This window comes from Pinus tabuliformis, chromosome 1_2, assembly GCF_031772625.1.
Source record: "Pinus tabuliformis cultivar Carrire ecotype Pingquan chromosome 1_2, CPIR1, whole genome shotgun sequence".
In the NCBI taxonomy this organism is placed as follows: domain Eukaryota; kingdom Viridiplantae; phylum Streptophyta; class Pinopsida; order Pinales; family Pinaceae; genus Pinus; species Pinus tabuliformis.
Window position 1 is genome coordinate 465,683,178 of NC_142298.1, and position 72,089 is coordinate 465,755,266.

The 72,089-nt window shown below is 37.1% G+C and overlaps 2 protein-coding genes across 2 annotated transcripts; both read right to left on the bottom strand.

Annotated features, from left to right (window-relative positions):
- Positions 1-1,657: 1,657 nt before the first annotated feature.
- LOC149206363 (cysteine-rich receptor-like protein kinase 2) lies at positions 1,658-39,411 on the bottom strand. Its single transcript, XM_089397673.1, has 6 exons — positions 39,312-39,411; positions 2,887-3,029; positions 2,584-2,794; positions 2,233-2,467; positions 2,004-2,154; positions 1,658-1,921 (listed from the first exon to the last, which is right to left on the bottom strand). Exons 1-6 carry the CDS (start codon positions 39,403-39,405, stop codon positions 1,658-1,660), a joined length of 1,098 nt encoding a protein of 365 aa, XP_089253799.1. The 5' UTR covers positions 39,406-39,411.
- A 13,377-nt stretch (positions 39,412-52,788) lies between these two features.
- LOC149206364 (antimicrobial ginkbilobin-2-like protein) lies at positions 52,789-53,837 on the bottom strand. Its single transcript, XM_089397674.1, has 2 exons — positions 53,033-53,837; positions 52,789-52,799 (listed from the first exon to the last, which is right to left on the bottom strand). Exons 1-2 carry the CDS (start codon positions 53,835-53,837, stop codon positions 52,789-52,791), a joined length of 816 nt encoding a protein of 271 aa, XP_089253800.1.
- Positions 53,838-72,089: the final 18,252 nt, after the last annotated feature.

Genomic DNA, 72,089 nt, shown 5'->3' on the forward strand with positions numbered 1-72,089 from the left:
AATTTGAAGTTGGTGCTTGCATTTACATCATAATTAAAAATCATTTTTGGTTTTCTCCCGTATTGGTTTCCAAGTAAATTTCTTGTGTTCAATTTCTTATGTGAATAGTGCATCATTATGTGATTGAACTTATTTGATTAGTTAAACAATTGTTAAAAATTATATAATATTGATTCACCCCCTCTCTTTATTATCCTAATCCCCAATTACATAGTATGTGGTTGTTGCAAATGTGACAAAGGATATTGTGTGGCTCATGCAAATAATAAAGGATTTATAGGAAAAATAGGTGAATGTTACTCCATGTTTTATTGATAACACTTCTACAATCAAGCTGGCCAAGAATCCTAGATTCCATGATAGAACATGGATAGAACCCAAAATATGAACATGAATTACCATTTTATTTGACATCATATAAAGGGAAAGTCCATTCAGTTGATACGTCACTCCACAAGTGATAAAATTATAGACATCTTCATCAAAGCACCTGGAAGAGAAAAGTTTGAAAAGTATATAAAGATTATTGGACTTACAAACAACCCCTAAGGTTAAGGGGGGAATGTTAGATAACTAATCCTTGGGATTATGGTATATTGTAAATATTCTTGTAAACTTTAACTTTAAGAGGAATAGTAAGAGTATGGGTGAATGCAAAGATTCATTCAACACTCTTGTAAGATGAAACCAAAGTAACTTCTCAAAGTATTTATGTATGATTCACATCAATGAATATTTTTTATTTAATGCATGGATTTATTCATCTCTAACCTATCAACAAGTGAAAATGGAGAATAATGTTGAGTTGGAGTGCCACTAATGAATGGCACTTTATTTGAGTGATGTTGCCATAAATTTTTATTATACAATGATTGTTGTCAATTGTTTCTATTTAATTTCAACTCATTAATCTCTATGTATTTAGAAATAGCTATCATAGTGATATTATGCATGGACATGCAAATAATATGTGTAAAATTGTATATTAATCTTGGATTTAGATATCATATACACATTAAGAAAAAATATAAATATTGGAATCTAAAGACGTCACTATAGCGATTAGATACAACTCACACTTTTGGAATAAAAAATCATGCATTCATAATCAAAATGGACACTTTTATATTTCAAAATCCACATTTTTGGAATAAAAACTCCACTTTTAAAATAGAAAATCATACTTTTTTGGTTTGAAATTATTCGACTTTTGGAGTAAGAAGTCACCCTTTCAAAAACCAATATTATCACTTTTAAAACCCAATTTTGAACTTTAGAAAATTTGTTATTGACATTTTCATAACTGTAATTTGTATTTTTTTACTCTAAATTCTACCTTAATAATAAAAAATTATGATATAAAGTTCCATAAACACTCACTATTGAACCAGTTTTAATCTAATAATACTTAAACAAATTAATAGAACACTTTATCTAAATAAGATGAACATATGTTCATCCCAATAAAATAGTATAGTAATCCCCCCACCATGTGGTAGTCCATAATTTCATCACTTTGGAACATTTTCTTCTTATCATCTTGGACCAAAATAGCTTGTTGAAATGGTGTCCATTAACACTAGAGTAGCAAGGGAGAAAATAATATTTAGTTGGGATTATGCATTTATGATGTATGTAAATCACTTGTGTAAATCGTTTATGGTGAATGGATAGATGCAACACTAGTGCTTGATTCTGAATGAATTCCCCCTACAAAGGGTGGTTCAGTAGGTTTTATAAGATTTGGCTCTTTGCTGGTGAGGAACATGATAACTTTGGACATGGAAGGACGTAGTGTTGTAGAAGCCTGTGTGCAAAGAAGGGCTATGTGAACAACTTGTAGTACCCCCTCTTGGTAGTTTTCATGGATGTTAGGATCAATTATGTTTAAAATGGTACCTGATAGATAATGATTCCAAACCTGCACCACACATATACTATATATTTAAATATTATCTCATCTTAAGAAATAGTGAAAACTATGTACTTAATGAAATAATTACCATTGTCAAGAGAGACGGTATGTCATTGGTATGCATAGGGGGTTTATTCTTGATGCCACTAACAATCTCTAGAACTAGCACTCCAAAGCCATATACATCAACCTTTTCTGTCAAATGACCATGAACAAGATATTCTGGAGCCATGTAACCTCTGTGAAAACAAAAACAAAAAAGTATTAGCCACATTTTTAATAATAATGATTTATTTAATTTTCAAAATTATTCTCACCTAGTCCCAATAATTCTTGTGCTAAGATGACTTTGATCTTCTGCAAAGTATTTGACCAGCCCAAAATCTGCAATTTTAGGCTTGAAATTCTGGTTTAATAGAATATTGCTAGACTTTATGTCTCGATGTATGATGCGTATATCTGATTCTTGGTGGAGATATGCTAGCCCACTAGCAATTCCCAATATAATCTCAAACCTCCTCTGCCAATCTAGTACTTTTCTCATTTTTTCATCTGTTACAAAGTACAATTATATCTCAAATAAATTAAATATAACTCAAAAACATCAATGCTTGTAATTTCAAAATTAATAGTAGAGAAAATAAATTTATAGAGATAAGAAATATTACCAAATAAAAAGAGATCAAGGCTCTTGTTTGAAAGGTATTCATAAACCAAGAGTCTTTCCGGTCCATTCACACTACACCCAAGTAGTTTAACAAGGTTTTTATGTTGAACACGACTAATCAAATTCACTTCATTGAAGAACTCACTCATGCCTTGCTCCCTATTAATAAATATTCTCTTCACAGCAATCTCTGTTCCATTTGGTAGAATTCCCTGTCAATAAGTCCTATCTATTTAATCAATAATGATGTAAATTTATCAATGTATCTAAGAAATAAATAGTAAAAAAGGAATGTGGGCATCACCTTATAAACTGAACCAAAGCCACCTTCACCAATTTTGTTTTTCAAATTGAAATTTTGAGTAGCATTTCTTAGAATTTGAAATTTGTAATTTAATTTTGATTTCGATATAGCTGTTGAAAGTTCACTCGATTCCTCATAATGACCTGTAAACAAGATAAAAATAAAAAGTATTTTAGAAACATTGTATAGCTATGTTATCAATGGCTGCATGATTTTATATTTTCAAGGCCTATATGATCTTTTATACATTTTATATATGTAGGATTTGAATTCTTTAGTATTTTATTACACTATTGGATGTTTGATTTTCTCACAAATGTAAAAAAATTAATAGAATCATTCAATGTTTTATGGCATAGCCCCAATATAATTGTGCTATTGGTGGGATTTTGTCTTTTGCATTTTTATTGTTGACATAATTATCTAAAAATAGAGTGTTGACATCATTGACTAAACATAGAGTAACTAGTTGTTTAGTATTTGTTCAATTTTATAGAGACAGGAATATCAACAAATTGAAAATTGAAATAATATTTTTTTGTGAGATTAGGATTTTTTATGTTAATTTATTACAAGGGATATTTTAAACATCTTAACTATTATATATTCATAAATAATTAAAAAATAAGGGAGGTAATATTTTTTCTTGATTTGATTAGTTGTGATTAGTGTAATTAATGAAAAATTAGTTGTGGCTCTAATTTTTTATGGCTTGAAGCTCTAGAGGGTGTGACTCTCCAAAACCTCCCCTAGCTCCTGACATTGCAGCTTTCAATGCACTAAATGCAGTAGGACCAAACATTTACTAAGATATATCTACCATATTTGTGAAGAAAATCGATGACATTCCAAATATTTCAGTTCACACAAACCAAACATGAGTTATGACCATAAAACTAGCATATCAAGGTTTAGTAGGGTCGCTTATAGGGATCTAGCCCTCCCTAAGGTCTTTCAATCTCTAAATTGATAAAAATTGATGCCCTCTCATCAAGGAACACCTACTAGTTTATTTTTGTGGCCGAGAGCTTTTTACCTTTCTCTTTGAAGAAAAGGTGGATTGAGATCTCATTTTTTTGAAGTGGGCCATATTTCATGGGTGTGCAAAAAATCTATACAAATAGATGGAATCCTAAATTTAACTTTGAGAATGATGCCCATTCTGCAACCCTTGTGTGGGTTAAGTTTCCCAATTTTCTACTCCATCGCTAGAATGAGGAGGCATATTGGAAAATTGGGAATGAATTAGTTTGATACGTTGATTCTGTTAAACCATGGGAACGGATGTTTGCATGGATATGTATTGAAGTGGACATAAATGAGAGTTTGTAGGAAGTATTTTGTCTCAATTTAGATATCTGTATTGTCCTTCAAGAAGTTGATTTTGATCAGTTTTCATTTTAATGCAAATTGTGCCATGAGTATGGGAATTTCACTAAGAATTGCCCAAAATAAAAGGATCGGTAGAAATAGGATGAAGATAGTGAACAATGAAAACAACCAAAATATAAAAGAGTCCCAAATCATCAAAATATAGTAGCAAAAGTGCCAAACGTAAACATAGCAAACATGAAATCCCTCCTCAAAAAAGAAAAAAATATATGGATGAGGCTCATGCTTCCTCCTTAATCACAATAATGACTTAAAACCTCAAGAAAACATGTATGAAGTACTAGAGTGGGAGAAAGAAGAATGGGAAATTCATATCAATGTAAAAAAGGAGATTCTTTGGGCCTTTTCTCTTAATAAAAACATAATAGGAGGAAATGAAGATATGCCCTAGCTTAGAAGATGTGATAACCAATGAATGGATTGAAGAAGAAGAAAGCTTCCATTCTATAAAAAATAAATTGTGGAGAATGATAAAAGGACCTAAGACCAAGCAAGATGAATAAAAGACTGAGATGGAAGGAAAAACAAGATAGGCATGAGTAGGCAGACAAAGATAAATAAATGTGGATTCAACAAATAATAGGCGATGCACTTACAAAATGCCGAAGGAATACTAGGAAAGGAAGCAACCCAAACCCTACTAAAGGGGGTACAAGGAACACTATTTAATGGTGAAAAGAATCTCTTCGATTTGTATGGGATTAGGCTCAGAAAGAAAAATTTCAAAAGTAAAAAAAAAAATTCATAAAAAAAAGCTACTAATCATCCTTCTCTAGGAGATGAAAATGGGGGAACAAGAAGTTCTCCAAAAATGTGGCAATTAGTGGTGTCATCGTTGGGTGAAGGATATTAGCTCTCATGGGGCCTTAGGATGATTGTGCATGGTATGGTCCACCTCTATTTTTTAACTTCTTCTAGAGCTTAGTTCTCTTCACTAGATAACTTTCTTCTTATTTCACATTCTAGGCCAAAAGGTATGTAATATAGCCAATATTTATATGAAAATAATTTATCAAGAAAATATTTCTTTTAGGTATTCTTTGCTCAATATTTGGGAATCAAATTATAAACATAGTTGTGTTTTTGGGGGACATTTTAATACAACTATTGATATTTGGGAAAAATTGGGGGGTTCCCTTTTTAAGGACCCTTTCCAATAGAATATGGAATATTTCGTAGCTATTCAAAAATTGATAGACACCATACTAGTGAACAGCAAGTTCATTTGGAGCAATAAACATGTGGGCCCTGGGCACATTGTTATCACCTAGCCATTTCCACTAGGATGATCGAAATACACCATGTAGTATAGGTTTTACACAAACAAACCCAATTTCACCTTAGGAAATAATTTAGAGAACCACTTTTCCTACATTATTTATGTTTACCCACTTGAAAATAACCCATAAATTCATTTAATTAATTTCATGTTATTTTCATATTTACCCATTTTGTGAAAATAATAAAAATAATTTCACCCATCCATAGGAATAATAATTAAATAAACTATTATTTATTTATTATTCCTTAATAATTTAACTTCTCTCCCTTGAAATAATTATTAAATCATTACTTAGTAATTATTTCTAACCCATTTTGACTAGGAATAATTAAATAAACAATTATTTGTTTATTATTCCTTAATCTCTATACATTTATGCTATGAATCATTTCTAAATCAATATTTAATAATTATTTCCAACTCACCTAGACCATATCTCCTTAAAGTAATTAATAAATCATTTTTATTTATTAATTACTCTAATCACTTATCTTAATTAACTTAATTAATCATTATTTTTGAGTTAGTTCACTAGATAAATATTATTGACCATTTCATTAATCTTTTTGTCTCTTAAATATAATAAAATACTCCTAGCGATTAGAACTTGATTTGGTCTAATGTCTTGAAGTTGACAAAAGAGAGCCTGCCAGAGTTGAGTTAGTGAGGAGTCCTCAACCAAGGCACAAGGAACATAGCAATATGCCTAATATAGACTGACACCAAGCAGAATGATAGAAAATAAGGGGATTGGTGGACTTACGACTTCACTTGTCAAGGCATTATATGTAAGGCTGACCTAGCAACGACTAACATGATTCTAGAGGGAATGGTCAATTACTCAGTTGGGGGCTTTTCAAAACAGATGAGGATAGTTGGAGGTCAAATTGGGGAAATACATGATGAATTTGACACACGGAGAGGATGACATATTGTAACAGGACTCAATGGGATTTTAAACAAACTCCATGGGATATAAGGGTGACTCATATCTGATGATTTGAATAATGTCACTCAATGATGTTATGACAGGGATGAGCCCCAAGGGGGAATCAAAACATGTGTAAAATGTGGTTACTCATGATGAAACTCCACACATAATTCTGCAGGTACAAAGACAAAGTGGTGCCAAAGTATGAGTGACAAATATGAATATATTTGATTTCAGTAGGTGGCAAAGTGAGACCTCATGGAAATTATGGCTTTCGACTAAAGTGTCAAATTGCCAAAAATGAAAAGAAACCTATTATATAGCTTCATGAGAGCTTTCCAATCATATAGATGAATCGTTAAACTGAGTTACAATGAGTCTGTAACAGCCAAGGGAAAAAACTAGGGTTTTCCTATAAAATGGCTTCTTGCCCCCAATTCAAATTCATTTGTGCATTGCATTGGTGGTGAATTTGGAGAGGAGGATAGAGCCCTAAAACTTTGCATGTTCATAGTGGAAAAACCAATCAATGGATTTTGGATCTTGCGAATTTTAGGTGGGTGGCCTAACTTGTCTAAAATGGCTTTAATACTTCATGGAACGATACTTCATGGTGAAGCATTAAGGAAATCAGAGTGAGGGAATGCACTATTAGAGGGTGTCTAGAGCCATCCCCACCCACCAAGTCAAACATAGGGACCGAGTGGTAAGTGTGGCATCACATAGAGTATAATGGTTCAATATATGGTATCAATCATCTACACTCTGTGATGTGTATATGGCTTCCTGGAGAGACTGATAGGACAAGTTATCCAAGGAATGAAAGGATAATTTACCATATCTAGATCTTTGGGGTCTAGGCCGAGACTGATATTAAATAAGTGACTAGGTGGCCAAGGGGTCCATCATGCCCCCAAGCATGAGATACTACCCCCCAGGGTATGATTATGGAGGGGACTGATCAGGTATGCAAAGGTGGGGATGATGCCCCCTGCTAGATGCCTATGCAACATGTTATGGACATGCCGAATGTATTTAGAATAATGGATTCTAGACACTTATTGATTCACCCCTATTAGTATTTCCAACATCTTTGGACAATAATGAGGCTTAGGGTCCAATGTCATTATCGGGTGGAAGAAATGTCATTGGTTGCAAATGGGTGTTTAAGAAGAAGATGAGTGCAGAAGGCAGACTGGAGAAATGCAAAGCTTGGTTAGTAGCAAAAGGTTACTCAAAAGTATAGGGAATTCACTTTGGTGAGATCTTTTCTCTTGTTAAAAATTTAACTTCTATTAGATTTCTTTTATCTACTACTGTTACTTTTGATATTGAGGTAGAATAGTTGGATGTGAAGATAAAATTCCTACATGGGGATCTAGAAGAAGAAATCTACATGAAACATATAAGAGGATTTGTGGTGAAGGGAAAGAAAGAGATCGAATGTAGGCTAAAATGTCCTTATATGGGTTAAAACAATCACCAAGGACATAGTATCAAAATTTGTTACTTATATATTGGGACTTAGCTTCATAAGGCACAAAACATATCATTGTGTGTATTTAAAATTAGTTGATGATCATCATATTTATTTGGTCCTATATTTGGATGATATGTTGCTTATTGGAAATAACAAAAAAATCATCAAGGAGTTGAAAACTTAATCATCCTCTTAATTTTATATGAAGGATATTGGTGCTACAAATTTCATTTTGGATGTGGAAACTAAAAGAGGTCAAGAAAACATGAAACACTAGTTAAATCAAAGGAAATACATTGAGAAAATATTGCAGAGGTTTAATATATAGGAATATAAACTAGTAAAGGTCCCTATTTTATAGATGTAAAATTAGATGCAAAACAATGTCCCAAGACGTAAGAAGAGGAAGAGGACATGTCCCATGTTTCATATGCCAATGTGGTTGAAAGTTTGATATATGAAATGGTATGTACTAGACTAAACATTGAACATGCAGTGGGAGTATTAAGCAGGTATATGTTAAAACCAGGGAAGCAACATTAGACAATACTAAAGAGGGTTTTCAGGTATTTACATGGAACTACTAGCTATAGATTCTGATTTCGACAAAGACTAATATTAGACAGAGTGTTGGACATACATGCCTTTGTTAATGTAGATTGGGATGGACATTTGGATTGTGGAAGAGATACAAGTGGGTATGTGTTTAATATATTTAGAGGAGCGATTAGTTGGATGAGAAAGAGACAACCTGTAGCAACACTCTCAAGTACTAAGGTTGAATACATGGAAGCCACTCATGCAAGCAATGAAGAAATATGGTTTTAGAGATTGTGTTCATTTATTGGGTTAGCATAGGGATCTATAAGGATATATTGTGATATTAAAAGTGCAATATCCCTAGTAAGGAACCTACCATATCATTCTCAGAAAAAACATATTGATGTTCAATATCACTTTGTGATAGATAATTGAAAAAAACAGGGTGTTGTTGGTGAAGGTAGACACTTTTAACAATGTTGTGGATCTATTAACAAAATCAGTGAGCATTGAGAAGTTTTAATGGTGTAGAGAAACAATGAGATTGTTGATCATGTACTCCTGCAACCCCTTGTGGGAAAAGAAAAGAACAAGTGAAATAATTTTGGATGTGTGTTATATTCTTTGCAAAACTACCCCTAGGCATTGTACATTATGTCAAGTGTAGTGGGGTGATCACAAAGGAGGCAACCCCCCCCCCGCCCCCCCCAACCCATTTGTGGGGAGTGTAGAGGAGGTAAAGCTAAAAGAAATATATATATATATATATATAAAAGTGGTATTTTGCATTTTTTTTTAGTTTTCGGCACACTATTTTCACTTTTAGCAGTTTTGTAGCACATGGTGGTTTATCCCATGGTTTTGTAGTTTCAATTAATAAACAACAATTGCATTCTAATTCAAGGTAAATAAATTGAATATATATATATATATATATATATATATATATATATATATATATATATATATATATATATATATATATATATATATATATATATATGGTAATGTAATACCATAAAGATAATTTATATTGAAAAATATTTATAGTGTTCCTAGTTTGGGTTCCCAGGGAAAAATATCCATGTTAATAAGTGTGTTATCCATTGCATATTTTCTACTTTATTAAGAATCTTTTTGTAGCAATTATTTGTACAAGGTAAAACCTACATCTTTCAGATGGAGATGGCATATAGACGCAATATCTCAATCCTAGTTATACTTGAGAGAAATCATCATAATATGATCAAAGGGAGATAAGTGGCATCAGTAAAAAAATAAGCATTATTACAAAGAAAGGATTGGGAATAAAATATAAGTTAGGAAATATTATAACTATTAGATTGTTGAAGATGATGTGTTGCAATGGAAAGACAATATTCATGTGTCCAACCAAACGGACTCTAAGGAGGTTAGTATTCCATGAGGTAGTGTCATATTTTGAATTCACAATGTATTAAAGGACATATAAAAGTATAAAGAAGATGTAGTAATGACTAGGATTAAATTCAGATACAACCACATTTGTAGCTTGATTCTTAGAATGTCTGGAACATCAACATCACACTAGAAATTTGAATGCCTTGGGCATGCCATCATAGAAATGAGGAAAAACATCTATGGATTTCATCAAAGGATTACCCAACACCTGTAATGGTAATGACTCCATACTATTAATGGTTGATTGATTAACAAAGATATTCCATTTCATTCTAGTAATGACAATCAATTGGGCACGTGACATAGATTGCATCACCATCAAAGAATTAGTGAGGCTACATGGTGTAGAAAAAATAATTATGGTTGATTGTGATTCAAAGTTCACCTCTGGACTTTGATAAAGCCTATTTCATGATTTCCATACTAAGTTGAGTTTCAACACAACCTACTATCCAAATATGGGACTCAAAAGGACATACAAAATTAGTCAATTAAACTTTGGAAGACATGCTTAGAATGTATGTAATGAATCAACTTGGAAGTTAGGAAGATTGGATACCTATGATAGAGTTTTCTTACAATAACAAGTATCAACACTCTATCAAGAAGAGTCCATTTTAATTCCTACGTGGATGAAAGTACAACTCTCCTATGGGTTAGGATAATTTGGAAGTGTAGTTATTGTTGAATAGGATACTCTAGAAGGAATGAAAAGAATAGTAAAGCAAGTTCAATAGAATCTAAAGAGTACCTATGGTCAACAAAATAATTATACATGCAAGAGAAGGATAGAGAAAATTTTCAAGGTGGGGGAAAAGGTGTTGCTTATCGTTAAGCATAATAGAATTGCATTACATTTAAGAAAATGGAGGAAATTCACACGTACATATCACGAAATTTGTTGAGATCATATCACAAAAGGGTGTTGTAGGTTAGAATTTAACTTTAACATCACAAGTGTGATTTCATAATGTATTTTATGTACATTTACTTAAGAAAGATGTGTATGGCCCTAGTCATGTGTTGGACATTGATTCTACAAAGATGAAGGAATCCATAGAGTTTCTCATTGAGCCACTAGTAATTATCGATAGTGAGAAATAAAATTTACAAAACTAAATAATAAATTGGGTTAAGATCCATTGGTAACACTACTTAGGATATGATGACAATAGGATTTAGACTCATAAATAAAGAAACTTTACCCTCATATATTTGATCATGGCATGGCACTAGATCATAGCCCTTACTAGTGGGGTAGGATTGTGAAAACCATGATACTATATTTTGTTCTGTCTTGTTTTAGATTTAATATACTCTTATAATTAATTCTTGGACCTAGACATTTATGTGGCTTATGGATGTTGACATTAACTCTTAACACCTAGTCATATTGATTGATGATGATAGTGTGGCTTGAAAATATGTCCTTATGTCATGTCATATATGATGTTTTAATATTATATGTTTACCTAGAAAAACTTGGACCATAACTTTAGCGGTTGTGTCCTTAGGGAGCCCTTGGGATTCCATGATGTTTCTTGAATATTTTTTTTATTCTTTGGCTCATCAATGATATGGATTACCCAGATGTTATGATGTGTTTATGATGACGTTGTTGTATATGTGTATACATGGATGTGTTGGATTTACTAATTTTATGCAAGTGAAACAATGAAGAGGAAATGCACCTAGGGAAAGGGATCATGTCATAATTAGGATGTCTATGCACCTAGTGCCTTGTAATATTTTCCTTTTGGCCCAAATTGCAAGACACTGCTACAGTTGTGGTTACAATCACTAGTTTATGGTGGTAGTAAGATCCTTGTTTGAGTGGGGTTCCACTAATATCATGGTTGCGGTCACCAACTAAAGGCGGTAGTAAATATCCTTGCATTTCATAATCCCACTAGACTTAAAGGCACTAAATGTTCAAGATATTATCCAAAACACCTAGGTTGAATTGTTGTGAGATTATTCAATTTATTCTTGAGTATAGTGGGTGGAGTTCATGAGATTTACCATGACTTTGTGATTTCCTTGCCTCATTGAGCTTGAACCCTTCTCAAGGAAAACACTTGTGAAGCTAGTTGCATTAATTGGTTCGAAAATCAACCGTTAGGTGTGAATTCAACACTAACTGTTGAAGGTTGGCTCAAGGGATCACGAGCAATGGTAGCTCAATATTTGGATTAGAGCTAGCTAAAAGATACATGTATTGTATATTTCAGAATCAATGTGTTTCTAGGTCTATTGTTGTTGAACTTAGTTATGTGTTTTAATTTTTATGAATTGTGGCTTGATTCTTATACACTATTATTTTTATACCCATAGTTGTGAATGATTAGTGTTGAATTAGATTTTCAAGTAGAATTTCTAGTATTAAAGGGGAAAAATTATTGATACCCATTACATTGTACAAAATTCAACACACATACTCCATATTTAATCCTTCTTTAGCACCAACACCATAAGGGTCCACATGGAACATGCTAGCTTCAATTAGCACGGTCACTTAGTAAAAAATGTTTGAAAAACATTCATTCATGAAGTTATAAAAAATAAAAATAAAAGATAGAAAACAAGAAATAAAAGCTTTGTTTTTTGAATTTTCCACACACTCCCCTTATTTCTCTCATTCCTTAACCATATGGAACTTTTGCCATTTCTCATGGAAATTTGAGTCAATAATTAAAGTGTGTGTATTCTCCAATATAACATCAAAGTCTCTTAATTCCATTTTTCCAACAAAAAAAAATTGAAACTACACCATTCATGAATATATATATATATATATATATATATATATATATATATATATATATATATATATATATATATATATATATATATATATATAGATATGTCCTCAGTCTCCACCACAGAGTTTTGGTATAAACCGAGGTTAGGGAAAGTTGGAGTCTTGTAGTAATTATATCTCGTGCTCAATTAGCGTATTTGGAGGAAATCACTTTGATTTTGTGAAAATTAATTCATAGCATCTCAAAAATTTATGTAAATCCTACTTTTGTTATGTTATTATCTTTGACATGTTATTCCTCTACAAAATTATCTTTTTTGGGGTTTACTATCAGCATCACAGATATATTTTTTCCATTAATTAGCCCCTTGGATTAATCAATAAAATAAAAGAGTTACTCTTCTTGCAATTGGAGATGTTAGTTAGGTAAGTTTTATCTTCCTTAAGTAACATTCATGTGATGTCACTTCTTATGAAAATAATGTCTATATCCCATAAATATAGGGTACTAATGAAAACCACACAACATCCAAATGAATAATGTCATTGTCCAACTCATCAATGAATTGACTTGAAATATAAAAATTGAACTTGTGCTAACAAGTGATTTAGAGCTCAATATCCTTCCATAACCATCACAATGGATATGGTTTGAGATGTGTCATGGAAATAAATCTCCATTATTGAACCAAGGATTCATAAATCACATTCATTTAGGTGCACGAATAAAAAATTATTATCATAACATTCTTCATGATTTGCATCTTCACATGGAACTACTTCTCCCTCGTAATATTTTTCTTTTCACAATATATGTAGAGGAAATGAATTTATCTTAGACAGTATTGCTAAATTTTGGTTGTATGAACATTGATACTCTATCATCAACATCAAATGGCCTAGCAATCTGCTTCCCTTCCATTTTTGTAGAATGAAATTCTAGGAAACTTTATGCCAATATTTTTCTTAAAGATGATTTTTGGTGCAATTCCTAGTAGTTCTTCTTAACATGACCATTATTTTAATAATTTACATTTTAGTTCCTTTAGTTATGTTGCATTGAAATTTTAACCCTAACTTGTTATTTCTTCCCATTTTATTGTTAGGTCTTATTGCCATCTAATTTTCACGTGTTGGATGCATCCACTTGCTACTTACCATGCTTAGGCTATATATACATAGCCTTCTTATAAGCCTCATCAAAACCCTTAACCTTGAAAATGACAACTTCCTTGTGGTTATGGTCGAATACACTTAGTTTTTAACTCAATTGTACAATCATGAACTTCTTGTCCTTGTCACTATCTCAAGTAATGCCACTTGAACTCATCATCTAATTCATAACCCACGGGATAGAGTTTACCTTTAATAAGAGTCTTGAACACTTCATATCAACTATCTAATTCTACTTGCTAAAATTCCTTTCTTGATAGATATTTCCCACCATGTAAGAAGTGCATATCCTTCCATGTTTAATTGAGAGAAACATTTTTTACGTGTAGCATTCAACCCATAATAGATGAAGTAAGCTTCTAGTCACCTTAGGAAATTACTCAATCTTTCAAGGTCATTTTTTCCATCTTGAATTTTGGTGTTAGCGTTAGCATAGAATCTTAATGGATTTTTGGAGGTCTAGTACTCATATTGTCCTCAAAATATATTAATGTGATCCATATTTATGATTCCCTAGCCTATTCTTACTGCTCTACATTAGGTATTTTGAATTTGTGCCTCTACCTTTACCTACTATTCCATGAACCATTTCCCACAACATCTCTACAACACTTTTTATTATCGCTCCTAGAGACAACCCCGGGGTTGAGGAGAAGGGTCAATGCCTAGGACCTCTTAGAGTCTCGTGAAGATGAATCATTGTTGCTCAAGATTTAAATGTAAAATGATTAAAATAGGGTTCAATAATCCTACTCAAAGACCAACCACATTACACACATTGACAATATTTCGTTCTAAAGAATTAAAGTTCAACCATGGTGGCCTACACACAGATAGTGAAGTCTCTTTAGCTATTGTAGTATAGGTGAGGGAAGAGATAAAAGAAAGAAATATGGTGCAGAGGACTAGATATAGAATCATGGAACTAAACTTTAGCAGAATTATGTATAGACAAAGGAAATGAAATCAAAAACCATGGAGTGCATTTTAAGTCTTTCAATCTCACATCTACAAGTACCATTTGCCATAGCATGACACAAATAAATTTGACATACAAGATTGAGTTCCAATAGCTACAATTACACGATTTCTAAGAGGAAAGAAGCACATATGAAAATGATAAAGAAATACAAGAACATATGCTCCACATATCAGTTCTTGGAATCAACAAAATCTTCTTCATTAATCTTCCAAAGTAGCATACATATCATAAAGCCTCAGAACTTGCAAAACTTGTAGGATATTACAACCTCCATAACAGAAAATTAAACCCTTACAAATGAATTCCTCTTCCCTTTTATAGGGAGAGTCCTAAAAAAAATAGTTACAAAAATATCTTGAAGTGTGACACCTGTCTAAACTAATCAGCTATCCAAGTGTGCCAATGGCCTAGTTGTCCTAATTATTACATAACAAACTTGATTCTTTCTTGAAAATCAAATATTTGCAAAATGTCCCAAAATGAAAAAGATATGTCATGATTCCAAATCAAAAACGATCTTCACTACGGGCTTGCTTGATCCTTTGAAGTGGACCCATGATCCACTAATTGGACTCGCAGTGGGTTAACCAGTTGGTCACATCTTTTCCATGAAACTGGGTCTGGTAGGGGAATGTGCATAAGGGTATTGTAGACCATACTTAAATTTGTGAGATCAATGTGATTTGGTCTAGCCATGAACAAGGTCTTCATAAGCCACAACAACTAGAAGTCTCTCTGCAGATAGTTCACTATGGTCCTGCCCTTGAGGGTGGCAGTCTTCTCATGTGATGAGTCCACCTTGCTCTTGGCCTCAACTAACAATTGCTCATACTGCTCCCATGGTAGTAGATGTCCTTGGAAATCCAACAGCTAGGTAACCCCGCTCTAGTCCTCTGGTCAAATTAGAGTTGAATGTTGCAACTAACTTTTCCAGCTCACTCACACACATTTCGGCCCTATCCCTCGCTTCATTCTTCTAGATCATTTTGGCAACTTCTATGATTACACCTATCCTATCAACAATGTCTATTTCCCTCAATTCATTAGCTAATTTCTCATTAAGGAGCTTGATAAAATTCTCAATAGTGTTGGCATTCCTGGCATTCTCCTCTTTGGCTAACAGGATAGAGAATTTAGTGGTTTTCACTGTAGATTTCTATTCTGCAACTAGTTTTAGGTGTTCCCATATTTTCTTTATTTCAGAGATGATATCATCCCATATTACCTACCTAGCTTTGATGAGGGCCATGTTGCCCTTCAACTTATTCTTCAGTGCTTTGATCTCATCTTGTGCCACCTGATACTTATTATTAATTTGATCCACACTTGCCTAGGTGGACTTGAGTTGTTTATCCTTATTTTCTAGTGTGTACTTGGTGTTGTCGATGTCAATCTGTATCTTTTTAATCTCTCTCTTTAATAGTTGCGACTCTGTAAGGGCCTTGGTTAACTACCCAGTGGGGTCTTGTGGGTTATCTGACACAAACACAATGCATTTATGGGAATCAATGTCGTATTGCAACTCAACTACCTTCAGCTTGAGTGCTACCACCTCATTATTCCTCTCAATCAACTCCTTGGCCAAGATTTCATTCTCATGTTCAACCTATGCGAATTCCTTGGTTTGTACATGCCCTGCAACAGGCATTTTAAGTTGTTGCCTTAGTGACTATATTTCTGATTGTGAACCTTTGATAATAGCATCTATGGAATCCTTATCACTTGGATCCACCCCCAACTTGATAATACATTCTTTTTAACCTTCATTTTGGATATGGAGGGCTCTTGAATTGGCCTTCTCCTACTTTACCTTAGTAGCTACTTTCTCCAACAAATTCTCAACCTTGTTGATGGTCAAGGCTCCCTTGCTTAACTCACTATATATCATCTCCCCTGCCTGCCTGTGTAAATTGATTTTATCCTGTAAGGGGACACTAGTCATGTCTAGAGATAAGTCCATTATTTTGAACTGTGGCCCAGAGGGGAGGGACTGCACTGAAGGGTGATACAGAGAAAAATTCATATGATTTCTTTCTAGGTCCATGGCAGCTAGGGACCTGGTATGATATGGCACCGAATGAGAGGCCATCTGTGACCACATTTCCTCCCATAATTTCTTATTCCTCTCCTTTGTTAGATCCCCTTCCTCCCATTTAGGTCTGGCGATTGTTGTGCTTCCAATTGAACCCAAAATTGATACCTCAGTTGAGCTGGAGGTGATAGCTTGTTGGGAATCCTCTAGTTGCACCTGGAAGCTTGGTTAGTTTAGGCTCTTCTTTGTCAATCTTACCTCAATCTCCTCCTTTGTATGCTCCTAAAGCTTTACCTTCTTGGTCAAGGATGCATCCTCCATCTTAATGTCACCTGCCTCATCAATACTCCTTTGCTGAGGTTGTTCCTTTGCGCTTGGTGTCTCAATCTCCATCTCTGTATTAATGGGCCATGAATCAAGATTAGACTTCCATTCTAACTCTGGTTTAGATTCATGTTCATAGGCCGAGGCATTAATCTCTTTCTTCCAGCTATAAATAATACCATGAGGATCATAACGCCACACCTCTCCAATTTCAAAGTTCAACTCCTTCAACATAAGTTCCACCTATTAGAAAGTTTGTCTAGAGTTCATAACGAAGGGGCCTACAATCATGGGAAGCTTAAACATATAGCCCTTTTTGGTAGGGACAAAATGGATTTGATCTGTGTTTAGGCTCTGCCTAATGAACTCCAAGGCAAAAATTCTCATGGGCATAAAATACAAGAAATCGGTAAGGAGGCAATTCAAACCTGTATACTTTGATTTTAGTGTAGTCTTCAAACAAATACCACTCACACAACCTAGCATCTTTGTTGAGCTGATGAATGCTACTATGTTGGGGTAATACTCGAGGAGGGGAGACTTTGTTGATAATTTTATAAGCAATGACCATGAAAGTAGAGAGAAAGTGTGAAAACCCTTCATTGTTGGGTTTTTTTTTTTAGAGAACTGTCCCAGACAACCATAGATTTCCTTTTATTATGGGTGTCTACAATGTTGAGGCCTAGGTACACAAATTATTCCACATGAGTGTAAAGGAACAATTAAACAAATATGGAGTAATGACTTAAGGAGGAAGCCAAATAGTATCGCTCGCACTGTAACTTGATGGCTTCAGCCACGAAAGAGGGAATGTCATGGACAATGTCTGGCATCATCATCTTATGTAAAAGCCCTAAGGATGCTTTGGAGACATATGTTATCTCATCCTCACAAAATAGCCATAATATAACAGAGAGGATGGGCTACACAGACTTTGAAAACAAAGAAATGGGAAGGTTTTCTGAGTTGGCAGGCAATTGTGCATTTGGGGCTAGGATTAGTTGGTGAAAGACTTGTTTCTCTCCAGCCGAGTGTCCAATGTAATCACATAAGAGCATGGTCTCTATAAGCTTATCCAAATTTTGGGATTTTGGTTAAAGGAAGGCATTGTGTATCAATTCAGGGGTGACTTCCAAAATTTTCTCCCCAATGGAGAAAATACAACAATTTTTCTCTTTAACAAACATGGCCATGAGCAACGATATGAATTCTGGGAAAGGGTACACTGTCGGGGTGACTAAGTGATACAATACTAACACGATGACTTAGAATGTGTCTTTCTTGTCCAGATAGCATCCATAGAAGTCAAATCAAAGGTCGGATAGGTTTAGAGGGTAGGAGGAATCGTGAATTTCCCCCTTGGTGTCCATAAAGAGTTTGGTGTGGCTCGAGGGTTTTGGTTTTGCTTTTTTGGGGTTTTTGACGAGACCTTTTTCAATTTGATCATGATAACAATTTGTGCAAGGATCAGGATACTGTGAATTACCTAGTAAGTGGAGTAAAATGGACACTGAGGGTGTGCAAAGGTCCTTACACCAATTGGCAGACAATCAAGCGGAGATAGCTACAAACAGATGGCACGACTTATAGACAGAACAATTTAAAATAGGCAAGTTTAAATTACAACGTTTAGCGCATGGGGTGCAATGGTTGGTTCGTAGAGTTTTTACACAAGAAAAGGGAAGAGGTGGCGCGGGGGAGACGTGGTGGAATTGGATTGGGTGGAGGCTAAGGGAGGAGGGTTATGTATCAAACAGTCTCGTGTTCGCTTGCCATGCTCACCTAATAGTGGTATCAGCTACTGACATGGTCATTGAATCAACCCGATAGGTGGTGGACCCATTTTACCTCCTCCGGCGTGGTGCCTGAGCGAACTTGGAGTCAAGGCTCGACCCCTCGAAATTAATCACAACGGTTGATTTGTGTTATCCACTTTATTGACTCTGACTTTCCAAGAGCAAGTGTCGACTTAACTGTCACGCTTGTTTACCCTACGGAGCTTCTCCTGGGTGAGGTCGCTTTTCAAGATGGACGATGATCTGCTCTGTTGGTGGTTGTTACTTAACCATATACATTTGGAAAGTGGGGGGAAGGCCCACTGCCACTTCGCAGATCTTGTGGGTCAGAAATGGTGTTTTCTAATACTTCCTCTGATCCAGGTGGATATTGGTGGCCATCTGACTATTCCACTTGGACCCCCACCATTGTTTCTTTCAGTTATTCACTTTCCTTAATTGTGGCATAGTTTACTATTTTTGGTAGTTTTTCGAGTCCTGAACTTCTAGAGCTGTTTTTAGGCCCTAAATGATATTTTTTGGGAAAACCACTGGTGGCTATTATGATTTTTGAACTCAATATTTGTTGACAACAATTGTAGTCATCAGATAGATATTTCTAATGAGGTATCATGTTCGTCAAATGGAGATCGTATCCCAAAGTTACAACCCCAGGAAGTTGATGTACCAGCTTACCCTAACAGGGTCCATAGTTTGGTGTTTCATCTCCTAGGGTTAGGTTTTTGGATGTTTAGGGTTTTCCAATGTTTCTCAATAATAAATAGGCCTTCAAGCCTCATTGGAACACAGTTCAGAGGCATGTAGTCGCCACATCTCTTCTCGAAGATAAGCTACAATCACCCAAGCTAGTTTATTTCCATTCCGTATGTAAGCATATTTCAGTTCTTTGATATTATTGAAATGAAGTTTTATTTCCGCTGCATCTCTATGTGTATGGTTATATTTGTAATTTGTTGCGTTCTTGTTTAAATTCAAAACAATGGTATCAGAGTGGTTTTCTCTTTCTCGATCCTTCTTTGCATGTCCCCAATGGGGTATAAGGAGTTAGGGCTCGATCTAGTTGAACCTTTGCAAGGTCAGCCTCGCAAAACCTAACGACCGCCCATGGGGGAACGAAAGAAAGATGAGGGAGCAAGAGATCCTATCAAAATATTGCTCAAGGAGGCCCTTGAGAAACAAAGGAACACAATGATGGATAACTTTGCCCAAATCCTTCAATGGTTTCCCACTGGTGGCGCATCCACATCCAACAGCCGCTTTAGAGGTGCCACTCCTTTTCAGGTACAAGTAAACTTTGGCATTCCCATATTGGAGGGCCAAATAGATGCAGACACCTTAGATAAATGGTTAAATCTACTAGAAGGACATTTTTTCTGTTCATGATTTTTCTAGCCGGGAAAAGATTACTTTTTCTCTTCTCAAAGTTGCCCCCCACGTCAAGGATTGGTGGGAAAACTACTGTGAGCAAAAGGATGAAAGTACACCCTCACTATTTTCTGCCGCACCTAGTTGGAATTCGTTCTGGGGCACCATCAAGGAGTAGTACTACCCTGTCAAGAGCTATGAGGATAAATACATAAAGTGGACCACGCTGTGGCAGGGAAGGGACCAAGACGTGTCGGAGTTTACCAATTTTTTTCATACCCTTCACACGAAGTTGGGTATCAAGGATTCTGAGAAACATTTGGTACTCAAGTACCATGGCTACCTACACAAGTACATCTAGGATGAGATGGAGTTCCTGGACATCTCCTCGCTCGGCACGACGTACCGATACACTGTCAAGATTGAGCAAAAACTTAAACAGAAAAAGCGAGACTTTGGATCTGCGAATCTGAAGCAAGGGAAAGGTGCCCCCAAACCACAGAACAAAGGACAAAACCAAGGCAGGGAATCCCCGAACAACCCACCAAAGCCGCAAGCAAAGAACAACACCGTGAAGCCGAAGAAGGACACGGGAAAGTGGTGTGAGTTCCATAAGAGCTCCACTCACAACACAAGTGAGTGTCGAGCCAAGCAATCACTGGTGGCTGAGCTGAAAGCTTTTGAATCAGATGCATGTTCCGACTCTGAGTCAGAACCTGACAAGGGGAATGACAAAGGGAAGCAGATTATCGATGTGAAGCCCAATGCCACCGTTTCCACCACAATGATCACAGAAGGAAGAACCCGAATATCCATAGGAGGAAGAGTGCCTATTCCACTCCCAGATGTGGGTAAAGGGTTCCCTGCTACATTATCAACAGCGGGATCCAAAATAACCTCATTTCAGTAGAGGTTGTGAAGCGGTTGGGCTTATCAACCATAGAACACCCATAATTGTACACCATCAGGTGGCTTCACCAAGGACAGGATCTCCGCGTCAGCCAACAGTGTCGCCTTCAATAAAGCATCAAGCCCTTCATGGATGAGGTATTATGTGACGTTGCTCCTCTTGACGTTTGTGATGTATTATTAGGCCAACCATACTTGTGGAAGCGACATGATGTGTATGAGTCAAGGCCTCGCGCTGTTATTATTACCTTGGGAAATAAGTTGTACAGGATACTAGAGGTAGCACCGCCTACCACAATATCTTTGGTTATTGTAAAACAATGCACTAAGCTCATTTCCAAAACCGGGAAATTTGTTTTCCTGATGATACACCCTCAGGGAAAGAAGAATACGGTGGCCACGACCTCTAGACAAGGCCCCTGTGCATGACAACAACAAATGGACAAGGTCATGGAGGAGTACAAGGACATATTCACCTCCCCTGGAACAGTGCCTCTACACTGTCAAGTCAAGCACTCCATCGATCTGACTCCAGGTGCGTCATTTCCCAATGGACCAATCTATCGGCACTATGTTCTCGAGAACGACGAAATCAAGAGGCAGATTCAAGAGATGCTGTAGAAAGGTTACATCTGGCTAAGTTCATCGCCTTGTGGGAGCCCGATTGTGTTGGTATAGAAGAAGGATGGTACTTGGAGACTCTATATTGACTACCAGGCGCTAAACAAGATCACTATTCAGAATAGGTACCCGATCCCACGAATTGATGACCTTCTAGACCAACTCAAGGGGGGGGAATATTTCAGTAAGATCGACTTGAAGTCCAGATATCACCAGGTACCAATCAAACCCTCTGATGTGTGGAATACTACCTTCAAAGCCAAGGAGGGCATTTTCGAATGGCTGGTTATGCCTTTTGGGTTGACGAATGCTCTTGCAACCTTCACGAGGCTGATGGATGACATCTTGTGGACATTCACCAACTCATTTGTAGTGGTATACTTGGATGGCATCTCGATCTTTAGCCAAAGTTGGGAAGAGCACCTCCACCACATCCGCGAGGTTCTCCAAACACTGCGACAACACAAGTTGTGTGCCAATTTGGAGAAATGAACTTTTGGCGTGACCCAGGTTCAATATCTGGGATACATTATTGATGAACGTGGGGTGCATGTGGATCCAACCAAGTCCAAGTCATTCAAGATTGGCCGGCCCCAACCACTCTGACAGAGCTCCGCAACTTTCTAGTTCTTGCCAATTTCTACCACAGGTTCATGTTGGGGTTCTCTCATATCATTGGCCCTTGAGTCAAATCACCAAGGGAGGATCAAAAGCAAAATTCTTTTGGTTTGAATCTCAACAAAAGGCATTCGTAGAGTTGGAACATCGTCTCTGCTCTGCACCAGTGCTCACATTACCAGACTTGCAACAACCATTTGAGATCGAGACAGATGCCTCTAATTGTGCTATTGGGGCAGTCCTTACTCAACAGGGGCATCCAATGGCATATCACAGTGAGACACTTTCAGACAGTCCAAAAGTATCCCACTTATGACAAAGAGATGTATTCCATTGTGTAGTCATGCTGACAATGGAAGCATTACATTTTGGGGAAGGAAACGATCATCCACACAGACCACCGACCCCTGCAGTTCATACAAGCGTAAGGGAAGTTGCAGAATTATCGCCATCAGAAGTAGTCCACATACCTACAACAGTTCCATTTGAATATCAAGCACAAGAAGGGCAACACCAATAATGTTGTAGACTGCCTCAGCCAACCCTCGATCATGGTGTTAACCACCATTCTCAACTCCTGTGGGCATGAGACTTTTGATTGGCCACTTCTCTACAAAAGCGACCCAGAATTCGGCCACACATACCAGACACTCTTGGAGGGTCAGCAAGTTCCTGATTTTCACCTCCAAGATGCACTGTTATGCCACTTGGGACACCTTTGTGTTCCTTCAAGTGAGTGTGCCAAGATGATTTGGGAAGCGCACTACAGTCGGGTCGTTGGGAATTTCGGGGTCGAGAAAACAGTGGCAGTACTACAAAAGTATTTCTATTGGTCGAATCTTCGACAGGATGTCGGGAAGTACATCAGATCCTGCACTGCCTACGTCATTTCCAAACCGACCATCAAGAAGCAAGGCCTCTATACTTCGTTGCCTACCCCTAGGCGACCTTGGGAATCCATTTCCATGGATTACATGTCAGGCCTTCCTTATACTAAGCATGGAAATGACTGTGTTTTTGTGGTTGTCGATAGATTATTGATGGTGGCCATTATGGCAGCCTACAAGAAGAATATCACAGCAGAAGCCATTGTTAAACTCTTCTTTGAACGAGTGTGGATACACTTTGGGATCCCGTAGTATATCATCTCGGATCAGGACAACAAGTTCCTCAGTACATTTTGATCCAGTCTCTGGTCGATGTTGGACACCAAGCTCAGTAAGTCTTTCCATCCCCGAACTGATAGCCTGACAGAGGTCGTCAACAAGATGATCGTACACATTTTGCACATGTACAACTCAAAGCATCCATGCACATGGGATGAGAGCCTCCCCTATGTCCAGCACAACTATAACCGGGCTCTCTGGTGAGCTCCAGTATTGTAGGAATGATGCTGCAACTCCTGGGACTCCCTACTTTACTTTTATCAACCCGGTAGTTCATAACAAACTTGGAAGCGACGGTGCTATATGCACAATTACTAGCTCTTACTGCAGGCAGTCAGTTGATCAGCTGGCACAAGTTCGCTAGGAGCTTAAGCCAACTTCTATGAGTTCTTAGAAGAAGCTTTTAACTGTGATGGATGAAAGCTAACTCAAAAGAGGCTAGTCTACTTGCAGAAAGAAGATGAAAGTTGAAAGGAAATGCAAACCCTAGCAAACCCTAGTTTTACCGACTAACCCTACTTGTGCAAGAAAAGAGATGTAAGCTACTGAAATGGATGCCATTGACTATTGCAAAGGTAAAATGCATGTGTTTAAGCTACTTTTGAAGGAAAATATGGAAAAATCATCTTTTTGTATTTTTGAGTAATTTTATGCAGAATTATTATGCATGTGTTTTAACTATTTTTTACTGTGCAAAGGTTTATTGGTGAAAGGAAATGGAGTGGGCGTTTGCAGGAGGTTGGGAAGGTGTGGAGAGGACCTAAGGGGTCCCTATCACCCTTCTAGAGATTTCCACCGCGCTCAGATCTCGAAAAATCGCTCGTGTGAACTTCTACAGGAGGCTGCAGGGGATCTACAGGAAATTCTACAAGAACAGGGCGAAAGTGGTTTTCAGAGGGTTGATGGTGGAAAAACAATGGGAAAGTGGAGATGAAGGATGGATAGGGATGTTAAGAGGTCTAGGACCTGGTAAATGAAGCTCAGGAGTGATGAAGATGGTTGGATTTGTTCAAGGATGAAGAAAGCAATGTTGCACAAAAATGTAGAAATTAGGGCAAGTTGGGAAAGTGTGGCGAATGAGGGAAAGAAATCTTGAGTGAGGGATTGAAGCAGGTTGTATGATGGAGGGAGAATAGGTTGGAGTGTCTTACATATGTTCTGCACGCTACTTTCCAAAACGGATCCAAGCAAAGACTAAAAAAATAGAGATTTATCTATTTTGACCTAATCTGACCTAAAAAACCAGAAATGTGATGAACAGAAGTTTATAGACAGGAAATCATGCAAGAAAGCTATGGAAACCAAGTAAGAACAGACCTAAGCATGAAAACACAACTGATATCAACTTTTCTAACTCAAAATCTAACACTAGCAATTGCATTGGAAGGCAAAAATAGTGTTTTTGTGGTAGCAAGTGTGCCTTGGTCTCAATTCATGGTCCCAAGGAGGGAGAAATGAGATCAAGGACTGCTTGGTAGCCTTTTGTGGATCTTTTATGTTACCAAACTATCAAATCAACCTGAACCATGAACAACTATCTTAATCATCAAAAACAACCTAAGTAACAGAAATTATTCTATGAATGCAAGAAAAACACATAAAAGTACACAAAGGAGGTACTGGGCACTTGGGTTGGGCCCAACCCCAAGAGCTACAGCCTCCTAAGAAATATCAGAGCTAGTGCAATGCCAGATTCATCTTCATTGATAAAAAAAAATAATAGTTACATCACAAAAACTGTCTACAAGAAGAACTCGAAAATGTGCTGATACAGGGCTACACTAAAGTGCGAAAATGGACTAACAAAATGACTAACCTACTGACTAAAATCTAACTAAAATCTAACTAACTAAACTGAGGCCCTAAGCCTTCTTATTTATACAAATGGGGACCTCCAACAGTCCTCCTAAAATCAAGGAACTCGGCTTCCTAGAACTGAAGATAACAACAGTCCTACTTGACTTGCTTGGCTGCCCCTTGGCTTTGTGCTCCGAGTTTTTGATGGAGAATTCGAGGTAAGGGCTCATAAATGAAGGGGACACCCTCCTACAAATCCTCTCCCTTGTTCTTCCACGAATTTGGCTGCCAAGTGCTCATTAAACCTTTGATTTTGTCTCAAAATTGACCAAAAATCTGCATAAAGCACACATTAGACTTTTTGGCATAATGACTAACCCAATTCACTCTATTAGCATAAATATGATCAAAAACATGCAATAAACTAATGAGAATGGTGGATTAAGTCGAATTAAGAGGTAAAATGAGCCCATATAATTACCCATTTCTGGGGCTCATCATCACCCCCTACTGAAAGTGTTGCTCATCCTCTGAGCAACTAATCCATCTCCTCATCCTTGATGGCCCTGGTGGCCTCCCTATCATCCCAAGCTTCTGAAGTGGTCTGCTCATGTGTGCCATAAAATTCTGCCTTCTTGTCCATGTCCTTCCACTGCTCCTCCTATTCTGCTTGTTTGAATTCTTGTGCTTTTCCTGGCCTTAAAATACATGGAGGTTTGCCTTTTTCTTTTTCCTTTTTGTTTTGTAGGTGTGCTTAATGCAGCAAGCATAGTTGCTGCCTCCCTTGCCAAGATTTCAGGGGATGTTTCTTTCTGCTGCTCTTTCCCTTCACTTCCTGTAGAAATCTCTATGCCCACTGTTTCTGCTTGTGTCACTGATATCTCAGGGTGTGTCTTTTCTTTCTCTTGCTGGGTCCCTGCCTTGGTTGTGGCAGTCTTCTTTTGGGCTTTCTTGGCCTTTTTCTTCCCAACCTTTTTCCTTTTTCCCTTCTCTGTTTTTGTTGTTGTCTCCTTTTCTATCTTATGCTCAGCGGTCTTGTCAAATTCCTCTTTTTCCTTCTGTTCTTCCTCTGTTTTGCCCTCTGCTTGAATGTCCTGTGCTCCCTCATCAATGTTCTTCTCAATTTCTTCAATTTTCTCCCCCTCATCACTGCTGGATGGGCTGATGTTCTCAGCCAAAGTTCTGATGTTATCATCCATGGACATATTTCTGAAGATTTCCCAAGCTATGGGGACAGTATAGGTGTGTAAAGCATCTTCCACCAACAATTTGATGAGTCCATGGTGGGCTAACTGATCTGGGACTCCTGCATTTAGCTTGGTACCACATTCAATTAAAGACTGAAGGAGGAAATATGGGATGCTCAGTTTCCTAGCTGGAGGCAAGTCCATCCCATACCTCAATTCATGTAGCAGCCTGAAATGATAACCATAAATGATGTTAAACCTCCCTTCACATGTGATATACTTCATTATTTGATAACTGACTTCACTCCAGAGAGGAGGCAAGCTTGTCCTCCTGACCCCGTTTTTGTCTTCTACAGGATGCTCCTCAGGCAGAAAAAATGTTTTCTTAGCCACTTGTCCCAATGACTTCTCCTCTTTGCTCCAGGGGAGCCCCAATGGTAAACCGGTAATTCTACTGATGTAATCAGGGGTAATTTCTAAGGTCAAACCCCTAAAACTAACTGTGGCATGTGTCTTCGAATGTGATCTCAGGGACATCAAAAACTCTGCAGTCACCTCCTCATCATAACCCTGAATTTTGTCAAAGAAGGATATCCAATTTGCCCTGGTGAAAAGGTCCACCACCTCAAGGCGCTCATACAATTTACTAGAGTTTAAGGGTTCTTTCCTCATGAATCCTCCTGGCATGGTGTTGAGTTTGTGTTTTAACCAGCAAAGAAAATGCTCAGGTGGGAAAAAACAGTCAATCACTGAAACAGAGGATAACTGAATTCGGTTTTTTTTTAACCCAAGAAGGAATTTCTCGTGTGTTCCTTACAATATCAAATAGCAATAATTCCCCTATTTTAAACTGTTGTCACTCTGAATTTGACTGTGTGTTTACAAAAGGAAAAATTTTCTACAGAACAGAGGATAAGGACACAGGTTCTTTTCTCAGCACACAGATAGATATGCAATTTTTTTATTTTTTTTTCACACACATAGGCTGGCCTCTAGAGCTGCATGTATCTTCCTTACAGGAGAATTTGAAAAATTATGAGGAGATTTTGGATGCAGAGAAAAAAAGAAACTGTGTAGACTCAGTGAAATATGTAGGCAGACTTTCACTTTTTTCAATGTGCAAGCATAATTTTAGTCTCTTTTTCAACCTAATGCCGTGTTCAATCCACCACCTTACTCAAATAAATCATGCACTGAGAAGTTTTCCCAAGCCTACCTCGTTTTGAGCTTGAATTTCAACGAAAATCCTGGGTTTTCTTTTTGCAGAGCTGTTCTCTGCCTTTCCTGTAGAAACCTTCCTATAGACGTTATTCCTGCTCCTGTAGAACTGCTATAGCTTCCTGTAGAATGCCAATAAGCAGGAGGGTTTTGAAAAATGGTAGAGAATGACTGGTTCACTGCTATGGAGGTGGTATAGAGCTTGTTTCAGCTGCGGGGACGATGATAAAATGGAAACAACGGTGGTGAGAGTATTTCAAAGATGAGTTCGATTGGCTGTTTATGGAGACTTCCGTTGATGGAGGGTGAGCTGGCCAAGTGCACATTGGCCCCATGCAGACCATTGGTCCCCACTGTAGTGTTATTATGAACTGTATGTTCTCTACCTATTAATCACTTGACATCAGTTGCGCTGGAGTTCAAAACATCTGCCACTACCTGTTTTTTAAATTTCCCGTGAGTTGACTATACACGTGTGCTGTGTGATCTCCGGATGAGTGCAATCGAACCAGCTGAGGGTGTCGAGTTAACTGGCTAGCTTTCTGGCTTAATCCAACCATTTCATTCATTCATGAAGTTTCGAATCATACAGATGCAAATAGAGGAACTGGTTTAGACACTTACCTATAAGTCGAAATGTGCGTGCTGCTTGGTTCTTTTGCTGTTGCATGCTCATATTCAATTGCTGCATGCCTGTATCCCTTCTGCTATATGCTTTTTGCTGCCTAATGTGTGGCTATTTTTCTTGTGCAGGTATCCTCTGGCTAGATCTAAGCTGCAGGAGTCTATTCCAACCTTCAGATTTGCACCCTCATGCTGCTGATGCTGGATTTTTGCAGGACAGCGACTTGTTTTGTCCATAGCTCCCAAACGATAGACTAGATTGACCTGAAATTTTTTGAGCATGTTTCTATCATCATTATGCACCTCCCATAGAAAAATTGTGGTCAATGGATGCACGGATTTTGAGAAAAACTGAAAATGGCTGAAGGTGACAGAGGTCAATTTCTTGGAAACCGTGCACTGGAATTGGCTGAAATTGCTTGGGCAGGTTACTATCACCCATATGCATCTCCCCATGAAATAGGTTTTCAAATGGATGCACAGATATGGAAAAAATGCAAAAATGGCTAAAGATGATGGACGTTGATTTCTTGGAAACCGTGCACTGGAATTGGCTGAAATTGCATGGGCATGTTGCCATTATCCCTATACAACTCCCCATGAAACAGTTTTTTCAATGGATGCACGATTTTCAAGTTAGGGAAAAAACAAATTTCTGCTCTATGTATTTTTGTATCAGAGCATTCTGCAATTTTTTGGACAGTAAGAAAAATGAGCTTGGGGTGTGATGCAGGGATGGAAATGATGGAAGATGGGTTTGAAGACTGCAGAAGGATTTCTAAACCCTTCATGAAGCTTCCCTGTTCCTCAAACTGCTTTTGAAGTCCATTTCTAGCTTTCTGTAATTTCTACAGGATCCTCCTGTAGAAAACACAGTTTTCAAAAAAGAAGCACAGTGAGGTGGAAAGGATGTCAAGAATGATGGAGAAAGGTGAGGGAAGGTAGGATAGGTGCTGTTATTGGTTTCAGAGCTTTCTTGGCACTTGCTGCTACTTCCTAAAGTTCTCTTGCAGACCTACAATACAACTGGAAATTCATTTTTCATTTTTCTTTTTCTCTTTTTTTTTTTTTGAAAACAACTAGGGTGCCTCAAGGAGGTTTTCACCCTAATTGCCTGCCCTGGGTGCCTCCAAGGGAGGTTTTCACCCAGGGATGTTATTCTCTTTTTATTTTCTCTTCTTTCCAACCCATTAACCGCCTCATGGTGGTTTTCAATCAATAAGCCAATCTGAGGCGCCTCCGAGGTTTTCACCTTAGATTTTTATTTTCCTCTTATTTTCATTTTTTTTCTTCTTTCTTTTTTCTTTTTTTTTCTACCCTACCCTACTTGAAAAACAAAATCATTTTCAAGTATAAGAATACTTCCAATGGAGCCATGTGCACATCGAGATGATAGACAAAATGATGTGGAGGTTTGAAATGCATGCTTTGACAGGTATTCGAATTTCAGAGACCAAATGATTTGACTTTGAAGGGATCAAGCATAGCTGAGGAAGACAGTACTGTTGTAACTTAGTGACTGTATGGAACCATATCTCAATATAGCTCTGATATCTTTGGTCCTTTTGCTGATCTGGATCATTCTTCATGTCACCTTCTACCATGACCTTCTCATCTTCCTCTTTTTGCTGATTTTTCTCTTGAATACATGGAGGATTTGATGGTAACCATGAGGGAACTCTCTCAATCTCTGATTTTGATGTCTTCTCTTCATCAAGTGTAGCCCATGGTCCTTTGATCTCCTCTTTTGAATCTTCTTTTGCTGGATGTGGTCCTTCAATGCTTTCAATATAATCTCTTGTTTGCAATACTCTTCCTGAGCTATGGTGAATATCATTGAGCTCAAGAGGAGTCGTTTGGACATGTTGTGCCTCAGCATTGTAATTGGGTTGAGCTACTCCAATGTGCGGGTTTTGAAATGGTGGTTCCCCACTATATACTTGCTGAGTCTGCCTATTATTTGGGTTCGGGTTCGGCTGGGTAGGCATTTGGGGTTGCCTTGGTGGAGCAGGAGGCAATGGTTGAGTAGGTGGTGGAGGAAAAAGAGTGGGAGGAGTGTTGTACTGGGGCCTCCACCCCTGATGAGGTGTATTCCACTGAGGCTGTGGCTGAGCATAAGAGTGAAACGAATGAGCAACTGGAGGAGCATGGTATTGAGATGGATACGACCAAGGAGGGGGTGTGGACCAGGAAGGATGAGCAGGGGGACCCCAAGAAGGCATGGAAGTGGCTTGGTAGGGGTTGTAATAGGTCTGGGATGTCCCTTGCATTCCCTCTTGGTAAGTTTTGGGTCCATGTGGCCTCCTTTGGTTCATGAAATAGAGTGGTTCAGTGGCTCCTTTGGCCCTCTGATATGCAGCTTTAATTCCGGGCAAGGAAGGGCACTGGTTCGTAGGATGGTCTCTTTCACAGACAAAACACACTTCTATGGAGTGCAATGGACATTCGTTCCTAGGATTCTTTCTAGTGCACCTGGGACAAAAGATGGCCAAAGCCCTCTCAGCTTCCTCTTGCTTCCTTTGGATCCGCAAGGTATCCATTTGCATGGCAATAGTCTGTCTGATCTCGCTCTTGAAATATTCCCACATGTTTCCAATTTCACCTTCAATGGATGAGTTGGAAGAAAAGGTACTGCTCCCAACATTTCTGTTTTTAGCCATTTGCTCCAGAGGAATGGTTTTCTTCTTCTTCTCCCCTAGAGGTTCTTCAAATATGTCTTGCTGTCCACCTAAGGGTTCTTCTTAATCACAGCCATCGAAGAAGAGAGAAGGTTGGCTGTGTGAAGCAGTGGGGGTGTTGTGCAAACATTTTTCTGAATTATCTCTACTCCTACAAGGCATGAAAGGAAATCTTTTTGGTTGATTTTTGTTTTTTTTTCTCTACTTGTACTTGCAAAACTGAAATAGATTGAACTGCAACTAACTAAAATAACCCTTGCTGGAATGAAAATTGCAGAATTGAAATGAAAGCAGGAAATGACTAGTCTATGTTGCTGAAATGAAATTGCAGAATTGAGATGCTAATCTACGCTTGCAGAATTGAAATGCTAATCTACGCTTGCAGAATTGAAATTGTGGAATTGAAATGCTAATCTATGAAAGTGGGAAATATCTAATCTACGCTTGCTGAAATGAAATGAAAGCAGGAAATGTCTAATCTACTTTTGCGGAAATAAACTACTTAGCAGAATGTTGCAGTAGAAAATAGAGGAAAAGCAGTAATCACAAATACTCTGACGCTTCCCCGGCAACGGCGCCAAAAAGATGGTGAGCTCTAGTATTGCAGCAATGATTCTGCAACTCCTAGGACTCCCTACTTTACTTTTATCAACCCGGTAGTTCGTAACAAACTTGGAAGCGACAGTGCTATATGCACAAGTACTAGCTCTTACTGCAGGCTGTCACTTGATCAGCTAGCACAAGTTCGCTAGGAGCTTAAGCCAACTTCTATGAGTTCTTAGAAGAAGATTTTAATTGTGATGGACAAAAGCTAACTCAAAAGAGGCTAGTCTAGTTGCAGAAAGAAGATGAAAGCTAAAAGGAAATGCAAACCCTAACAAACCCTAGTTTTACCGACTAACCTTACTTGTGCAAGAAAAGAGATGTAAGCTACTGAAATGGATGTCATTGACTATTGCAAAAGTAAAATGCATGTGTTTAAGCTACTTTTGAAGGAAAATATGGAAAAATCATATTTTTGTATTTTTGAGTAATTTTATGCAGAATTATTATGCATGTGTTTTAACTATTTTTGACTGTGCAGAGGTTTATTGGAAAAAGGAAATGGAGTGGGTGTTTGCAGGAGGTTGGGAAGGTGTGGAGAGGACCTAAGGGGTCCCTAGCACCCTTCTGGAGATTTCCACTGCGCTCAGATCTCGAAAAATCGCTCGCGTGAACTTCTACAGGAGGCTGCAGGGGATCTATAGGAAATTCTACAAGAACAGGCCGAAAGTGGTTTTTAGAGGGTTGATGGTGGAAAAATGGTGGGAAAGTGGAGATGAAGGATGGGTAGGGATGTTAAGAGGTCTAGGACCTGGTAAATGAAGCTCAGGAGTGATGAAGATGGTTGGATTTGTTCAAGGATGAAGAAAGCAATGTTGCACAAAAATGTAGAAATTAGGGCAAGTTGGGAAAGTGTGGTGAATGAGGGAAAGAAATCTTGAGTGAGGGACTGGAGCAGGTTGTATGATGGAGGAAGGATAGGTTGGAGTGTCTTACAGGTGTTCTGCACGCTACTTTCCAAAACTGATCCAAGCAAAGACTAAAAAAACAGAGATTTATCTATTTTGACCTAATCTGACCTAAAAAACCAAAAATGTGATGAACAGAAGTTTATAGACAAGAAATCATGCAAGAAAGCTATGGAAACTAAGTAAGAATAGACCTAAGCATGAAAACACAACTAATATCAACTTTTCTAACTCAAATCTAACACTAGCAATTGCATTGGAAGGCAAAAACAGTGTTTTTGTGGCAGCAAGTGTGCCTTGGTCTCAATTCATGGTCCCAATGAGGGAGAAATGAGATCAAGGACTGCTTGGTAGCCTTTTGTGGATCTTTTATGTTACCAAACTGTCAAATCAACTTGAACCATGAACAACTATCTTAATCATCAAAAACAACCTAAGTAACAAAGCAAGATTTTAACCTAACTAACAGAAATTATTCTATGAATGCAAGAAAAACACATAAAAGTATACAAAGGAGGTACTGGGCACTTGGGTTGGGCCCAACCCCAAGAGCTACAACCTCCTAAGAAATATCAGAGCTGGTGCAAAGCTGGATTCATCTTCATTGATAAAGAAAATAATAGTTACATCACAAAAACTGTCTACAAGAAGAACTCGAAAATGTGTTGATACAGGGCTGCACTAAAGTGCGAAAATGGACTATCAAAATGACTAACCTACTGACTAAAATCTAACTAAAATCTAACTAACTAAACTGAGGCCCTAAGCCTTCTTATTTATACAAATAGGGACCTCCAACAGTCCTCCTAAAATCAAGGAACTCGGCTTCCTAAAACTGAAGATAACAGCAGTCCTACTTGACTTGCTTGGCTGCCCCTTGGCTTTGTGCTCCGAGTTTTTGATGGAGAATTTGAGGTAAGGGCTCATAAATGAAGGGGACACCCTCCTACAAGTATTCTCCCTTGTTCTTCCACAAATTTGGCTGCCAAGTGCTCATTAAACCTTTGATTTTGTCTCAAAATTGACCAAAAATCTGCATAAAGCACACATTAAACTTTTTGGCATAATGACTAACCCAATTCACTTTATTAGCATAAATATGATCAAAAACATGCAATAAACTAATGAGAATGGTGGATTAAGTCGAATTAAGAGGTAAAATGAGCCCATATAATTACCCATTTCTGGGGCTCATCACCCTCCACAGCTCGACTCACCACACCCTTTTCAGGCGGGCTTGGGATTTCAGCCAGTATGTTCCATTGATGTGGCACTACCATTTGTAGCTACTCAGGCAGATTTGTCTCATGTCTAGTCCGAAGCTGACAAGGCAAACAACTTCATTGAGCACATTCAACACATCTACAAACAAGTCCATGACATATTGGACAGAACCAATGCTAAGTACAAGCAATGGCATGATCAACATCAGGTGCCAGACAAGTTCCATATGGGCGACAAAGTTTGGCTACATTTGCAGAAGGAGCACCTCATTAGGCCCCACCGCAAGCTTCGCCCGCTCCGATATGGGTCATACACCATCACCAACGCAGTAGGGGACAATGCCTTCGAGCTTAGTATTCCACCATTCCTTGGTCTGCATCTAGTGTTCAATGTGGACTGGATTCGGCCCTACTTTACACTATTGTGGGACACATCCGACATTGCAGAACAACTCACACCAATAGAGTTAAACCTAGACTGCGTGGAACAAGCCACAACTGATCAGATCATGGACACACAAATCAAGAACACCTGACAGCAAAATATCTAACCATTAGGGGAGATTTTAGGTCTAAAATGGGCCTCCTAAGGAAATTATAAAATAATAGTGGAAATAATAAAATAATATTAGATTACATCATCAAATTTTAAAGTGGAAAAAGAAAAAACTATTTTTTCAACTCGTATTTTCAACTTATCTCCCTATGGGTTTACTCAAATTTTGAGTGGAAACAATCATTGGATGAAAAATTTGATTCCTCATCTAAGGAGTACCCATGTTACATACTTTCGATGGACCCTGCTACACGAAAAGTGAGAAATACATGAAAAACGTGATTGCAATCACATTTTTTCATGTATTTCTCATTTTTCTTGTAGCAAGGTCCATCGAAAGTATGCAACATCGTACTCCTTGGATGAGGAATTAAATTTGCATCCAACGAGTACTCCCGCTTGAAATTTGAGTAAAACATTAGGGAGATAAGTCGAAAATACGAGTTGAAAAAATAGTTTTATTATTTTATTATTTTTTAATATTTTTACTTTTTTACTCCAAAAATGGTGAATCATCCCCCATGGTTGACATCATCATCTTAAATCCTATTGGTTCTTATCAATTTTATTTTGGTTGTAAATTTTTCTTAGGAGACCCATTTTAGACCTCAAAATTCCCCTAAGTATATCGAGTTGTCAAAGGAGGCCAACTCCTTCACCAGGGCAAGTGGCTAACGAGGGACCAAGTTCAACAAAAGTTTCCTCATCTCATGGAGGAACTCAACGCAATGTGGACCATTGCTTCCTAAGGGGGAAGGAATAATCCAGGCAGATATTGGTGGCCACCCATCTACTCCACTTGGAACCCCACCATTGTTTCTTTCAATTTTTCAGTTTCCTTAATTGTAGCACAATTTACTATTTTTGGTAGTTTTTCGGGTCCTGAACTTCCAGAGTCATTTTGAGGTCCTAAACGATGTTTTTTGGGAAAACCACCAATGGTGAATATCAGTTTTAAACTCGGTATTCGTTGTCAGCAGTTGTAGTCCTTAGATATATCTTTCTAATGAGGTATCATGTGAATCAAATGGAGATCGTATGCCAAAGTTACGACCCTGGGAAGTTGATGTACCAACTTACCCCAACAAGGCCCATAGTTTGCCTTTCATCTCCTAGTGTTAAGTTTTTGGATGTTTAGGGTTTTCTATTGTTTTTCAATAATAAATAGGCCTTCAAGCCTCATTGGAACACAGTCCATAGGCATGTAGCCGCCACATCTCTTCTCAGAGGTAAGCTACCATCGCCCGAGCTAGTTTATTTCCATTTTGTATGTAAGCATATTTTAGTTCTTTGATATTAATGAAATGAAGTTTTATTTCTGCTGCATCTCTGTGTGTATGGTTATATCTGTAATTTGTTTCTTTGCTGTTTAAATTCGGATCATCCTCACTATTGAGCTGGAACCCAGATGCCCTGATGCTCTAGTCCCCTGGTCCCCGGAAGCCCAACTCCTTTTGAAATATAATTGGAAATTGTTATGAGGTTTTGACCCTCCGGGGACATGTAGTCGAGATGATGTCATGCTGACATCAAACACACCATGTGTCAACCTATGATTGGTCCAAGTGTCATCCTTATATGATCCCTTCGGGTACCTGAAAACTTCAAAACGACAAGCCACATTTCCACCTCCCAAAGGGTGGTTGGTAATGTCACCTTTACCTAATGACATGTTGCAACATGTCCAGTCAGAGGAGAGAGAGAAGGCTCCCCGATCCTTTGTTGTGTGATAAATTTCTCTGTAAATGGTCCAATCTTGGCGCCTTCGAAAATTCATCTAACCAAATGTTACAAGGTTCCAAGGCCGCAGGGTCTGGGCCTCCAATTTCTATTATAGGGTTCTGCCAGTAAACGACCCATGCTCTAACAGTTGACAGACCCCTGGTCCCTAGTTCCCAAAGCCTTTTGAAATTGATTTTCTCATTAGTTACGTGATTCCGAGGTCGTGGGGTCTCTGAGATTTTGACTTTTATGGGCCTGACTTTGACTGCCATTATCTTATGATCGAGGAGGCCATTTTCATACTTATTTATATCGTTCGAAATCTCTTCCAGAGCACTTTCTGATTGAGTGAGTCTAATTTGGTCTTTGAGTTCTTCTTCCACTCTAAAAATGGCTCCAAACTATGCTATGCTTTGCACCTCAACCCCTTTGTTATATGAAGCATAAAAGGAAAGAAGAGTAGGGTACAACACCTTCCATGCATGATTACATCTTCTAAAGACTTGATTCACAATGTTTGATCTCATGTTCATTTATCATGTCTAATTCTTGGAGCTATATTGCATGATAGTCCTACAAAATGGCTCTCCACCCAACGAATAGTGAAGTTTTGTCTTCACCATTTAATTTTGTATTAGGAATTAAAACAAACTTATATTATACCAAATTGATCTATATTCTAGTGGAAAAATCAAAATTGCTCATTATGACTCACTAAGGATTCTCACTTTGCTTAACTATGTATTTGCATTCCTCTATACTTGATGAAAACAAATACAGAGAACAAAAGTTCAGTCACACAAATAAAATTCTAAACAATACGATTTATTTTTTTAATTTATAGAAACTCTCATGAGCAATAACACTCCAATATGATATTGATTTACAATAGGTACATGGCTTACAATCATTTTTATTTTCACACATGGAAATTAATTTGTTAACTTGAATAACTTTGTAGGAAACCTTTGAATTTTCATATAGTGTCTTGAAGTTATCCATATATGTTTTCTCTCTTTACTCTTTCCACTTACAAACCTTTAAATTTCCTTCTAGTTTTGGGTATGTACATCTCTACAATTTTCTTACTCATGAGTCTTTGATGCAACTCCTTTAGCAATTCAATTTCTTCCTTTCATATATTTTTCCTTCAAGAGTTAGTTATAGGTGGTTTGGTTGCTTTCCAATTCATTATCATATTTTCTTCAGAATTTTGGACTACCCTTCAAATTTTTGTAAACACTTTCTTGTTGGTAGTCACACATGTATGTCAATGTCATTCCTAATGTGGAATCAATGTGGAAATAGGTTTCCCTCCAAATTTTGGTGAGCATATTCTTGTTGCCAACCACACATGTAAATCAATGTCATTTTTTATGTGGATTCAATGTGGAAATAGGGAAGTAATTATGGCTTTCGTGGTGGCTTATACATCAATCCCTCTTCACATGCTTTATTTTCTTTTCTTTCCCTTTTCATTTGCTAACAAATCTTGCAAAATATGGATTATGCACAACGTAGAGGCATGAGGGGGTGAATACACCTCCCTCCATCCTCTCCACCCTTTCTCCCACATGATGGCATCACACAAAATGTGGGGGCATGTAGGGTTGGTCTATCATAACTTTTTACTACAAAAACAAGCTCTTAGATGCTTAGACTCTTCAACATGGGATATCCCATTGTAGTTGACACTTAGGCGAGAATTCCTTCTCAAACTCAAGACCCACTCAAGCTATGTTAGATTTCAAGTTGTCAAAGCTATTGAAGACATTGCTACCATAATTCAACATGAGAAAAGAGAGAAAGAGTTTCAAGTCATTGTCCTTTAGCCCTTTTTTCTCTTGTTTGATTTTTATATTAACTTCTAATGCTAAAAGATGAAAGAACAGCAAACCTACTTCGGTACAAAAGCTTAGTAACAAATCCTTAGTGGGCTACCAAAGAAGTATACTTATAAATTTTATCTTATTTCTTTTGTAAATGGCTCTGCAATACCCTAAGAACCTTAGTCTTTTAATATGTATGATGAATGCCTAAAAGCCTTAATCTTTGTATATATAAAAAATGAATGACTGAGTTGTTTCCTCATCAAATTAATTGCTCTTTTAGTAAGTTGAAGAAAAGGTAAGAAAAAATATGATTTAGATAATTTAAACTAAGAAACTAAATTTTATAATTAAAATTAAATCAATATCAAATAAATTGAAATAAAATATGACAAAAAAAAAAAAAAAAAAAAATTATAACTGCCATTTACCAATTTTTTTTTTTTTAAATATCATCTCATTTTAAATATGGTAAAATAAGCCCAAAACAAGATATAGAGACATGCAAAAGAGTGTATATAAACCATATACAGAGATAAGCAAAAGTGTGTATATATATATATATACCAAGTCTTGAAGTCTTGAATACCGATCCTTCCGTCTATCGTCATGATTAATACATAGAATCATGTACTGGTTTTCTGGATCTTTTCGAAGTTTTCTCGTATGTTAGATGCTGTTAATAGCCACACGGATTTTAAGGACCACTGTTTTTAAAAACAAAAAATCTTTAGATGACTGAGCAGTGTATTGTTGTGTTTGAACATTGACTAACCTTTCCTTTACCGTAGATTTGTAATACCAGGTTACTTTTCATGTTAATACCAGGATTGTATGGTTTCAGATGGATTTAAAGGATCCCTGTTTTAAAAACAAAAAACCTTAAGATGACTGAGCAGTGTATTGTTGGATTTGAACATTGACTGACCTTTACTGTAAACTTGTCATACCAGATTAAATTTATAATACCAGGTTACTTTACATTTTTAAGATCAGGTTTGTAAGGTTTCAGATGGATTTTAAGGATCACTGTTTTAAAATACTAAAAATCTTAAGATGACTGAATAGTGTATTGTTCAATGTTGGGTTTGAATATTGACTAACCTTTACTGTAACTTTGTAATTCATGGACTGTTGAGCTCTGGTTCACATCATATTGGAGTATCTTTGCAATTCATTAAGTGTTTATCTTTATATAAATAAATATTAAATATTATTGAAAAAATAATACTCTCATTATAGGAAAGTAAGAAAGAAACTTCACTTACCTGGTAGCTGTTTCTTATAAGTGGCCTTAATAGCTTCTCTTTTCCAAATTAGAACCACCCCGAGCAACACCACTATAAGAACCGCACCACCCATGCTCAATCCCAGCAATTTAGGGCCACCTTTCCGTGCAGCAAATAAAAATCTTTATTTCTGAATTGAATTATTAATTTATTTTGAAATTTTGACAGTAATTTAAATGGAAATTAATAATTTAGTGATCACTTTGTTACGAAGTATTATGTATTCAATTTTTATTTTTTACTATGAACCATGCAAGGCAGCAGGAACGCAACAATTTACGAACAGAAAATGGGAAAGCCTCAAAACGACATCTATAAGATAATTACAGCATATGAGGAAATGGGTCCAAACATCAGAAACAAAGATATATGGGGTAGCTTCCCGGTGGGGTTTTTTTATGGAACTTGTAAAGAGAGGAGAGAGGAGATGTGGATATGGGGCGGTCATAGTCATTAACCCCCAGAAATTTTACCATTTTTGGTGGGAAGTGTAAAAACTTCTTATTGTCTCTGAGATCTTTCAATACCGAATATTTCACTAACAAAACTTAATATGATCTATTGTTTAAGATGACATACTTTGGTTAACAGCGGAAGATGTAATGGCTGCCATCTTCTTTCTTCTGACTCCTGACGGTTACTCTTCTTCTCAGAATTCGGTTTCTCTCCTCTTGCCCTCACTTCCTTTATGCGTTTCTTGATGGAGAAGAATACAACTCTTGTGAGGGAGAGAGAGGACCCAATCCTTTATATATCATTTAACTCTAATCTGGTACGTCCATCATATACCAATTCAACGCTTTAATGCTTTAATGCTTTTAACGCTTTTAACGCTTTAATGCTTTAATGCTTTAATCGGGTCACATTAAGATTTAGAAACTGCAGATTTCTAACATTCTCCCACTTGACCCGACTATTCATAATATTAAGTGTTGAACATCATACTATGATAAATTGCTGAGAGTTATGGCGGTTGTGCACTATTAATTCAATGCATTTCCTTCCATATACTACAATACCAGCAAACCATCAATTCATACTCATAATTTATATAAAACAGCATAATGGTCCACATAATGTCTTATATCATAATGATCAAACATAATATCTTTATAAGACTCTTTCTTGTTTAAAATTACATAAAATACGTACTACTATATTAAAACAAGAGACACATAATTGTATATCAGAAACACATAAAAGAGCTCAGAATGTCACACATCAATTATTATTAATACAACCAAGACCCATTCTTTGAACATGATCCTTAAATTGTCTTGGTTGTAACCCTTTCGTCAAAGGGTCTGCAATCATAAGTTCTGTCCTGATGTGCATGATTGACACTCTTTGTTTCTGAACCTCATCTTTCACAACAAGATACTTCAGATCTATGTGTTTGGCACCTTTAGAGTACTTGTCGTTCTTTGAGAAAAATACTGCTGCAGAGTTATCACAATAAATTTTCAGCGGCTTGCTAATGGTGTCGACAACCGCAAGTCCTGAAATAAAGTTCCGCAACCATAATGCATGAATTGTGGCTTCAAAACATGCCACAAATTCTGCCTCCATAGTGGATGAAGCAACGATAGTCTGTTTCGCACTTTTTCATGATATGGCACCTTGAGCAAACATAAACAGGTAACCAAAAGTCGATTTTCTAGTATCGATGCATCCAGCAAAATCTGAATCGCTATATCCGATCACCTCCGATTCATTGGATCTTCTATACATGAGCATGTAATCTTTCATGCCTTGTAAGTACCTCAAAACTTTCTTTGCAGCTTGCCAATGTTCCCTTCCTGGATTACTTTGATACCTCCCTAACATATCGACCGCAAAGCTGATATCCGGTCTAGTACAGGTTTGAGCATACATTAGGCTACCAACAACAAATGCGTATGGAATTGATTCCATTTCCTTTCGTTCAACATCATTCTTAGGACATTGCATGAGATTGAATTTATCACCTTTCTGTACAGGAACTGTTCCAGGTGAACACTTACTCATTCCAAATCTCTCTAGAATCCTTTCGACATATCCTTTCTGAGACAATCCCAATATTCCTTTCGATCGATCACGGAATATTTCTATTCCAATCACATAGGATGCCTCTCCCATATCTTTCATTTCAAAGTTCGTTGAGAGAAATTCCTTAGTCTCATGCAATATACTTAAATTATTTGCAGCAAGCAAGATGTCATCAACATAAAGGACCAGAAAAATAAACTTGCTCCCACTGATCTTTTGGTATATACAGTGATCAACCGTATTTTCCTTAAAACCAAAAGATGTAATAATGGTATTTAACTTAATATACCATTGCCGGGATGCTTGTTTAAGCCCATATATTGACTTCTTAAGTTTACACACCAATTGTTCTTTACCTTCTATAGAAAAACCCTCAGGTTGATCCATATAAACATCCTCATCAAGATCTCCATTCAGAAAGGCTGTTTTCACATCCATTTGATGCAACTCCAAATCATAATGAGCTACTAATGCCATTATTATTCTTAGTGAGTCCTTTTTCGAAACAGGAGAAAATGTCTCCTTGTAATCAATACCATCTTTCTGAGTGTAACCCTTAGCAACAAGTCTAGCTTTATACCGTTCGATATTACCACTAGAGTCGTGTTTGGTTTTAAAAACCCATTTGCATCCGACTCTTTTACAGCCATGTGGTAACTCAACGAGATCCCAAACTTCATTATGTTGCATGGATTTCATTTCTTCTTTCATGGCATTAATCCATTCCTTTGACTCTTTACTTTCTACAGCATGTGAAAACGAAACTGGATCCTTATTGATTCCAATATCATAATCTGATTCTTGCATATAAACCACATAATCATCAGAAATAGCTGACCTACGATTTCTTTGAGGTCTTCTTAATGCTACTTGTTGTGGTTCATGCATATCAGCATTATGTAAGTCATTTCCTTCAGGAAGTACTTCTTCATTTATATGTTGTTCATTATCATCATGTTGTTCTACAATAGCTGGAACAACATTTGGAGTAATAGTAGATGGAGGAACTATTCTAGGCAATGTAACATTTACCCTTGTTTCCTTTATTTCTACTATTTCTCTTCGAGTACTCCCACTGACTTCACCATTCTCAATGAATCTTGCATTACCAGTTTCTACAATTCTTGGACTATGATTAGGACAGTAAAACACGTACCCTTTAGATTTCTCAGGGTAACCTAAAAAACACCCACTGATCGTTCGAGAATCTAATTTCTTTTCATGTGGATTATAAATTCTCGCTTCCGCTGGACAACCCCAAACATGCAGGTGTCTTAAGCTAGGTTTCCTGTTAGTCCATAACTCAAAAGGAGTCTTTTGAATAGCTTTACTAGGAACCCTATTCAACAAATAATTAGCGGTTTTGAGAGCATACGACCACAAATTCTTAGGTAGTGTAGAATCTGACATCATACTCCTAATCATATCTATTAACGTCCTATTGCGCCTTTCTGCTACACCATTTTGCTGTGGTGTACCTGGCATTGTGTATTGCGCACATATGCCATGACTTTCGAGGAATTTTGCAAACGGACCTGGACACTGGCCTGACTCATTATATTTACCATAATATTCACCACCTCTATCAGACCTTATGATTTTCACCTTTTTATCTAATTGCCTCTCAACTTCCTTTACAAACGTCTCAAGGACATTCACAGATTGAGATTTTTCATGAAGCAAATAGACATAACCATAACGGGAAAAATCGTCAATAAAAGTGATGAAATACTTTTCTCCATTAAAGGCTGAAGTGTCCATAGGTCCGCAAATATCAGTGTGTATTATTTCAAGAAGCTGGCTGCTTCTAGTGGCTCCTTTCTTATTATGTTTGGTTTGTTTACCTTTAATACAATCCACACATAATTCTAGATCACTGAAGTCCAAATTTGACAAAATTTCATTACTTACTAATCTCATCATTCTTTCTTTGGATATATGACCTAGTCGTTTATGCCACAAGAAAGCAGAATTTTCATTCAACATGCTACGTTTACATCCAACATTATTTACTACATTCAATAAGGAATTCGCATAAGTGTCATTCAGTTTCAATTTATATAATCCATCAATTAGAATACCAGAACCAACATTATCAGTATTCTTATATAAATCAAAACAACCAGATCCAATCATACATCTAAAACCAGAAATATCCAACTTACTTACGGAAATAAGGTTTCTAGATAATGAAGGTACATAAAGGGTACTGTATAAGTCTAATACATATCCACTTTCTAGAATTAGACGATAAGTCCCAATGCCTTCAATTGAAGATTTCATTTCGTTTCCCATAAAGAGAAAACGATCTTCATTTAGATTTATGGTTCGGATCATAAGAAATCCCTGCATATTGTTGGAAACATGAGTTGTAGCACCAGTATCAAGCCACCATGTATTAATAGGAACTTCAACTAAATTTGATTCAAAACATACGAAAGATAGATAATTACCTTTCTTTTCGAACCAAGCTTTCCTTTTCGGACAGTCACTTTGATAATGTCCTTTCTTTTTACAGAAATGACATTGAACATCCTTTAGTTCCTTCTTTTCCTTATCCTGCCCATTCTTAGCAGGTGCCTTTTTCTTCTTGAAATGACTTGAGTTTCCTTTCTTTTCTTTACCAGCTTTATTACTCACAAAACTTACTGAGTGATTCACTTGATTTTTCAAGCGTCCTTCTTCCTGAACAAGTCTACTGGCCAATTCATTAACATTCCACTTATCCTTTATAGTGTTATAGTTAATCTGAAAAGGTCCATATTCAGAAGGTAGCGAGTTCAGGATGAACTGGACAAGAAAAGAATCCTCTACTGTAAGTCCCAGGGAGTTTAACTTTGCTGCAAGATTAGTCATCTCTATAATGTGCTCTTGCATAGTTCGCGACCCATCAAACTTCATGGTCGTGAGTTCTGCCATAAGAGTACCAGCGAGTGACTTATCAGCTGAACGAAAACGCTCTTCCACAGACTGCATATATTCCTTAGCACTTTCTGTTTGTGGAATTGTTGACTTGATGTTGTTAGCAACAGTCATCTTAATGAACATAAGGCTCAATCTGTTACTGCGTTCCCATGCTTTATGGTGTGATTTTTCTGCCTCAGTACTATCTTTTGTAAGAGCAGCAGGCTTATCCTCAAGGAGTGCCAAGTCAAGATCCTGAACACCTAAATGGAAATTGACTTGTTCTCTCCATTCAGAAAAATTAACACCAGTGAACAATGTAACGGATGAAGCATGTGTACTCATAGGAACTCCTGCAAATTAAAAAATGAAATAACTATAAGCTCATAACTAACGCGATTCAGATGTAGACATAATAGCATAATACAGCACTCCTTTGGGTAGATACTATCTTATACTTAACATAATTAAATACCAAAACATAAGTAGGTAACAAATATGTTCAATTAAATAGAACTGACATCTTTGGATGATCAATATTTATTTAATCAAAATATCTATTAAACCTCATCATGTCAACTAGTTATAGAACAAGACTTTCCTTTGGGTAAGTTCTCAGGTTCTATCAGTAGTGACGCCAGTTTTAATTGGTATTATTATAACTAGCAATTTCTATCAATAATCATTATGTCACTTATGCACTAAATGATTATTCTGATTTTGACCACTTTGGTGATTAACAAAATCATAAATCTCATGTGCATAAATTAATTTATAACATATACCTTATGCAAAACAATCAGTCGTAGAGCAATTACTTTTATGCCCAAATTTCAAACAATTATTTTGTACCAGTAAACTCTAATCGTGCAAAGCCAAAACAGTAAATGATGCACGAAAAGACCCTAAAAACTCTGAAAATGTAAGACCCTAAAAAGGAGTGAGACACATTTGGACACAGTTCGAGCAAGCACCAAGATTTTTACAGAGTCTAGGAAATATTTCGGTCACATCGCAAGGGGAAAGGGCCTCAGTTCCGATTTTTTAAAGGTTTTATTTGGCTTCTTGCGAGATGGTTTGTGATCCATTTGAGACATGGAGATCCACCTCTAACAGGCTACGCAGACACATCTCTTTCAATTTTCAAGACTGTCCAAAATCCTGGAAATGAATCCGTGGCATGCTGGAGTTCCTTCGGTTCATAGCCCAAAATATATGGGTGCGCAACAAAAAGATTCAACTTCGTTTTGTATGCAGCGATTCACTGAGTAAAATTATCACTCACACGCTTTGGGAGTGAGGGGCACTCGAGAATCAAACCAGGGGATGTGATAAATCGGATCACGAATACACCATCTTGTAAATTTATATATGGATAGACACACTCTCTTATACACTTAATATATAAGGACTTATACAGTATACACTGCCGGAGTATAGAATTTAAATAGCCGGAACCGGTGAGCAAGCATAGAATTTAACTAACGTGAAGCGCTTGGTTAACAGTATACGAAGATCAATTGCAATCATAGGAAATATTCAGTTATTGATTAGTGGCTCTGATACCAAATGTAAAAACTTCTTATTGTCTCTGAGATCTTTCTGTAGGAATTTACAGGGTAAGTTCCACAGAAAGAATACCAAAAGGACACCGCTCACAACCAGATCTCAAATCAATACACCAGTATTTTTGACGTGGTTAAAACCCTCAGAGTGCAAGGAGGGAAACAGTCCACGGCCTGTCCCAACGTGGGTACTACAGGCAATTTATTAATCAAAGAATGAAAATTTACATAAGCTTCTCTCATGCACGGATTACCCGAACAATGACCCTCCATGCGCTTTAAATAGAACTCATGGACCAATCGGGTGTCAAGCCACGGATCAAGTGTCGGTAATACCGAGGTGAGAGTGAACCGTCGGATCACTACATATCGTGACCGTCGGATTGTAAGTTACAAAATGTACAACGGTAAAGAGACACACTTTACCTAACTCTAACCTAACTCTATGCTAGACCAAGTTGAACTTAACTATATCCTATGTGTCGGAATATCCTAACATCCCCCCTTAAGAACAACTTGGGATAGGATTGAAGGATTTACAAATATGACACAATAGGAGAAGGAAGGAGGCACTAGAGCCTATCCCCCCTTAGTGACAACTTCCTGAACTCCAAGCATATATCGAAGTTTAGTGAACTTCGCCTCTGTGAGAGCCTTTGTGAAGATGTCTGCAACCTGATCATCTGTTGGACAATATTGCACTTCAAGAACATGGTCATGAATGAGCTTTCTGATGAAGTGCATGTGTAGTTCAATGTGTTTGCTGCGCTGATGCTGGACTGGATCTTTGCATAGCTAAATGGCACTTTGATTATCACACCAAAGTGTGGTTGGATGCTGCTGCTCAAAGCCAAACTTTGATAGGATCTGACGAAGCCACAAGGCTTCCTTACTAGCTTCCACGGCACCACGATACTCTGCTTCTGCTGATGAAAGAGAAATGGCAGCCTGTTTCTTACAAGCCCATGTAATAGGTCCTGAACCAAGAGTGAAGACATAACCGGCAGTAGACTTCCGATCATCAAGGTCACCAGCCCAATCAGAATCAGTGAAACCAACTAACAGAGGAGCTGCTTTGGCACTGTAATGAATCCCAAACTGTACTGTACCTCGAACATAACGAAGTATTCTTTTAGCTGCTTTCCAATGACTTTCACGGGGGTTTTGCATAAAACGAGCAACAAGGCCAACAGCAAAGGAAAGATCAGGACGAGTATGGGTTAAATACAAGAGTTTTCCGACAAGTTGACGGTATAAGGTAGCATCAACTTCAGGAGAAGTACAAGAGACTGAAAGTTTGACTCCAGACTGAAAGGGAGAAGGGGCTGGCTTACAGTCTTCCATGTGAAAATGACGAAGAATATCACAAGCATACTTGGACTGGGAAAGGAAAATACCCTCTTGGGATTGCAAGACTTGAAGACCGAGAAAATAGTGTAAGTGTCCTAAGTCTGTCATTTCAAATTTCTTTTTAAGGCTGGACTTCACATGGTTTATAAGGTTGGGATCACTACCAGTAAGAATAAGATCATCAACATAAAGAACAAGGATGATAAGAGAGTTGCCCACTTTCTTGGTGTAGACAGTATTGTCAGAATGACACCTAAAAAAGCCAGATTCTAAAAGAAAGCTATCCATTTTGGCATACCAAGCCCGAGGAGCTTGCTTGAGGCCATAAAGGGATTTCTTAAGTCGACAAACGAGGCTGGAGTCTGTTTGTATGAAGCCAATGGGTTGTTCCATATAGATTTCTTCCTGCAAGTCCCCATGCAAGAAGGCAAATTTAACATCCATTTGATGGACTTCCCATTTTAAAGAGGCAGCAAGGGAAAGAACAAGGCGGATAGAGTTCATTTTGGCAACTGGAGAGAAGGTTTCAGTGTAGTCAATGCCTTCAACCTGTGAAAAGCCCTTAGCAACTAGACGAGCTTTATGTTTATCAACTTTCCCATCTGGTCCATACTTGGTTCTGTAAACCCATTTGCATCTAACAAGTTTGCGTCCCTTTGGTAGAGGAACAAGATCCCATGTATCATTTGTCATCAATGAATGATATTCTTCATTCATAGCTGCTTCCCAATGTGGATGGCCTGAAGCTTCTGCAAAAGTGTCAGGATCATGATTTACTGGAGCTTGAGCCAGTAAAGAAGAGGCTCTTTCAAACTGAGAACGTGTACGTCGCTGATCTGTAGGATCACCGGCAAGATCACCTGCTGCATCCCGAGTAGCACGGACCCATCTTGGAAGTTGAGGATCCTGAGAAGGTGGGGGAGGATTATCATCCTCGCTTTCATCATCAGAAGAAGAAATGTTTTCAAAGATAGAAGAGATAGGAAGAGGTGGCACATCCGCCGGACTAGGCTCGCAGGCCGATTTATTTTCATCAAATTTTACATCTCTTCTAATGATAACATTTTTGGACTTAAATGGAATAAGTCTATAACCTTTTACATCTTCAGAATATCCAACAAAAGTACATTTCTCACTCTTAGGTTCTAAAGCTTTATGCTTTTCATCTGGAATATGGGCCCATGCTTCACTTCCAAACACACGAAAGTGACTTACATCTGGTTTAATGGAACTCCAAGCTTCTTCTGGAGTGATATTCTCTAGAACCTTAGTAGGAGTGCGATTGATTATATAATTTGCACAATTAATTGCTTCGGCCCAAAAACTAAGACTGAGTCCTTTAGATTGCAGCATACAATTAGCCATTTCCTTTAAGGTGCGATTTTTCCTTTCAGCTACACCATTTTTTTGTGGAGTGTATGGAACAGTATGTTGCATTTGAATTCCATTTTCGGTGCAAAAGTTGATGAATGCGTTTTTAACATATTCTCCACCATTATCAGTTCTTAGCTTAAGAATTTGATGTCCAGATTGTTTTTCAACAAATGCTTTGAAGGCCAAAAAAGTGGTAAATACTTCGCTCTTGAGTTTTAAGAAGTATACCCAAGTGCGTCTGGAGAAATCATCAATGAAAGTTAAGAAGTACTTGCAGCCAGAGAATGAAGCAACAGGAAGAGGACCACATAAATCACTGTGCACAAGCTGTAAAGGGGCTGAGGCGTGCCAAGAGGCACGTTTGTCAAAACTGTCCCGATGATGTTTTCCGAGTACACATCCGGAACAAACACCATCTTTGCAAGATACCATAGGAAGACCTGTCACCATATTTTCTTTACATAGATGCTGAAGGGAGCGATAGTTTAAGTGACCAAACCGCTCATGCCAAAGTTTGCTCACTTCATCATTATGAGCAACAAATACTGAGGGAAGATGGGATGACCCAAAGTTGTGAAACTTATACAACCTTTTGGAATCATCAGCAAGACCAGTAGCTAGAATCTGTTTAGGATCTTTTAGATCCTTGATTACAACATCATGAGGTGAAAATTCAACAATTTTACCTTCACCTGAATGAGTTATCTGATAGACAGATAGAAGGTTGCAGGATAAGTTTGGAACACATAATACATCATTGAACTGACCATTGTCTAGATAAACAGTTCCAGTCCCTACAACATTAAGAGATCTATCATCACCAATATATATATTTTTGGTGTTACAATCATTTAAAGAAGAAAACATGGCTTGGTTTTTGGCCATGTGACAAGAGGCTCCAGAATCAATGAGCCACTCATGAGAATGAGAAGAAGAAGAAGATACATTTAATGCATAACCAGACTGAGATGATTGACGATGACATGCAGAAAGTGCCGTTCCGGAAGTTGAAGTTGAAGTAGGCTCCAGATGGATGTTATGTTTCTTCATTGCGGCTTCCAAGGCTTCCATCTTCTTAAAGCATTTAGATTCTAAGTGGCCATCTCGATTACAAAAGTTACAATGTCTATCAGTCTTCTTCCATTTGTTTTTATTGGTCTTATCATTTTGCTGAAATGATCTTTCATTTTGAGGCTGAGATGGTTTAGGACCATTCTTTTGAGGATATGACTTCTTAGGATTCTTTGAATTTGGGTGCTGCTGGGCGGCTAACGCTTTCGTGGAAGAGTTTCCAAGATTAAGAAGACCAAGGTGTAAGAGTTTTTCTTGTTCTCTTATTAAGGAATCACAAAAGGAGTCAAAGGAAGGGGCCTTGTAGTCTTGTCCTTGACAAATGAAAGCTTCCCTTGTAGAATGGAAAGTGGAAACAAATATAGAGTAGGCTGGTCCTAACTTAGTAAGGATGGAATAAATAAGGTTACCATCATCTTTCTTAACTTTAACACCTTCCAAGAGATATCTAAGGGTCTTGAATTTGGACAAGAAATCTTCAATGCAAGAAAAATTATTAGGATCCAAAGTAAGCAGCGCATTTTCAAGTTGATGGGATCTAATTTCATTTTTAATCCCAAAAACTTTAGCAAGTTTTTCTAATGCTTCATGAGGAGTCTCAAGTCCTGCAATGTGGAATCTAAGATCAGGAGAAATAGACATCCCTATCAAACCACGTGCTTGATCTTGTCTATTTTCCCATTTTGCCGCCTTGTCTTCATCTGTTGGTTTCTTCTCTTGGTTTGTGGCTATTCTGAAGAGACCTTTACTTCTAAGTAAATCTTCCATGTATTCTACCCATTGGAAGTAGTTAGTGTTGTCAAGAATGACTTGGCATGGACTTTCCATTTTTTAAAAAAAAAACTGAAGCTGAAGATGCTCAAAGTAAGTGTACCAACGGATAGATCTCGAAAAAATAGGCGGTTTAAAAAAAACGGCTCTGAAAAAGGCTTCCGGATGAAGAAGTTATGGCTTTTTGAAAAAAAACTTGTTGACGTTGCCGGCAAAGTGCGCGAATGTGCGGGAATGAAAAAATCCGCCCCCACAAAATGGAGACTTGAACCCAAGACCTCTACTCTCTAAAAATAGCTTTGAACCAATTGATCTATACAAAAAATTTGAGAGAGAGAGAGAGAGAGAGAGAGAGAGAGGAGGGGGGGGGGGGCCTCGGTTTGCGTGCTTGCCTTGAGAAAGCTCTTTTTCCCTACAAAACACAAAATACAAAACCCAACACGAATATGCAAAGAAAAACGAACCTTGTGGCTCGAAGTTAGCTTTAGCCAAAAAACTAGAAATTTTTTAAAAAAATCTCAAGGTTAGCTTTAGCCGAAAAACTAAATATTTTTCTCAATGTTTCTGATTTTCCGAGATCACACTAAGGTGCAGGGAAAAGAGCATACGCATGAGAAAAATCCTTCCTTTCTGTTTCTGATTTGCCCAGATCGCACAGAGTCGCAGGGCAAAGAGCATACGCAGAAATGAAAGGTATAGATCCGGTTAAAAAAAAAAGGCTAAATAAACTGAGACCGAAATAAGCAGAGAGAAATTAACAGTAAACTGCAGAAAAAACACTGTATACCTCCCGATCTGAAAAATGACGCAGCTAGGGCTACCGGAAACCTTTTCACATGAAACGAAAGGGGTTCCTCACTGGAACAGATGCTCCGAACGCAACAGAGCAGTCCTCTCGGCCCGAAAGCAGTCAGAAACAACAGATCTAGGAAACGACAGCCGCATGCAGTTCTACCGGCTTCAGATTTGGATCACCAACGGACGCGGCCCTCAAATAGCTCTGATACCATGTAGGAATTTACAGGGTAAGTTCCACAGAAAGAATACCAAAAGGACACCGCTCACAACCAGATCTCAAATCAATACACCAGTATTTTTGACGTGGTTAAAACCCTCAGAGTGCAAGGAGGGAAACAGTCCATGGCCTGTCCCAACGTGGGTACTACAGGCAATTTATTAATCAAAGAATGAAAATTTACATAAGCTTCTCTCATGCACGGATTACCCGAACAATGACCCTCCATGCGCTTTAAATAGAACTCATGGACCAATCGGGTGTCAAGCCACGGATCAAGTGTCGGTAATACCGAGGTGAGAGTGAACCGTCGGATCACTACATATCGTGACCGTCGGATTGTAAGTTACAAAATGTACAACGGTAAAGAGACACACTTTACCTAACTCTAACCTAACTCTATGCTAGACCAAGTTGAACTTAACTATATCCTATGTGTCGGAATATCCTAACACTTTCAATACCGAATATTTCACTAACAAAACTTAATATGATCTATTGTTTAAGATGACATACCTTGGTTAACAGCGGAAGATGTAATGGCTGCCATCTTCTTTCTTCTGACTCCTGACGGTTACTCTTCTTCTCAGAATTCGGTTTCTCTCCTCTTGCCCTCACTTCCTTTATGCGTTTATTGATGGAGAAGAATACAACTCTTGTGAGGGAGAGAGAGGACCCAATCCTTTATATATCATTTAACTCTAATCTGGTACATCCATCATATACCAATTCAACGCTTTAATGCTTTAATGCTTTTAACGCTTTTAACGCTTTAATGCTTTAATGCTTTAATCGGGTCACATTAAGATTTAGAAACTGCAGATTTCTAACAGGAAGGAGGCCAGGGATCTAATAGCCGGGCAGAACTTTTAGTAATATGGGGAGTTCTTATAGCCACTAAATGGTTAAGGATTGATAGAATACAGATCTTTAGAGCGGCAAAAGGAATCATAGACTGGGTGCAGAACAACACAAATTTCAGTCCTCCCATTCTCAAAAACTGGATATGTAGGATTCAGATCATTGTGAGTACTTTCCAAGTACTTCATTTCGATCCTATATACATAGAACATAATTGGACACTGACATGCTGTCAAAGAGAGGGATGATGAAACCTACAGGTAAATTTTTCTTTTCTGTTTTCCAGCAGGGCCATCTGATCAACACAGAGAGCATAAATTACGCATAAAAACAAGGGAGGAATTTGGAACTGTGTAATCTCCGACAGACTTCTGGCGAAGCAAGTGGATTGCTTTATGTTTTGTTTCTTTTTATGTTTCTGGATGTTAGGCGAAACAAGTGGAAAGTCTTATGTTTAGGCTTTTTTCATGCTACTGAATGTTTGGCGAAGCAGGTGGAATGCTTTATCGATTAGTTTTTATTCTGTTTCTGGACAAATGTAGAAAAGTAATGATTATAAAGATATGTTATTAGAACAGTGTCAAAGGAATAGACAGATATCAAATTTAAGATATTGTAAGAATTTCTACCCGGAGAAGATGGAGAAACATGATAATGTGCTATTTTTTATATTAATACTAAGAAGTAGGGTTTTTTTTTCTACTGAACAAAAAAAATTCCAAATCCCCATGAATAAACAAACAAAAAAATGACAATAGTACCTTCTGTTTCTGGGGATGGGCCATTGGGGGGTGACAGCAGAGGGACATGATCACTGTAAAACTTGTGCTCTGTAAATTGAATCATGCAGTAGCCATTCAGGACAGTTCCCTTGTTAGTTCCTACTGAACATACATTCAAATGTGTGTAGATAGTGTTGAGGCACTGACTACACCGGCTCCCAGTAAGTTCTCGCCAGCATTCAGCCAGAGAATAAACCCCATAATCACTGAGTGTACTGTAACCCACCACACTGGACTCAGTTTTTTCCACAAGCCTCGTCAAAAGATTGGCAATCCTCCAGCTAAAACCCCCTGCATTTTCTAATTTACTTTCATTGCAGAGCCCACTAAAGTTGCCGAATGAACTTAAACTTGAATCAGCACTGTGAGTGGCATATCTCAGAAAGCAGAGACCAAGGTGAATGCTTCCAGAAGTACCATTACAGATTTGACGAAGACTATCTCCAGCCCGTGAAGTACATGTCTGACAAGCAGAGGCATTGAGGTCCCCCCTGCACTGAACAAGACCGTAGATCTTATCTCCATTCTCTCCATAACTTGAAACATTGTAGCCTGTCTCCCCAACATTTTCAACCAACGAATTCAGAACCACTTTCAGGTTCCTCTCCAAAGCACTTCGATGCAAAATATTGTCTTGCCCGCACTCGCTAAACGAGCGATTATAAGTATCATACTGAGCTAATGTTAATCTTAGTAGTAACAGCAATAAAGAGAGAAATATATTAAATTTTGCAGTGAATTTAATGGTATTCCTTCTGCAATTACTAATATGGGAGGGGGCCATTCTGTCATTAGTAACTGAAATGATTCATTTTTTCCGAGCTCGCCCTTTCCGTTTGGAGATCTTTGAGCAGAGCGGGCTGAGGAATAACGTGTAAAGTCAGGGAAAGGGGGAAAGAGGAAAGGAACTTTCTGATAGATAACGTGTCCGTTCTGTATTCAAGTCAAGTCAAGCTCGTTAGTTTTAATAATAATAATAATAATATCTATTTTTAAGGTCACAGCCAAGCCAAACACCGAATTGGTGTATGAGACCCCTTGTTTGTTGGACAAGGGATTCAAGTCAAGAAGCTTTTTAATAATAATAATAATAATATCTATTTTTAAGGTCACAGCCAAGCCAGACACCAAATTGGTGTATGAGACCCCTTGTTTGTTGGACAAGGGACCCACCTCCGCGCAGCGATTTGACTGCTAAGTCTATGAAGGCATACATACTCTACCCCCCTCTGGTTTTGAACCTGTGACCTCTTAGGAGGAAACACATGCTCTTAACCATTAGGCCCACTCAAGCTGATATTCGATTCAAGTCAAGCTCAATTCATGAAGCGATCAAAGCATTTCCGAAAGATCGCCCATCATTCCTGTGGAATGATGTTTTCTAAGTATCTGGGAATCATTCTGTTTCCTTTCACTCGAAAAGAAAAAAATTAGAGCAGATCAATTCCGAAAAAATAGACAATTAATAGTAATGGTGGATAAAGCAATTTCTAAATGAAAAAAGGTAATTAATTAGTAAGATTGTGATTTTTTATTTTTAAAATGCATTTTGAATACATATGGATTCAACATCTTTCTAAATGAAAAAAGGTAATTAATTAGTAAGATTGTGATTTTTTATTTTTAAAATGCATTTTGAATACATATGGATTTAACATCTTTAAAAACCCTTAAGGCATTGGATTTTTGACAACTTAAATTTCAGATTTTTATAAATCTCTAAAGAATTTTAAATAAAATTATTCAGAAAAAATATTCAGAAAATAGTCATTTTACCTATTAGTTAAACTACACAAAAAAATACCTACCATGTATTAAGTTAATAATAGATTTACTATGTTCTCCATTTTACTTATTAGTTAAACTACAAAAAAAAAAATAGGTACCATGTATTAAGTTAGTTAGGCCGATAGGCCTTTCCTATGCATCAACAATTGTCAACACTTTTACCCTCCTCCGTTCGATCAAGTGACACACTTTCAACTGTTGATTTGAAGTGTGCTTTCTGCTGAAAAATATCTAAAATTCCATAAAAATATCTAATTAGGCCCATAGGCCTTTCCTATGCATCAACAATTGTCAACACTTTTATCCTCCTCCGTTCGATCAAGTGAGACACTTTCAACCGTTGATTTGAAGTGTGCTTTCTGCTGAAAAATATCTAAAATTCCATAAAAATATCTTTAGGCCGATAGGCCTTTCCTATGCATCAACAATTGTCAACACTTTTACCCTCCTCCGTTCCATCAAGTGAGACACTTTCAACCGTTGATTTGAAGTGTGCTTTCTGCTGAAAAATATCTAAAATTCCATAAAAATATCTAATTAGGCCGATAGGCCTTTTCTATGCATCAACAATTGTCAACACTTTTACCCTCCTCCGTTCGATCAAGTGAGACACTTTCAACCGTTGATTTGAAGTGTGCTTTCTGCGGAAAAATATCTAAAATTCCATAAAAATATCTAAAATTCCATAAAATCAGTCATTACAAAATTAACATCTATTACAAATTAACAAATTATTGCATATTCGGTGTAATAAATTCTTCATTTTTCCTATTTTACTGGCTTTTTAACCCATGAAAACAATAATAAAATCGGAAAATTATAAACTTTCCTATTCCACTGTGATTTTTAGGCCCATAGGCCTTTCCTATGCATCAACAATTGTCAATACTTTTATCCTCCTCCGTTCGATCAAGTGAGACACTTTCAACCGTTGATTTGAAGTGTACTTTCTGCTGAAAAATATCTAAAATTCCATAAAAATATCTTTAGGCCGACAGGCCTTTCCTATGCATCAACAATTGTCAACACTTTTACCCTCCTCCATTCGATCAAGTGAGACACTTTTAACCATTGATTTGAAGTGTGCTTTCTGGTGAAAAATATCTAAAATTCCATAAAAATATCTAATTAGGCCGATAGGCCTTTCCTATGCATCAACAATTGTCAACACTTTTACCCTCCTCCGTTCGATCAAGTGAGACACTTTCAACCGTTGATTTGAAGTGCGCTTTCTGCGAAAAAATATCTAAAATTCCATAAAAATATCTAAAATTCCATAAAATCAGTCATTACAAAATTAACATCTATTACAAATTAACAAATTATTACGGATTCGGTGTAATAAATTCTTCCTTTTTCCTATTTTACTGGCTTTTTAACCCATGAAAACAATAATAAAATCAGAAAATTATAAACTTTCCTATTCCACTGTGATTTGCCAGTTTCTCCAGTTTTTTTCCTTCTGCGCTTATGCCATCCTACCACTATTTGTTCCACCATTAAGAATTTGTTTCGTCTACGTAAACCACCAACAGCCGATTTTGAGGCATCTCAATTTTCATTTAACCGCTTATCCAACCACTTATCCTTTGAAAACCGAATCGAATTTCTTCGAATAATACGGTATTCGTATCGAACTGGCAAATTTTTGAACGCAAGATTTGCACATTTTTGAAATCAATCAGCAATGTTGTCAAATTATGGCTTAAAGAAGGACTTTGTGCTGAAATTTTTGGCGTTGAAATCTTACATTCATGAGTCTGTGCTGAGATTTATCTTTTAACACTGTTGGAACCTTGAATACCTTTGAAAATTAGTTCCGACAATTGTCTATAGATTTAGCCTGGTTGGCTTTAAAGTGTTTGTGAAGGTTCGGAAATTTATCATGTCTGCAGGAGACTTGCGGGAGAGTTGGTGTTCATTTAAGTTATTTTTGAGGTTTTTACTGTTTCATTTATGTTATTTTTGGGTTTTTGTTTTGTGCAGAGTGCATGCAACATGAGAATTGTGGGCATCGAGGATGCAACAGAAGTGCTTGAGAAGAAGCTTGCATTAGAATTGTCAAGCATGACGTTGGAAGAGGCAGCATCTTTAGCCAGGACTTTCAGCCATTATCTCAACCTGATGGGCATAGCAAAGACCCACCTTCGGTAATATTGTTATCAACTTTCCCTTTGTAAGCCAACTTCGTGGCCATTTATGTTTGCCTGCGTTGAAGCAATGGTTAGTTTAGATTTTCTTCAATAGATCTAGACAATGTGGTTATTGTGGCCTTTTTCTTATGTCAGGTTTTCCACTCCCTGACATGGACTTCCTTTGGATTAGGTGACTAGTCCGAGGGTTGTCAAATCTACCCAAATAGCCTCATCCATTTTCGACATGCAGATAATGAAAACTTGTTGAATCGCTTATTCGTAATCTAATCGTGGCAATTCCACTACAGACTTGTTAGTGGAGACTGAACCTTCTCAACCACTCAATCTGACCCCTAAATATTTTATGGACCTAATAAACGACACAGTCCTTATGTGAGGAAAAACTTTTAATAATATTTAATCTCTGTTAAGGAAAGATTATAAAATATTTGATTCAATAACAGCATATGCGTTTTCTCTTTCTTTATATAGGCATCTGAGAGATCATTTCAACAAACCAGGGGTCTCAAAAGAACAATCGTTGGACCAACTTGCTCAAGGAATGGATAGAGGACAAGCAGCTAAACTTTTCTTTCAAACATGCGGTATACCTTATTTGATCTCTGTTTTAATATTTGGTTTCAGCTTTTATTTGGTTTTCTTAGATTTCAGTTCCCAATAAATACATGAACGATAATAAAAAGAGGGATTTTTCCATATGTTGTTTCGGTTTTAGCTACCCATAAATATGTGAAAGTTGGTCAAGAAGAGGCATATGGAGACGTCAAAATTCGAAGAGGACCAAATCTATAAACATGTTAAAGGAAGATTTCTTTACCAATTTCATTCTTTATGCTTTCATTGGAGGCTTTGACAAGTTACTCGAATATTCAATCCTGAGTATTGCGACTCAATGTCACGGTGTTCCACATCTGAATAGGGAAAGAATATGTTAGTAGTTTTGGTATCTTGGTTCACTTAATGTAACACATGTTGCTAGAAACCTAATTGGGATACTTGTTTCTCATTTCTCATTCCTGTCTTGACACTATGTTAATACATTTTTAGTCCATTTATATGCATAACATTCCAGGGATTGGGCTACATCACTAATCAATTTTACATGCATGTTACACCGTGGGGCAAGGGCTTATATCAAACATTTGTGCAGGGTTTCAACCAATTAACATTTCATTGAGTATGTATTTACAAATCAATGATTTTGGGATCAAATACCACAAAGCAATTCTATACCTGCTCTTCAAATTCCTTCAAGCTTTTGAAAGTAAAACCAATGAATTATCAATATAATTTTATCATAATAAAAAACAATTAGAAAGCCTTTAGCCAGCTCAAATTTCTCATCCGTTAGGCTTCAACCAACATCTCTTCTAGAAAAATTCAACAATTCCAATTTAATAATCCTATCGGCCTCTCTTTGTACCTTTTGGGACAATTGCTAGTAATAGATTTACTATCTTCTCCATTTTATTTGTTGAATAGAAATAACTTTATATCCAATTTTATAGGATGAAAAAAAAAACAATAAATTAATGATTAACAATATTTATTGATAATCTTAGTGAGAGAAAAAAATGATGAATAATAAACACCATGTATTAGATTTATAATTGATTTATCATTTTATTCAGTTGAATAGGAATAATGTGGTATCCAACATATAAAGTACATGATTGAGAAATGTTAATAGGCAATATCTAATGATAAATCTCACATTTCCAAAAAAACATAAAATGTAATTTTAAAACTTTATTATTATTATTATTATTATTATTATTATTATTATTATTTATGAAAAGAATTTATATATAAGTTAAACACATATGTTTTAAAAAAAATGTAACAATATTTTTAACTAACATTATATACCCAAAAAAACATAACTCATGTTTATTTGACACAACAAGTGACTCTTAATCAATACGCAGAGTCAAGTTGTATAAATAATTATACTAAATATAAATTAAATATATTTTTAAAATAAAAATAAAAATATTTCCCTAAGTGGTTCTAGTGGGCGGCCCAATTGGTGATCGAAGTAATGTGAGTCCTCATAAAATTGAGAGATCCAAGGTTCAAATCCCATAGGTTGTGACCCGGTTTATGGAGAGGAGGACAAGTCGTAGACCCAAGAGGTTTACTAGTAGCTACATGTCAAGTGGATCACTAGGTTCCTCTAGGATACAAAAAAAAAAAAAAGAAAAAAAAAATCCCTAAGTGGGGTGATATGGTGACAACTTTAGGAGTATCATCCCTCCCTCCCCAATTTGTAGCCATGTGTTGCACAAACGACTCCTTGCATAGCCTTCCTATGCATATAGAATTTGATGACAAAGGTGAGTGGATGATAAAATGATCTACGTATTCAAGGTACACCAAACTACATGATTTTTGGTAGAATGGAGGGAGTTATCCCATGCATACAGAATTTGATGACAAAGGTGAGTGGACGACAAAAGGATCTATGTATTCAAGGTACATCAAACTACATGATTTTTGGTATAATGGAGGGAATTATAGTCAGATGAGAATTTTATTTCCTAACGAGTAAAATCTCATCCTTTATTTGTGACACCTCGAGGAGGTTAAAATGTTCCACACTTGATGTGTTAATCTAATGATAGAGTTCTATTCATCCCCTCAAGCTTTCTAGAAAGGAAAGGCCCTTTTGCACCACACTCATCCGGAGATTGATGTTGTTGCAACCACTTCTACCTACCTCAATACCACCCCTCTCTATCTCTGTAGCCACATGCAAGCAAATGAAGTGGGTGCGAGTGTTTAGCAAGCCTATTGGGAGAAAGAATAGGTGGATGCAATGGTTATGGACTTTCTCATGAACCCTGGTTTGAGTTGCACCCACAACACCAAATTCCACCACATTTTGGAACTTTATTGGCATACAAAGACATTTCCGACCCATGCTTTGTTATCTCATGATAATAATTGGAATGAGATCTATAGTCGACTCGAGATGCCAGGAAAGCAAAATGGTTTTTTAATTACTTCTTCCTCATGGTTGGTAGAGAAAAAAAAAAGGTGTGATCCAAGTTAAGGCTCTTGGGCCCTCCAAGGACACCATGATAGTCCTCTACTCCTTCTTAGAAGACGGTGGTTGTTGCACTCCTAACTAGCCTTAACTCCCTAATCATTATTTTCATTAAGTTTCAATTATATAATTGTCTTTATTACCGAGAGTGTTGGTCATTAAATGCCTAGTTTCCTCTATGGAATATTCTTTTATTATTATGTTAAGCCTAAATGCCATTTTTTTTAGGCTTTTTAACTATCCCACCTAGTTTCCCTAGGAAGGCCTATATGACCACCTATTTTATGTGGCCACTTTGGTATGCATGAATGCTCCTCTTAAACTTTACTCATAGTTTTAATTTAACACACACACACATATATAATTTTTATTGGTTGTTCATGGTTGGTAAAGAAAAACAGAGGTGTGATCCAAGTTGAGGCTCTTGGGCCCTCCAAGGGCACCATGAAAGTCCTCTACTCCTTCTCATGTGGTTGTTGCACTCCTAAGTAGTTAACTCCCTAACCATTATTTTCATTAAGTTTCAATTATATAGTTGTCTTTATTATATTGAGTGTTGGTATTTAAATTTTAAATGCTTAGTTTCCTCTATGGAAGATTCTTTTATTATTATGTTTAGCCTAAATGCCCCTTTTTAAGGCTTTTTAACTACCCCACCTATTTTCCCTAAAAAGACCGGTATGACTTTGGCCACTTTGTTATGCATGATGCTCCTCTTAAACTTTACTCATGGTTTTAATTTAACATCTGAAATTATTAATATATCAACTTAATAAAATTTCATCGTATCTATGTAAAATCAACTTTACCTATATATATAACAATTTTGTATATTTTTAATATATATATATATATATATATATATATATATATTATAATTTTAAAAGGAAATTAAATATAATAAAAATAAATAAAAAAATCAATCATATACATTTAAAACAATATTGCAACAACATATTTTTTTTCAATAAAACACGGAAAATAAGAAAGAGCTAAACTTTTCTTAACCAAATTCGAAATGAAATTGTATTCCAACTTAAATAACAACTATAAAATTCTTGATACCATCAGATTTTTTAACCAAAGCATACAAAATATCTAACATAAAATTTAGATACAGCTTCATAAAACAACCTTATGCGGTACAATTGGTAGAACAGTGGTAATGGATGGGCTACAACACAAATCGTTGTATGTTAAACGTGTTTTTCGTCGTCTCTTTTAATTTCCACACTTAAACCAAAAGTAGCCACCATTTTTTACGCTTGAAATGGTTGGAAATCAATTGGTTTTGTTGACCCTAAGCTTGTAGTGTGAACATAACGATCCATACGTTACGGAAAAGCAGCACCAAATCAGATCGTTGATTCAATGGTACTAAATAGAAAATGCACTAGTGCATTATTGATGAAGGAATTATGGAGATTTCAACTTTTCATTAAAGAAAGAACTAGTGGCCTGTCGGTGAGGTCTAGGTTACTGATCCATAACGCGCTATGCGAAATCAATATTGACCAGCCAATTAAAGAGTCACTAAAAAACTGTAGAAAAGGTGTCCAATGGGGTTACATCAAAAGGAGTTGTGATTATAACAGGATTCAAATTTTCTTAGTGGTGGTTTCCTCCCATTAAGGAACCAGAGAGAACACTAATGAGATTATTGCAAATCAATCTTAAACACCAAAATTCTAAAACTCACGTTACCACTTCTTTTAATACATTAATTTTCGATTGGATTTTCTATCAGTGGTAATGCAGGGTGAAAGGTTTGAAGCATTTTCCATAATTTTAGCATAGGATTTTGATGACTTCTCCCCGAAGCAATTCATTTTCCATTAGATTTTCTACCCGTGGTAATGTGGGGTGAAGAGTTTGAAGCATTTTCCATAATTTTAGGATAGGATTTTGATGACTTGGATGAAGTTTTCACAATTTGTTTTAACAGTTGTATGGGTTTGAAGCATTTTCCATAATTTTAGGATAGGAATTTGATGACTTGGATGAAGTTTTCACAATTTGTTTTAACACTTGTATGGGTTTGAAGCATTTTCCATAATTTTAGGATAGGATTTTGATGACTTGGATGAAGTTTTCACAATTTGTTTTAACAGTTGTATGGGTTTGAAGCATTTTCCATAATTTTAGGATAGGAATTTGATGACTTGGATGAAGTTTTCACAATTTGTTTTAACACTTGTATGGGTTTGAAGCATTTTCCATAATTTTAGGATAGGATTTTGATGACTTGGATGAAGTTTTCACAATTTGTTTTAACAGTTGTGTTTTTTCTTGATCTGAACTTTTTATATTTGATTCTTCTACTGGTTCATTTTCCTCCTTTCATTTGTTTGAATCATTTTTTTGTTTTTCTTTTTCAACCTCTTCTTTATCTCCTACATTGGGTGTTGGCCCCTTAAGAATGGATCAGATTGAAGCGTTTGAAGCATTTTCCATAATTTTAGCATAGGATTTTGATGACTTGGATGAAGTTTTCACAATTTGTTTTGAGAGTTGTACTTTTTCTTGAACTGAACTTTTTATATATGATTCTTCTACTTCTTCATTTTCCTCCTTTCATTTGTTTGAATCATTTTTTTCTTTTTCAACCTCTTCTTTATCTTCCATATTGGGTGTTGGCCCCTTAAGAATGGATCAGATTTAATCGGTGGTTGATCAAGTTTTGAATGAAGATATGTTGTTGGTTCCTCTTTAATTTTCTAGTCTAAGATTTTTAAATTTCCCTTGTTTTCTAAATTGCCAAGAATCAAGTTTTGAATGAAGATATGTTGTTGGTTCTCTTCAATTTTCTTCTCCTAGATTTTCAGATTTTCCTTGTTCTCTAAATTGCCAAGAATCTCATATTTATTCATGTTTAAAGGGGTTTATCTTCTACATTGGGTGTTGGCCCCTTAAGAATGGATCACACCCAATGGGTGGTTGATCAAGTTTTGAATGAACATATGTTGTTGGTTTCTCTTCAATTTTCTTCTCCATGATTTTTAGATTTTCCTTGTTCTCTAAATTGCCAAGAATCTCATATTTATTCATGCTTGAAGGGGTTGGGTTTACTTGAGATGATTGTTGATTGGATGACCTTTTTTATTACAAGTTCCTTCATATATTCCAAAGCATCTTGAACTCCTTTTGTTCAAAACATTCTTAAACTTGGGATGCTTCCTAGATAGCTTCGTGCGGTGCTTTTATTGAATTTTAGATAGTTTTAAAAAAAGAATCCCTTATGCATGACATGTCGTGCATTTAAATGGGATTTACTGACAATAGTCCAATACTTGTTGATAAATCCACCCATCAAGATTTGTAGGGGTTTAGGAAGTCCCTTCTCCAAATGAATCTCAGATTTCTTTCTAATTTTTGGGAAAGATAAGCCTTTTTACAAACTTGTTAATCATAAATGGACCCCAAAAAATTAAAATCAAAGATTTACTACCTATTTGAGAAGGAAAGAATAGTTATAAAATTTTAAAGCCATGATAGATTTTTCATTGACCTATCAATATTTATTTCCCATAGCATGTTATGGTTTAGTCATTTAGAGCTCACTAACAAGGCACTAATTCTTTCTTTAGTGAATAGTTTGTGTCTCCATAATTGCTCAATCAATAATGTGTTAGTGCCTTTCGAAATAGAAACTTGCTTTTTATTTATATTTGTTATGAAAAAAAAAAAGATAAAAATAAATTCATAATAAACACATAACAACAATAATAGATGGAGGGAAAATATCTCATAGAATTCTTTTTGTATACCCCCCTAAAACCTAATAAGTGACCTCTCAGCTCCTATTGATGGCCCAACATCTAGGAGGAGGCTTTCATCCTCCTCCCTTGCCCCTACTGCCACCCCCACCCCCTCCTAATATGGTTTCCTTCACTACCCTTGTTGATATCCAAACCAAATCAACAAGCCTATTCAATTGAGATTTGTAAAATTCCTCGAGGAAATTCCTAAAGTTGTTGTGCATGTTTCCCCATCCTAATTAATGGCTCTACATATTTCTAAGTGCACCCTCATAGGCCAATTTATTGGAATATGGCCTTCTATCTAATTGATGGGAAATTGGGTGGACAAGAACTAGGCACCCATGATAAAAGATAATCTCTCATTATCATTCTACAATAAGGTTTTTTTTTGAATTCCTTTTTGAAGGGAAGGTTGACAGAGATTTAATCTTCACGAGTGGCCCATACTTTATGGGGGTCCAAGAATTATACTTGAACATATGGATCTTGAACCCTAAAAATGACATCCCCTCAATCGTTCTTGTATGGTTCAAACTTCCACACCCCCCCTTCATTTCTGAAACAAAGAAACCTTTAAAAATATTGGCAATGCTTGGGGAAATATATTGATAAGGAAGAACCGAAAGAAATAACGTTTTCCTATGTCATAATATGTGTATAATTCGACCTTGAAAAATGACTTCTAGAAGCCATCCAACTCAACCTAAACAACCATAGATTTATAGAAGAGATGGACAACAACCAAATCCCTTCAAATGAAAATCATGTCATGAATATAGTCATTTTGTGAGACATTATCCAAAGGTCCCTCTAGGAGAGAAACAAGTTAAGCAAGGGGATAAGTGGAAACAACCCAAAAGAAGTAGAATAGGTCGAATCCCCTTCAAATGCAAATCATTCCATGAATATGATCATTTTGTGAGAAATTTCCCAAAAGGCCCCTCCAAAAGAGAACAAGTTGAGAAAGGGGATAAGTGGAAACAACCCAAAAGAAGAAGAAGAGCCAGACAAGAACCCCCTCCCAAACCCCTAGTAAATCACTCCCCTAAATCCTTAGCCCCTCTTCCTCCATCCAGTAGCCACCCAAGCCCCCATCCCCCTCCATCCCCTTCTACAAACTATGATGAAGTGTTCTCTCATGAGGATCCCCCAATGAAACTTGACCCTAAAGAAAACCTAGAAAAGAAATTAGGAGATATGCCTAAGCTAGAAGATGCCCCTTTTCACTTTGTTCATACCTTTATTTCCCCTTCCAAGAGGCAAGTCCCTCTATCTTTAAAATTTTAGGAACCTTGAGACTCGACATAGACCTCCTTCCCCTAGAATCAGAACTGCTAGAAAACCAATCAAAGAATGAAACAACCAAAGAATCAGTAGTTAGCAAGACTAGCAAGAAATATGGGAGGAAATTCACCAAGGACAAAGAGAGGAACAAGTTGATTGAGATAAGGATTGGGAACTCAACACACCATTGAAGTTTTATTTAACCAAAGCACCAAAAGCTCCAAAGAAGAAAGTGGTTTAGTCCCTCCTTTGGAAAGAGCTCCAAATATAATAAATGATGAAAGTCATCTCCTGTGACTATAGGGGTCTATGAAGCGAAGGAAAATGGAACTAAGTCAAAAAATTAATCAAAATAGAGACACCCCAAATCGGTATGCTCCAAGAGAATAAGTTAGAGGAATCGATTTCCCTCCACAAAAGCAAGATAATTTTAAAAAAAAACATGGTAAAAGAAATTACCTCAAGAGGAGCATATGGAGGCTTATGCAAAATGTGGTCCACATCACATGTTCAATTCATCTAAGCCCTTCCTTTAGCTCATTGGCTAGCAATTAGTCTACTTCATATCCCCTTAGGTAAGACAATTAATTTTATCAATGTTTATATGCCTAAATCCTACCCAAACAAACCTATATGCTTGTCCTCATTATTATACTTAAGAGACTTCGAATGGAACTCCAACTACATTTTGATGGGGGACTTCAACACCACCATGCACAATTAGAAAAAAATTAGGATCACCAGTCAAAGACCCTACTCGGTAAAAAATGGAAGACCAATCTTCCATCACGGAATTGGTAAATTCAAAACATATTAAAGGAAAATTCACTTGGTTGAATAAACGACTTAGCCCTAGACACGTAATGGCTAGGCTTGATAGATTCCTAATTCATAGCTCAGTCCTTGAATAAAATATCATGCCCCTATCCCAAATCCTTCCTTGGTCTAGCTATGATCATTAGCATATAGCTCTCTCCTTCTCTTCCTCAAAGAACTATGACCCCCTTCCTTCCAAATATAACCTTTTATGGTCCCAAGATCCTGACTGTTAAGGAATGATATTCAATGTGTAGAATCAATAGCTAGATGGCTCTCCAACCTTCAAATGGGAATAAAAAATAAAAGAGATCAAACGAGCTCTTAAATCATGGGAAAATGCTAAGAAAATCAAATCTAAAGAAAAAAAATTTCTCAAACTCTAGTTGCAAGAAACACAAGAGCAATTAGAGCACCTCCCAACATCAACCAATCTCCTCTCATAGGAAAATTGGATCTACTAGAGATTGCAATAGGAACTACAAAAGGAAGTATAAGAGACAAAGAGACCTAAATAAAGAAGCACATGGTTCAAAGTAAGAGATAGGAATACATAATTCTTCCACAAGAAGGAAAATCTAAAGAGTTTGGAGGAACAATGTTAGTAATATTACCACTTCAGACAGGAAATTTCTAGATTCCTACAACCAAATCAACGAAGCAAATCTTACTCACTATTTTGACCTCCTTAGAGAATCCCTTGGCTTATGAAAAAATGTAGAAGAAAGAATGTTAGAGCACATTCCTCACCTAGTCATGTAGGAGGAAAATGATGCCCTAACATGAGCAATCACTAACAAAGAAATTTGTGACATATTATCTTTAATGGACTTTAAAAGAGATCTAGGCCTTGATGGTTTCTCGAATCACTTTTACAAATTATGTCGGCCTATCATAAAATTAAACCTAGCCTATACAATATTTTATTGCCTCTAATCACAAAACATTGGAGGAGGAATAAATACTACCTTTTTAGCGCTCTTTCCAAAAGAGGTCAATCTAGTTTCCTTTCGTATTTTTCTCCAAATATATCTATGTAGTGTCTCATTTAAAATAATTTCCAAGATAATATCAAGAATATTACATCTCCTCCTCCCAAAATTAATCTTTGAGAATTGATCCAGATTGGATCATTATATTTTTTTTCGTCCATCTCGGTGCATTTAGAGTGAAAAAAGTGGAGGAATTAGTGCATGGCACTGTTTTTTTTCGGCGGGACCCACTTTGGCAAAATGGGGTATGAAATCTTCTAGAAGCATTTTGAGGCACCAAATGATGTTTTTTGGGGGTAAAACATTGTCTATTTAGCATTGAACTTTTCCATGATATTATACACACAAATATCTTTCCAATGGTTCAAGAAGCGCATTAATCGGAGTCCATATGCAAAAGTTATGCCACTTAGAAGTTAACCTTCTTGTTTTCACACCTATAGTTTAGGAGGATGTCATGTCAACCCCATTATTCATGGAAAAAGGGGCTAACCACGTGTTTTTGATGTAAACGACTCTAGAAGAGTCTATATTGTAACTCTAGTTAAGAGTTTATATAATCAAACTTAACAACTAGTAGGTTATCGAGTTGTGCTATAACTAGGCCACTAGGAGGAAGAGGCATTCCATTTTTTCAAGAGAATTTTGTTACATAGTTGAGCAAAGATAGCCATGAGAGATAGGAGGTAGAGAACATTGAGATGATTTGTGCATTGTAGCAACCCACGGGCCACAAGCATTACTTCTTTGTACCTACAACCATATTTCCAGACAGAGAAAGAGAGCGAAACAGTCTCACCTTTCAGCTGGGTTTTCTATCGAAAGGGTTTCCCAAAGCATATCTTGTGTATTATGTGTGTGTGTGAGCTTATTTTGTCGTTCTCTACTTTTTTGCATAATTTCCATTCAATTGCATGCACTAATTACAATTAAATTTACAGATCTAGAAATTTAATAAAACTGTAATAGTGTAAAAAATAGAATTTTAATATATTATTATTAGATTTGTTGTGACGAATTGTCCAATGGAATATCCATTATAGTTTACGGATCATTCAGTATCAAAGCAGGTTTTTTTGGGTATTTTATGGAGATTTCATGGATCTAGATCGACAGGGCCGAAAATAGTAAAACCCTAATCATGGTCGACGAATCTGTAAATGAACCTCATGATCCTGTAGAGGTGAGGTTTAGGAGGCTGGAACAACAAGTCGTAGATGTAAAATGCAATATAAGCCTCCTCATAATGACCTTGAATAACAATTTTTCGATATTTGGAGAAGACGGGGTTCAAATGCAGAGGAAAAATCTAAACAAGGATCAGAAGATCATGGAGAAATAGAGAACTAGTCGAAGAAAGAACTAGGAAAAGATCAAATCAGTTCGAGTGTCATGAATCAGTCCTTGTTTAAAATGGAAGAAAAAGTTGATATCAAGCCATACCATGGTGAGATCGATGCTCTAAAGCTCAACCATTTGTTACAGCAACTTGAAGTTTATTTTAGCGTCCATCAGATTGAGGAGGGACATAAAATCTCATTTGCGCAGTTGAAATTGGAGGGTCGTGCACTGATTTGGTGGGAGAACCACACAAAAACCCTAAGGTTGGAAGGAGAACCTCTAGTGACTAAGTGGGAAGATTCCAAAACCCTCATTAAGTCATAGTTTTATCCCATTGGGTACGTGAAGGACAAGTGGATCTGGTGGCATTACTTCAAACAAAATTCAGGCCAAAGCATGCAAGAGTACACCACAAAATTCAGGAAGATGGCTATAATGTTAGGTATCTCTCCAAAGAACCCAGACGTACTCCTCAAGTATTTGGGGGGTCTGCATCACCATCTGTGTGAGCAAGTGATATTGTTCAAGCCCAAATCGGTGGACGAGGCTTGTGTACAGGCACAATACCTAAAGAACATAGGCTTAGAAAGAGCTCAATCAAGTGGATCGAAGCAGAAGAAGAAACAAGAAGCTTCTAAGGAGGGGAAGAAGAAGAAATGAAGGGGGAAATATAAAAATACGACAACCTCAACACACCAATGCAAAGATCCTAACAACCACTCAACCACTGCAACATTGATGGCCATATAAAGGATAAGTGTTGGAAGTTGCATCCAGAGCTAAACACGAAGAACAAGAAAAAATATAACAAGAAGAAGAATCTCATGTCTGCATATTCGAGAAACCAAGTTGAAAGAAGCTCGGACGTGGATGAGAAGATTGTCTGTATGTTAGTGTAGAAAGAGGTGAATCTGAGTAGCCTTGAGCAACAAGAAGAGAAAGAAATGACCAAACTCTTCCATATAAAGATACATGTCAAGAAGACAAAAATTGATGCTCTGTTTGACTCAATATCGCAGGTGAATCTCATTGTAGTAGAGTTAATCAATAAGTTGGGGCTGGAAGTTCATGATCATCCAAACCCATATCCACTGGGATGGGTAAATGAGGATGTAGAGTTGAAGGTAACAAAACAATGTCAAATTAGATTTTCTATTAGTTCTGATTTTATTGATGAAGAAGATCTAGGTGTGGTTCCCCTTGATGTATGTGGGGTCGTGTTTGAGATTCCATACATGTACATGTGAGATGAAATATTAATGAGGAGAGCCAATAAGTACCGACTCGTCAAGGATGGAAAATTTTTCATCATCAACACACACAAAGGCAAGTCAAAATTTTGACTGGTAAGTGCCAACCAAGCCAAGAAATTGATCAATTCCAACAAGAAGTAGGTTTTTTTTTTTAAGAGAAATTTAGTCTGAAGAGGAGTTAATAAGAGGCAAGGCATCCCTAGAGGGGTGTACTAAGAAACAGAAACAACAATTGGAGGAGTTGTTACAGGCATACAAGGATGTGTTCCGAGAGCCCAAAGGGTTACCACCTAAGAGAGAAGTGGAACATGAGATCCAATTATTACCAGACTCCCCATTGCCAAATATTGGGTTGTACAGGTAGTATGTTATAGAAGCAAGTGAGGTGAAGAAACAGTTGCATTAGCTGCTGGAATAGGATGTCATTCGACCAAGTACATCACCATGTGGGTCACCCATCATCATTGAGCCAAATAAGGATGGGACTTGACATATGTGTATAGATTACAAGGCGTTGAATAAAATCATGCTCAAGAACAGATACCCCTTGCCTAGGATAGACGGTCTCCTAGATCAGTTGCGGCAAGCAAAGTACTTGACCACACTGGAATCGAGGTTTGGATATCACTAGGTTCGAGTCAAAGAAGAAGATACATGGAAGATTGCCTTCAAAACTAGGCAAGTTTTGTATGAGTGGTTAGTTATACCATTTGGCCTATGTAATGCACCGACTACATTTATGAGATTAATGAATGATGTAATGCACCCTTTTATAAATTCATTTCTTATTGTCTATTTGGATGATATACTGGTATATAGTGCGACTTGGGAAGAGCATATTTCACATTTTACACAAGTGTTGGAAACATTAAAGAAGCACTAGGTGCTAGCAAATCTCTAGAAGTGCAAGTTTGTGCAATAATCCTTGGTGTATTTGGGGTATGTGATTGGTGGAGGAGAACTAAATATAAATCCTCCTAAGATGGAGGCCATTATGAAATGGTCGGTGCCTACTAATGTTTTTGAGGTCAAGAGTTTCATTGGGGAAACACAATATCTAAGGAAATTCATAGCCTCATTTCCAGCGGTAGCAACACCGCTCCACACCATAACAGCAAGTGGAAAGAGTTTCCAGTGGGGGAAAGGTTAAAAAAAGGCTTTTGAGGAGCTAAAGAAGAAGATCATTCAAGCCCTAGTTCTAGCATTAACAGACTTGCAGCGACCCTTTGAAGTGGAGATAGATGAAAGTGGGTATGCTATGGGAGTTGTCTTGATGTAGGGAGGAAGGCCTGTTTTCTACCATTTTGAAGTATTTCATGGGGTAGTTCTTAACTACCCTACCTACGGCAAGGAGCTACATTCCATGATTCAAGTTGTGAAGAAGTGGAAGCACTATCTTATGGGAAAGGAAACAACAATCCACACAAATCACCGGACATTACAACACTAGCAGGCCTAGAGTAAGCTACAACAGACCATTACAAGTGGATGGGTTTTTTACAATTGTTTCATTTGGTGATCAAGTATAAGAAGTACATCACAAAAAATTTGGTCGACATGCTATCAAGGCCACCCACATCAAAGATCACAACTTTGGGGACTCTTATGCACATGGATCCATTCACCCATGATGCATATAGAGAGGCATATTCAGAGAATGAGGAATTTAAGGAGTTTTATCAGTGGTTGTAGAGTCAGAGTCATGTGCAAGATTGTTATAGACAATTTTGTGCCTTACAGCAACAGGCATGAATTGTCAATAATCCAAGGGATCCAAAGTTCCCTAAACATGATGTTCTTACCCCTAGAGGAACAAGGTCAGCAAACCAACAGCTCTCAGATCAGTTCTACACCTGAAAACACTCAAAAACAAGCAATCCTGAAATCAAAGCAGGTGCTCCACTAGGCTTCTGCGTTGAAACACAACTCCTCCATGGTGTACCTGCATTGCAAAGCAGGTAGAACAAAGGCCACCTGCGTTGAGCGAGTTTGGACATGTGGCACACTGAGTCATTGCTCTGGAATCTTCCAAAAATGACACTTGGATCAGAGATTTCGCCTTGTGATGAGTCAGAGGCTCTGTTTCTCCAAGTGGAAGCAAGGTTCTCCAAGTGGACTCAAGAACTGAAGATCAACTAAAGATTAACTGAAGAGAGAGAGGACACAAGGCAGCTACACATCAGTTGCAAGCTGACTCATCCTTTCTCAATTCATCTATATATTGAGCTCTCTCCTATGAGCTCAGGAGGTTGGAATTTTGTGCAAAGTAATTATATGCTGTTGGTTTCACTATAGAGCTATTGGGTGATTGCTTGAAGGAGGTGAAGAGGAGAAATTCTTTCTGCTGGGAGGTGTTGCTGGATTGGAGCCTTCAATGGTTGTAACACTCTCAGAACCTTTACTTCTTCATTAATAAAAGCTATTGAGGTTCTTCTATATGCTCTTGTTTCAATGATATATTGTGATAATTGTATATTTGATTTACACTAATCCTTGAATCAGTTATGATTGCATGTTGCTTGTAGTTTCCTTCTTTGCTATTTTGCAGGATCTCATTGTAGCTGGGCCAGCAATAGAGCAAGGAGCTGGGAGCAAG

Excerpts from the sequence above, each read along its gene's own strand:
- LOC149206363 (XM_089397673.1), bottom strand. The coding sequence starts at position 39,405 with ATGGGTGGTGCGGTTCTTATAGTGGTGTTGCTCGGGGTGGTTCTAATT. Across the intron at positions 2,468-2,583 it reads CCTTGATCTCTTTTTATTTG|ATGAAAAAATGAGAAAAGTA; the intron begins GTAATATTTCTT and ends ACTTTGTAACAG. Across the intron at positions 2,155-2,232 it reads ACAAGAATTATTGGGACTAG|AGGTTACATGGCTCCAGAAT; the intron begins GTGAGAATAATT and ends TTGTTTTCACAG.
- LOC149206364 (XM_089397674.1), bottom strand. The coding sequence starts at position 53,837 with ATGGCCCCCTCCCATATTAGTAATTGCAGAAGGAATACCATTAAATTC.